Below are 72,089 nucleotides of genomic sequence, written 5' to 3'. Positions count from 1 at the left end.
TCATTTTAATGCACATAGTGGTAAGACTACAGATGCTAATGGGGCAGTAATAGTTTTTGGAAGAATTTGATTTAAATGATGGAAAAGAGACAAGTGTAGACATCACCAAAGCTGGGGATCGCGCCTGGACTTGATTCTTATCTCCGCTCCACTTGCTGGACTTTGGAGTTGGAATGTAACGACTGATTGTGTGGGGAGTGATCATTTCCCAGTCTTGTATATTGTAGGGGTGAAGATCCACTGTTACATTTGACTTCAGGTACTAGGTGGTGTTTTAAGAGGGAAAACTGGGGAAAATTTTCCGTTGAGTGGGAGAAATTAATTGTTTCTAGGTGGTACCATAGAAGAATACTATCAGAGTATAATTTCTGGTTTGTGTGGGGTTACCCGTCAAGCTATTCCTTTGGTGTCTTGGAGAGCTGGTAAGAAATGTGTTCCTTGGTGGACAGCGGAACGTACAGAACCCATCAGAGACTGGAGACAGGCCGTTTGTGCTTTCAAACACAGGTTAATGCAAGAAGCTTTGCTGAAGTTTCAGAAAAGGGTGATAGCAGGGAGAGTTGTTAGGAATGCTGAAAGGTTTTGTCAATGATTTGGGTAGATAATTGGGGAATACTTGCAGGAGTATGGTGTTGGGGATTTGCAAATTAGCCCAACTATAGCCTGGCTAGGAGTTCCACCATTGAAATTTCCTGATGTGGGAGTAGATTTGATGTTACTGGGAGACAGACAGGATCTTGTGTGTGGTGAGAGGGTGTCTGGTCATTTATGGCAGCAGTAATTTTCCTTTTTGCCTGTCTTTATAAATGGTCTAAAGACCCAGTTAGTAACCAGGTGAGCTCTGGGATATTTATCCCCTGGTTTAACGCTGAGGTGGGGAAAAGGCTGACAGATGGGTTGTCTGTCTGCACAGCAGAATTTATGGCCATTAACATCAGTTTGCAAAGGGTCGAAGAAGTTAAGCCAAATAGAGTCCTGATCTACTCAGAATCTGCCTCGATATTGCAGAGTTTGGAATTGAAGTGTTCAAGTAGACCTGATCTGTTGATGCAAGTGTTCTATATTTTTATGTTCTGTAAAGTTTGGGAATAGTAGAACAGTTTTTTGGGGGGTACCTGCACAAGTGGGTGTATCAGGTAATGAAAGAGAAGATGTGATAGCAAAAACAGGCACTTATTAAGTCAGAGGTAGATATTATATTTAATGTGGGAAAGTATGAAACCAAATTTTGTATCAGGTTGGCTGGGATTGGGAAATGGTAGAAATTATATGACAGGAATGGGACAGGGAGGTGGTATTACAATTTGTTTCCATTAGTTTCGGGGAGACACCTTTTGGGAAGCAATAAGAGGGAAGATGTGTGGTTAGTGAGATTGACGTTTAGACATACAAGCTTTCACTCTACTATGGCTGTGTGTGGTTCTGCTGAACGTTGTGGACATGCTAGGTGGGTGCCAGAATGTGTGATGACACCTGTGGACTGCCCCCAGCATATCCTTAGGTTGTGTTGTCTGTTAAATGATGCATTCCGTGTATGCTTTGATGTATATGTGACAAATAAATCTAATATATTCTAATCTAAAAATAATTCCAATCTAAAATTAACTTAGTCCTGATCTTTATTTTCAAAATATTTCCTCGAAATATTCTCTGTTTTGAAGAGCACATAAAGATCTATCCACCCCATGTGATTTTTCAACAATAATTTGTTCTTTTACATGGAAACTTCATTCTTAAATTAGAGTTGACGTGTTCTTCCTGTGAGTAGATGTGTTTCACTTGGATACCTCTGTTTCGTCTGTCACCCTAAAGGTCCCAAAGACATGCAGGTTGGTGGCTAAATTGGCCTGTCCAAATGGCACCCACTCCGTAGGTGAGTGGTAACATCTGGGGAAGATTGGTGAGAATGTAAGGAGAACAGTTACAAGGATAAGTTTGTTGGGGAGTGTGATTGATTACTGAGCCAGTATGAACTCAAGGGACAGAATATGTTTTCCACCAATGCCGTGAGGAAATATAACATTCCCAATGCCACCTCAACATTTTGAGATCAAATTAGGTTGTGTTGAATTTGTCAGGAGATTTTTAACATTTTGTTGATAGGCAAATGAATTTACCCCAATACATCATCAGCTGGTTAACAATCTTCCACAGTAGTGAGGTTTTATCTTGAAAGCCTTGCCTTTGAATCAGCAGGTCAGCTTCGGAACTGAATATTATCAGTTAATCCAGAAAAGCAGAACTGACATACATTTCTACATTTTTTTCCCTGAAGTAAAGAGAACAGGTGTCAGAGCTACCCCTGCATAGCTGAAAGCATTGTCTCTCCAGGGTAAGTGCCAGTACATCATTATTTTTCATTATTTGTTAAGAATTTTAATGTTTGATCTCAGACTAACCCCATCAGAAATTTACGTTGTAACTAGAAGTCTAATGCTGAACATTACGCCTTTACACAGGAGGACGGAAATACACATTTACACTTCTGACCTTAGTGTTATCTGTAAACAAATACATATGTCCTTTCATGCCTTCAACAAGACATGAATGTTGTGCCCTGAAGTTGTAAAGCATATTTACTGCAATGGAGAATTTACCCGTGATGTCAAGGTAAACATTGAGATCCTTGGACATTGTTGAAAGGGATCAGAGGCTTGAAAGATCGTTGGTGGTGGAGAGGCAAAGGTGGAGGTTTCTTCTGACTTCCATGGTGATCCTATGGAGATGAATGTTTTTTAAGTCTGTGAGCCCTGATGAAATTTCATATGGTTGAACCCAGAACTGGTCTAAAGGGCAAACCAGTTCTCTGTGAGGCAATAGGAACTGTGAAAATCAAAAGTTGTAAAGGAAGCTAGATCTCAGAAGCACTTGTTGTAAATGACTTAAGATCAAGTCTATTTTAAGAATAGGTGCAGAATAAAGAGTCATGACAAAGACCCAAAAACTACCCACCACCCACAGGTGCAGGAACTTCAACACAAAAGAAACCATATGGAAATTAATTTGGAGATTTAAGTTTTTTGTCAGGAAGCTAAACAGAATTAAACAATATTGCCCCTGAAATGCCTGACCATTATTGTGGTTTGTGTAACTTCTGCATTTTGCACCTGATATTCAAGTGCATCACACAATGTAGAAATACTACTTCTTAGTTCCTTCCTAGTTTTCTTCTCTCATGAGAAGAAATCATTTGTGAGTTATTCAATGATATTCAGTGATCAAATCCCTAATCTTGATTTACAGATGGATTAGTGTAGGAGTTACACAATATTCATAATAATTGCCTCAAAGCCATTAATTAATTAGTAAACACGAGGAAATCTGCAGATTCTGGAAATTCAAGCAACACACACAAAATGCTGGTGGAACACAGCAGGCCAGGCAACATCTATAGGGAGAAGCTTTGTCGACGTTTCGGGACAAGACCCTTGGTCAGGACTAACTGAAAGGAAAGATAGTAAGAGATTTGAAAGTAGGAGGGGGAGAGGGAAATGCAAAATGATAGGAGAAGTCCGGAGGGGGTGGGGTGAAGCTGAGAGCTGGAAAGGTGATTGGCAAAAGGGTTACAGAGCTGGAGAAGGGAAAGGATCATGAGACGGGAGGTCTAGGGAGAAAGAAAGGGGGAGGGGAGCACCAGAGGGAGATGGAGAACAGGCAGAGTGATGGGCAGACAGAGAGAAAAAAAAAGAAGGGGGGGAAATCTAAATATATCAGGGATAGGGGGAGAAGGGGCATTAACAGAAGTTAGAGAAGTCAATGTTCATGCCATCAGGTTGGAGGCTACCCAGCTGGTATATAAGGTTCCCCCAATCTGAGTGTGGCTTCATCTTGATAGTGGAGGAGGCCATGGATAGACATATTAGAATGGGAATGGAACGTGGAATTAAAATGTGTGGCCACTGGGAGATCCTGCTTTCTCTAGCGGATAGAGCGTAGGTGTTCAGCGAAACGGTCTCCCAGTCTGTGTCGGGTCTCACCAATATATAAAAGGCCACAGTGGGAACATCGGACACAGTATACCACACCAGCCGACTCACAGGTGAAGTGTTGCATCACCTGGAAGGACTGTCTGGGACCCTGAATGGTGGTGAGGGAGGAAATGTAAGGGCAGGTGTAGCACTTGTTCTGCTTACAAGTGCTAGGAGGGAGATTGGTGGGAATGGATGGGGGGGGGGGGAACGAATGCAGAAGGGAGTCGTGTAGGGAGTGATCCCTGCGGAAAGCAGTAAGGGAGGGAGGGAAAGATGTGCTTGGTAGTGGGATCCTGTTGGAGGTGGCGGAAGTTACGGAGAATTATACATTGGACCCGGAGGCTGGTGGGGTGGTAGGTGAGGACAAGGGGAACCCTATCCAGAGTAGGGTGACGGGTGTATGAGGTGAGGGCAGATGTACAGGAAATGGGAGAGATGCGTTTGAGAGCAGAGTTGATGGTGGACGAAGGGAAGCCCCTTTGTTTAAAAAAGGAAGACATTTCCTTCGTCCTGGAATGAAAAGCCTCATCCTGAGAGCAAATGCAGCGGAGACGGAGGAATTGTGAGAAGGGGTTAGCATTTTTGCAAGAGATAGGGTAGAAAGAGGAATACTCCAGGTAGCTGTGAGAGTCTGTAGGCTTGTAGAAAATAAGCTGTCTCCAGAGATGGAGACAGATCAAGAAAGGAGAGGGATGTGTCGGAAATGGACCAGGTAAATTTGAGGGCAGGGTGAAAGTTGGAGGCAAAGTTAATGAAGTCAACGAGGTCAGCATGTGTGCAGGAGGCAGCGCCAAATCAGTTGTTGATGTAGTGAAGGAAAACGGGGACGGATACCCATATAGCTTGGAACATGGACCGTTCCACAAAGCCAACAAAAAGGCAGGTGTAACTGGGACCCATGTGGGTGCCTGTGGCTACATTTTTGTTCTGTAATCTTAAGCTCTTCACGAATTCCTAGTGTCTCTTCTGTAATGTTCCCTGATATGAGAGCACATTGATGAAACAGAATCTAAGCATGAATAATGAGTCCTTTTCATGAGCATCTGTTACCAGGTGAGAAACAGAATGGATCCCATGACTTCTCAAAGGATAATGGTGGTGTGTAAAAGGGTTTGGTAATTGGCTTACTATTGTCACAAGTACAGAGATATAGTGAAAAGCTTCAATTATAGAAAATCCAGACAGACCATTCCATATATAAGTACAACAAGGTAGTACATACAGTGAAGAACAAAAAAGAATACAGAATCTAGTGTGATGGTTGTTGAGCTCATGAAGACAATTACAGTGCAAGGGTCACAATGAGGTAGATTGAGAGATCAAGAGTTTATCATCTAAGAGATCTGTTCAAAAGTCTTACAGCATATAGGACCTGTCTTTGAACCTGTGGGTACATGTTCTCAAGCTTTTGTACAATTCAATTTGTGATTTAGTTTGCCGATTGAGTAGATCAGTCATTGACTTGCAGCAGTACAGTGTTTTGAGAAGTGGCCAATCAGCAATCGAGATTGATTGACAAGAACAAATTAAAATAAGGCAGGGGCAAGTAGAGTGGCCATTGCTGGAGCGGCCTTTGTGTGAGTGGGAAGTGTTAGAGTGGGGATTTTTGAGGCTTTAACTCTGAGGCTTGAGTGAGTGAAAGTAAAAAAAAACTTGTATGTAGATTTCCCTCCAGTTTATTTATTGTGTTTATTTGTTTACATTTGCAGGGATGCCAGGCAGGATAGTTGAATGCTCCTCTTGCACAATGTACAAAGGCAGGGAGACCTCCAGTGTCCTTGACAGTACACCTGCACAAAGTGCATCCAGCTGCAGATTCTAATTGTCCATGTTAAGGAGTTGGAGCTGGAACTGGATGAACTCCGGATCATTCTGGAGGCTGAGGGGGTGATAGATAGGACATACATGGAAGTAGTTACGCCCAATGTGTAGGACACAGGAAACTGGATGACAGTCAGGAAAGGGAGAGGGGCTAACAATCAGTGCAGAATACACCAGTGGCCATCCTCCTCAACAGCAGGCTTACCACTCTGGATACTGTTCTGGGGATGACCTAGCAGAAGAAAGTCACAGCAGTGAGCTCTTTGACACTGAGTCTGGCTCTGTGGCTAAGAAGGGATGTGGGGGGAAGAGGTGAGCTGTGGTGACAGGGGATTTGTTAGTTTGGAGTCAAGAATTGATGTTCTGTGGGCTAGAATGAGATTCCAGGATGGGATGTTGTCTCCCAGCTGCCATGGTCCAGGATATCTTGGACTGAGTCCTCAGCATTCTTAAGTTGGAGGGAGAGCATCCAGAGGTCATGATCTGTGGAGGTACCAACAACATAGGTAGGAAGGGTGATGAGGTGCTTAATTAAATTGCAGAATTCCCAGGGTTACGATCTCAGGATTGTCTCCCGTGCCACGTACTAGTCAGGCCAGGAGCAGGAAAAATAGACAGTTTAAGACATGGCTAAGGAGTTAGTGCAGGAGGAAGGGTGTCAAGGGATCATTAGGCTCTCTTCCAGGGAAGGTAGTACCTATGCAGAAGAGATGGTTTGCACCTGAACTGGAAGGAGACTAATATCCTAGTGGGAAGGTTTGCTGGTGCTGCATGGGGAGGTGTAAATGAGAGCTCCAGGGAGATGGGAGCTAAAATGTTAGAACAGATAGTCGAGAGGTTGTGGAATTTAATGCAGTCAAGTACAAGGTGTTGCACTTCGGTAGGACCAACCGGGGTAAGTCATACACAGTGAATGGTAAGGCACTGGGGAGTGTGGTAGAACTAAAGGATCATTGGCCTTAATAAATCAATATATTGAGTTTAGGAGAATCAATGAATCAATGTATTGAGTATGTGGAAGTTGTATAAGATATTCATGAGGCCTAATTTGTATTGTGTCCAATTCTGGTCACCTAACTGAAAGAAAGATGTAAATAAGGTTGAAAGTGTACAGAGAAAATTTTCAAGGATGTTGCCAGGACTGGAGGATCTGAGTTATAAGGGAAGATTGAATAGGTTAGGACTTTATTACTTGGATTGAAGAAAACTGGGGGGAGACTTGATAAAGGTATACCAAATTTAGGGATATAGATAAGGGAATGCAAGCAGGCGCAGATAGATAAGAGTAGGGAGCTTAAATGGTTTGGCACAGTCTAGATGGACCAAATGGTATGTTTCTGTGCTGTATTTTTCTATGACTATGACTATGTTGAATTTCCCCATGGGGATGAATAAAGTATCTATCTATCTATCTATTATTAGAAACACCTTCCATGCAATATAATTCATTGTTTTTATTTCTTTAGTCATTTGATACTTTCACTATGGAAAACTCAAGGGAATGTACCTCCAGATGGAAAACAGGAAGCATTATTTTGTTTATCTTCATTATTGGAATGATATCTGGTAAGATACATTATTTCTTCATTTGTGTTACATGTTTGAATGCTTTGTAACATGGAAGTCACATGCTGGAAGGAAATACAAAGTCAATAGCAGCATCTTTAGAAATATTGATGGAGTATTGTGTAAATTTCTGGTCAGCACACCACTGGACGGATGCACGAGCAATGGAGAGAGTGCAGAGATGTTCACAAGGATGTTACCTGGAATAGAGGATTGCAGCTATAAGGAGAAATTGCATAGGTTCGGCTATTTCTCTTTGCTATGTATTGTCTCAGGAGTGACCTTATAGAGTTTTAGGGCCTATAATCAATGAAAGTGAATAATTTTGGATTTTCAAAACTGACCACTCTGTTTCTTTATCTCTATGGCCCCATGAAGGGTCAGATAGTCACTGATTACATTTTTGTTGACATTTGGTCCCCTAGCTCCTTGAATCCACAGGTGAAATAAAAAGATGAGAAGTGGTAACTTTTGTTCAGCCCGAGAGTTGCAAAGCCTGAGATCTTGCAATTTAAAGTCCTGCTTCAGGATATCCCAATATGAGATACCCTGAGAGGATGACCCTTGGTACACTACAGCTGAAGATGGGAACTGGATTCCAGAGTAAATTTCCACAATCTACAATCGGTTTATTTATTTAAATGACCCCTCTATAGAGTTAGATGTGGGATAAAGTAAAATAAGTAATCGTGGTGATGGGAGACAGGACTGTCCCCAGTGGAATAAATTAACAGACCTGTGCCTATTGGGTGCATTATTTCAAACTCATCGTCTATGATGTTGGATGTGGATAAAGGATAAAACAATGCCACACTCATCCTTGAGTGGAAACACAGGATTACTGCAGTGTTGGTGGATACTTGATGTACAACATAGACAAGAATTAGGAGCAGGAGAAGCTTACTCCTCACCATAACATTCAGTGAGGTCATAACTGGTTCCTGACCTCAATACCAACTTGCATGTCATTCTCACCTATTGCCTGGCTTTGCTGAAATATAAATTCTCATGAATTTGTGCATTGAATTTATGAGTAACTGAACTCCCACTATGTTATGATATTCAGAGACCCAGGCATTCACAACATATTGGTCAAGGTGGCCATTCACAGACCCAGGCAGCGTGCAGTCGAGGGTTTGTACCAAGCTGATAGCCTGTCCCCTTTTGAAGGGTACGTCCATTCCCATGTGCCCCTGAAAAAGACAAATGTGACACCCATGTCTACACTGGGCACCTTCTGGAACTGAGGGGTGTCATAGGGTCCCGACTGAATTCTGGATAGAGATACGAGTGCTTTAATTGAAATATATTAACTTGTGCATAATTAGAATGGTGAAATATTGTAGACTTGCAATAACGTGATGAAGTAATCAATAAATAAACCTGTTTTCAAAGGGGAAAGGAAAGGATTGATAGTGCTGCAATAACTCTGAACAGTGGTTCTTTCCTTTTGTCTCTGCAGGGAAGTGTTGCCAAGACGAAAGTGAACAGGTGAAAAGCAAAGGTCAGTTATTTAATTTTCAACATCAGGAAGAAATTCCAGCTATGTGAAAATTTTCCTTTTTAACTAAATTGATGGGAAATACCAATATGCACATTAAGAAATTGTTTACAGTTCACAATTCTTGCAAATTTTTACCTTTTTTCTAAGTTACATGTTTACCTAAAGTAAATCAGTGAAATCACTTGTAAGTGATTGCAATGTGGATACAAATGATGTGTATCTATGCAGTCAAATCCCACCTCAGACATTATGGTACATGGTCCAGACACAGCGTGAGGCCAGTGGTCATCTGGTTGGCAGGTGGGATCCTACAAACTGCTCACCAACTGTGACCATGTGTGTGTGAGGTGACTGAATCTTACCCATGATGCACCATGTCCTCAGTGCTTTCCTCCACCACTGATCCCACAAGCAATCTTCTCCCACTGTCTCTCAGCGTGACCAAGGATGGCTGCCACAGACCCAGCAAACTCTGGGCCCCTCTCCTTCCCAACTCTGTGACCAGGGTGTCCGGATCCAGACCAAATTTTACAATGCTGATGATGCTGCAAATCTGAAATAAAAACAGAAAATGCTGGCAATGAGTAGCAGGAGCTGGAATGCTTGTGAATGAAGAAACATGGGATTAGTATTTCAGCTCAGTCATGTTCTTTCATGGTAAAAACAATAGCATTGAGTTACATCTTACTAAATTTTGATATCATCTTTAAATATTGACTGCATGTTAATCCACAGCTGTTATGTGAGATTTGCATTCAAGTTTGGGTGTTTGGTCTGGCAGTCCAGGTCATTACCATTGATACTAAATGTCCGACTCTTCTTTGACTTTCCAAAGTAGATCACCTCGCAGTTAACTGTGATGAGCCTGAAATATCAACTGTTTACTCATTGACATAGATGCAGCCTGGCCTGCTGAGCACCTTCAGCATTTTATGTGTGTTGCTTTGTTTTCCAGCATCTGTAGATTTTCTCCTGTTTGTGTACAGATTTTGACCTGTACTCACCAGTACGGGATACACCTGTTATACAGCAACAATGAATGTCCTTCCGTAGTGCATCCGAGTTTAAAGATTGATTTGTTTCCACCAGTCTGGTGCCCTAAGTGACGTACAACAGATTGTCCACTGGTACTGTGCCCAGTGTAACACAGTGACAGACCTGCCTGTGCCTGTTGGGTGCATTGTTTGAAACATATCGTCTATGATGTTAGATATGGATAAAGGATAAAACAATGCCACACTCATCCTTGGGTGGAAACACAGAATTCAGTGTCGGTGGGTGCTTGATGTACAACATAGAAAACAATTAGGAGCAGGCGAAGCTTACTCCTCACTTTAACATTCAGTGAGGTCATAACTGGTTCCTGACCTCAATACCAACTTGCATCCCCTTCTCACGTATTTGCTGGCTCTGCTGAGATATAAATTCTCATGGATTTGTGACCTTTGTCACAATATGTATATATGTATGTATGAGTAACTGAATTCCCACAATGCAATGATATACAGAGACCCAGGCTTTCACAACGTAGTGGTCAAGGTGAACATTCACAGATCCAGGCAGCGTGCAGTTGAGGGTGCTTTCCAAGCTGATTGCGTGCCCCCTTTTGAAGTGTATGTCCATACTCATGTGACCCTTAAAAAAGAAAAATGTAACATCCATGTCTACACTGGGCAGCTTCTGGGATTGATGGGTGTCACAGGGTCCCAACTGAATTCTGGATTGAGATAAGAGTTGTTTAATTGTAATCTATTAACTTGTAAATAGTGTGAAAGGTGAAATATTGTAGACTTGTAATAATGTGATGTTGTAATCAATAAATAAGCCTGCTTTTAAAGGGAAAAGGGAAGGATGATAGTGCTGCAACAACTATAAATAGTGGTTCAAAGGCAACACGAGTAAATCTGCAGATGCTGGAGATGAATAAAAACACAAAATTCTGGCAGAACTCAGCAGGCCAGACAGCATCTATGGGAAGAGGTAGTGACGACCTTTCAGGCCGAAACCCTTCATCAGGAGTGAAGTAACATGGGATGGTCGAGGGGGGATAAGAAGTGGGGGGGGATAAAGTAGAAAGCTAGGTAGTGATATGCTGGAGGGAAACGGGCTAGGCCGCAGGGGTGTCAAACTCATTTTAGGTCACGGGCCGGATTGAGCAAAATGCAGCTTCATGCGGGCCGGATCAGTCGGACGCGTGCGAACGCAGCTTTCTTTGCCTCCGTTTTTTCAGCCTGCTCTCATGTGTCTCAGTCTTTGCTATAACTACAAAGTGTTTCACTTTACAAATTCCGTTTCTTATGAAGAAGACTGCCGAATAAACACTAAAAACCCTGAAAACCTGGTACCTGAATAAACTCAGCATTAGCCATATCATACGCCATAGGCGCTTCGATTACTGGGGCCAGCTTTAATAGTAATTAGATATTATCTCGCGGGTCAAAGATAATTCCACCGCGGGCTGGATTTGGCCCGCGGGCCTTGAGTTTGACATATATGGGCTAGGGGAAAGGTGGAGAATTATGGGAAATAAAAGAGAAAGAGAGCTAGGGCTGGGGGGAGACAATAGTGAGGGGGGAAAAAAGAGAGAGAAAGAGAACCAAACTAAATTAATAGATAGGGATGGGGGTAAGGGGGGGGGCAGGTGTATCAATGGAGGTCTGTGAGTTGGATGTTCATGCCGGCAGGTAGGAGGCTACCTAGGTGGGAGATAAGGTATTGCTCCATTGACCTGCGTGTGGCCTCATCTTGACGGTAGAGGCCACACACCCCCATCCCTCCCCACCGACCTCCCTCCGGGCACTCATCCCTGCAAATGGAAGAAGTGCTACACCTGCCCCCACACATCTTCCTCACCACCATCCCAGGCCCCAGACAGTCCTTTCAGGTGAGGCACCACTTCAGCTGTGAGTCAACTGGGGTGATATACTGTATCCGATGATCCCGATGTGGCCATTTATACATTGGGGAGACCCACCGCAGACTGGGAGACCATTTCGCCGAACACCGGCGCTCAGTCCTCCAGCAGTGGTGGGGTCTCCCTGTGGCCACACACTTCAATTCCACAGACAACTCCCACTCCGACATGTCTGTCCATGGCCTCCTCTACCGTCAAGATGAGGCCACACGCAGGTCGATGGAGCAATATCTTATCTCCCGCCTAGGTAGCCTCCTACCTGCCGGCATGAACATCCAACTCACAGACCTCCATTGATACCCCTGAGTCCCCTTACCCCCATTCCTATCTATTATTTTAGTCTGGTTCGCTTTCTCCCTCTTTTATCCCCCCTCACTATTATCTCCCCCCAGCCCTACCTTTCTTTCTCTTTTATTTCCCATAATTCTCCATCTTCCCCCAGCCCATTTCCCTCCAGCCTATCACTTCCCAGCTCTCTACTTTATCCCTCCCCCCACTTCTTACCCCCCCTCGACCATCCCATGTTACTTCACTCCTGATGAAGGGTTTCGGCCTGAAACGTTGTCACTACCTCCTCCCATAGATGCTGTCTGGCCCGCTGAGTTATGCCAGCATTTTGTGTTTTTATAAATAGTGGTTCTTTCTTTTTATTCTCTGCAGAGAAGAATTGCCAAGCCGAATGTAAACATGTGAAAGACAAAGGTCAGTTATTTAATTTTTAACATCAGGAAGAAATTCCAGCTATATGAAAATTTCCCTTTTTAACAAAATTGATGGGAAATACCAATATGTACATTGAGAAAATGTGCAGAGTTCACAATTTTTGCAAATCTTTACCTCTTTTCTAAGCTACACATTTCCCTAAAGTAAATCAGAGGGAAATCATTTGTAAGTGATTGCAACATGGATAGAAAATAACGTATATCTGTGCAGTAAGATCCGACCTCAGACATTATGGTGCATGCTCCAGACACAGTGTGAGGCCAGTGGTGCTCTGGTTGTCAGGTGGGATCCTACAAACTGCTCACCAGCTGTGACCATGTGTGTGAGGTGACTGAATCTTACCTCTGATGGGGTGGTAAATTGGATTAGTAAGTATGCAGATGATACTAAGATAGGTGGTGTTGTGGATAATGAAGTAGGTTTTCAAAGCTTGCAGAGAGATTTAGGCCAGTTAGAAGAGTGGGCTAAAAAATGGCAGATGGAGTTTAATGCTGATAAGTGTGAGGTGTTGCATTTTGGTGGGACTAATCAAAATAGGACATACATGGTAAATGGTAGGGCATTGAGGAATGCAGTAGAACAGAGTGATCTAGGAATAATGGTGCATAGTTCCCTGAAGGTGGAATCTCATGTGGATAGGGTGGTGAAGAAAGCTTTTGGTATGCTAGCTTTTATAAATCAGAGCATTGAGTGTAGGATTTGGGATGTAATGTTAAAATTGTACAAGACATTGGTGAGGCCAAATTTGGAGTATCGCATACAGTTCTGCTCAGCGAATTATAATAAAAATGTCAACAAAATAGAGAGAGTACAGAGGAGATTTACTAGAATGTTACCTGGGTTTCAGCACCTAAGATACAGAGAAAGGTTGAACAAGTTAGGTCTTTATTCCTTGGAGCATAGTAGGTTGAGGGGGGCCTGATAGAGGTATTTAAAATTATGAGCGGGATAGATAGAGTTGACGTGGATAGCTTTTTCCATTGAGAGTACAGGAGATTCAAACAAGAGGACATGAGTTAAGAGTTAAGGGGTAAAAATTTAGGGGTAACACGAGGGGGATCTTCTTTACTTAGAGAGTGGTAGCTGTGTGGAACGAGCTTCCAGAAGAAGTGGCAGAGGCAGGATCGATATTGTCATTTAAAAAAAAGGATAGGTGTATGGACAGGAAAGGAATGGAGGGTTATGGGCTTAGTGCAGGTCAGTGGAACTATGTGAGAGTAAGCGTTCAGCACGGACTAGAAGGGCCGAGATGGCTTGTTTCCATGCTGTAATTGTTATATGGTTATATGATGCACCATGTTCTCAGTGCTTTCCTCCACCACTGATCCCACGAGCAATCTTCTCCCACTGTCTCTCAACGTGACCAAGGATGGCTGCCACAGACCCAGCAAACTCTGGGCCCCTCTCCTTCCCAATTCCATGACCAGGGTGTCCGGATCCACATTAAATTTCACAATGCTGATGATGCCGCCAATCTGAAATAAAAACAGAAAATGCTGGCAATGAGTATCAGGAGCTGGAATGTTTGTGAATGAAGAAACATGGGATTAGTATTTCTGCTCAGTCATGTTCTTTCATGGTAAAAACAATAGCATTGAGTCACATCTTACTACATTTTGATATCATCTTTAAATATTGACTGCATGTTAATCCACAGCTGTAATGTGAGATTTGCATTCAGGTTTGGGTGTTTGGTCTGGCAGTCCAGGTCGTTACAATTACTACTAAAAGTCCGACACTTTGACTTTCCAAAATAGATCACCTCGCAGTTAACTGTGATGAAATCCATTTGCCACTCGTCAGCACGCTTCCCTGGTGGTTGTGAGAACAAAGGGAATGTCAGTGATAGAGATGAGAAAGGGATTACCAAACCTACACCATCCTCACTCAGCTGTCTCTCTTGATCATCCCTTTATTGACTTTCCGATTATTTTTCCTCCCTACTTCCTTCACTGAAACGTATTTGAAGTTCATCAGAACCTCCCAGAACTGTACCGAGTTATATACAGTGATAGTTTGTGTACACATTATCTAATGGAACCAGATCTACATCCATCAATACTGTACATCTGTGTTGTACAGATTCTGAGTTAGAAAGATTTAAACTTCTTCAGGGTCCTGATGAAGGGCCTCAGCCTGAAACATCGACTGTTTACTCGTTTCCATAGGTGCGGCCTGGGCTGCGGAGATCCTGCAGCATTTTGTCTCTGTTGTTTACTTTTCCAGCATCTTCAGATTTTCTCTTGTTTGCGTACAGATTCTGACCTGTACTCACCAGTACGGGATACACCTGTTATACAGAAACAACCCATGTCCGTTTGCTGTGCATCCGAGTTTAGAGATTGATTTGTTACCACCAGTCTGGTGCCCTAAGTGACGTACAACAGATTGTCCACTGGTACTGTGCCCAGTGTAATACAGTGTCAGACCTGCCTGTGCCTGTTGGGTGCATTGTTTGAATCACATCGTCTATGATGTTGGATGTGGATAAAGGACAAAACAATGCCACACTCATCCTTGAGTGGAAACACAGGATTACTTCAGTGTCGGTGGATACTTGATGTACAACATAGACAAGAATTAGGAGCAGAAGAAGCTTACTCCTCACTTTAACGTTCAGTGAGGTCATAACTGGTTCCTGACCTCAATACCAACTTGCATGTCATTCTCACATATTCGCTGTCTCTGCTGAGATATAAATTCTTATTGATTTGTGCATTGTATGTATGAGTAACTGAATTCCCACAATGCAATGATATACAGAGACCCAGGCATTCACAACGTAGTGGTCAAGGTGGCCATTCACAGATCCAGGCAGTGTGCAGTCGCGGGTTTTTCCCAAGCTGATTGCGTGCCCCCTTTTGAAGTGTATGTCCGTACCCAGGCGCTCCTTAAAAATAAAATTGTGACATCCATGTCTACACTGGGCCGCTTCTGGGACTGATGGGTGTCACAGGGACCCAGTTAAATTCTGGATTGAGATAAGAGATTTTTAATTGCAATCTATTAACTTGTAAATAGTGTGAAAGTTGAAATATTGTAGACTTGTAATAAAGTGATGTTGTAATCAATAAATAAACCTGCTCTTAAAGGGGAAAGGAAAGGATTGTTTGTGCTGTAACAACTCTAAACAGTGATTCTTTCTTATAATTCTCTGCAGGGAAGAGTTGCCAAGACGATTGTAAACAGGTGAAAGACGAAGGTCAGTTATTTAGTTTTTAATATCATGAAGAAATTCCAGCTATTTGAAAATTTTCCTTTTTAACTGAATAGTTAGGAAATACCAATGTGTCCATTCAGAAAATGTGCTCAGTTCACGATTCTTGCAAATCTTTACCTCTTTTCTAAGTTACATGTTTACCTAAAGTAAATCAGAGTGAAATCTTTTGTAAGTGATTGCAATGTGGATACAAATGACATGTGTATCTGCGCAGTAAGATCCCACCTCAGACATTATGGTGCATGGTCCAGTCACAGCGTGAGGCCACTGGTCATCTGGTTGGCAGGTGGGATCCTACAAACTGATCATCAACTGTGAACATGTGTGTGTGAGGTGTCTGAATCTTACCCATGATGCACCATGTCCTCAGTGCTTTCCTCCACCACTGATCGCATGAGCAATCTTCTCCCCCTGTCTCTCAACGTGACCAAGGATGGCTGCCACTGACCCAGCAAACTCTGGGCCCCTCTCCTTCCCATCTCCATGACCAGAGTGTCCGGATCCAGACCAAATTTCACAATGCTGATGATGCTGCCAATCTGAAATAAAAACAGAAAATGCTGGCAATGAGTAGCAGGAGCTAGAATGTTTGTGAAGGAAGAAACATGGGATTAGTATTTCAGCTCAGTCATGTTCTTTCATGGTAAAAACAATAGCATTGAGTTACATCTTACTACATTTTGATATCATCTTTAAATATTGACTGCATGTTAATTGTGAGATTTACATTCAGGTTTGGGTGTTTGGTCTGGCAGTCCAGGTCGTTACCATTGATACTGAAAGTCTGACACTTCTTTGACTTTCCAAAATAGATCACCTCGCAGTTAACTGTGATGAAAAATCCATTTGCCACTCGTCAGCACGCTTCCCTGGTGGTTGTGAGAACAAAGGGAATGTCAGTGATAGAGATGAGAAAGGGATTACCACACCTACACCATCCTCACTCAGCTGTCTCTCTTGATCATCCCTTTACTGACTTTGCGATTGTTTTTCCACCCTACTTCCTTCACTGAAACGTATTTGAAGTTCATCAGAACATCCCAGAACTGTACCGAGTTATATACAGTGATAGTTTGTGTACACATTATCAAATGGAACCAGATCTACATTCATCAATACTGTACATCTGTGTGGTACAGATTCTGAGTCAGAAAGATTTAAACTTCTTCAGGGTCCTGATGAAGGGCCTCAGCCTGATACATTGACTGTTTACTCGTTTCCATAGGTGCGGCCTGGGCTGCGGAGATCCTGCAGCATTTTGTCTGTGTTGTTTACTTTTCCAGCATCTTCAGATTTTCTCTTGTTTGCGTACAGATTCTGACCTGTACTCACCAGTACGGGATACACCTGTTATACAGCAACAACCCATGTCCGTTCACAGTGAATCCGAGTTTAGAGATTGATTTGTTTCCACCAGTCTGGTGCCCTAAGTGACGTACAACAGATTGTCCACTGGTACTGTGCTCAGTGTAACACAGTGACAGACCTGCCTGTGCCTGTTGGGTGCATTGTTTGAATCACGTCATCTATGATGTTGGATGTGGATAAAGGACAAAACAATGCCGCACTCATCCTTGAGTGGAAACACAGGATTACTTCAGTGTCGGTGGATACTTGATGTACAACATAGACAAGAATTAGGAGCAGAAGAAGCTTACTCCTCACTTTAACATTCAGTGAGGTCATAACTGGTTCCTGACCTCAATACCAACTTGCATGTCATTCTCACATATTCGCTGGGTCTGCTGAGATATAAATTCTCATGGATTTGCACATCGTATGTATGAATAACTGAATTCCCACAATGCAATGATACACAGAGACCCAGGCATTCACAACGTAGTGGTCAAGGTGAACATTCACAGATCCAGGCAGCATGCAGTTGAGGGTGCTTTCCAAGCTGATTGCGTGCCCCCTTTTGAAGTGTATGTCCTTACCAATGTGCCCCTTAAAAATAAAAATGTGACATCCATGTCTACATTGGGCAGCTTCTGGGACTGATGGGTGTCACAGGGTCCCAATTAAATTCTGCATTGAGATAAGAGTTTATTAATTGCAATCTATTAACTTGTAAATAGTGTGAAAGGTGAAATATTGTAGACTTGTAATAACGTGATGTTGTAATCAATAAATAAACCGGCTTTTAAAGGGGAAGGAAAGGATTGATAGTTGCGCAACAACTCTAAACAGTGGTTCTTTCTTTTTATTCCCTGCAGAGAAGAGTTGCCAAGCCAAATGTAATCAGGTGAAAAACAAAGGTCAGTTATTTAATTTTTAACATTAGGCAGAAATTGCAGCTGGATGAAAATTTCCCTTTTTAACAAAATTGATGGGTAATACCAATATGTACATTGAAAAAATGTGCAGAGCTCACAATTCTTGCAAATCTTTACCTCTTTTCTAAGTTACATGTTTACCTAAAGTAAATCAGAGTGAAATCTTTTGTAAGTGATTGCAATGTGGATACAAATGACATGTGTATCTGTGCAGTAAGATCCCACTGCAGACATTATGGTGCATGTTCCAGACACAGCGTGAGGCCAGTGGTCATCTGGTTGGCAGGTGGGATCCTACAAACTGCTCACCAACTGTGACCATGTGTGTGTGAGGTGACTGAATGTTACCCATGATGCACCATGTCCTCAGTGCTTACCTCCACCACTGATCGCACGAGCAATCTTCTCCCACTGTCTCTCAACGTGACCAAGGATGGCTGCCACAGACCCAGCAAACTCTGGGCCCCTCTCCTTCCCAACTCTATGACCAGAGTGTCCGGGTCCACACCAAATTTCACAATGCTGATGATGCTGCAAATCTGAAATAAAAACAAAATGCTGGCAATGAGTAGCAGGAGCTGGAATGTTTGTGAATGAAGAAACATGGAATTAGTATTTCAGCTCAGTCACGTTCTTTCATGGTAAAAACAATAGCATTGAGTTACATCTTACTACATTTTGATATCATCTTTAAATATTGACTGCATGTTAATCCACAGCTGTTATGTGAGATTTGCATTCAGGTTTAGGTGTTTGGTCTGGCAGTCCAGGTCGTTACCATTGATACTGAAAGTCTGACACTTCTTTGACTTTACAAAATAGATCACCTCACAGTTAACTGTGATGAAATCCATTTGCCACTCATCAGCACGCTTCGCTGGTGGTTGTGAGAACAAAGGGAATGTCAGTGATAGAGATGAGAAAGGGATTACCACACCTACACCATCCTCACTCAGCTGTCTCTCTTGATCATCCCTTTACTGACTTTGCGATTGTTTTTCCACCCTACTTCCTTCACTGAAACGTATTTGAAGTTCATCAGAACATCCCAGAACTGTACCGAGTTATATACAGTGATAGTTTGTGTACACATTATCAAATGGAACCAGATCTACATTCATCAATACTGTACATCTGTGTGGTACAGATTCTGAGTCAGAAAGATTTAAACTTCTTCAGGGTCCTGATGAAGGGCCTCAGCCTGATACATTGACTGTTTACTCGTTTCCATAGGTGCGGCCTGGGCTGCGGAGATCCTGCAGCATTTTGTCTGTGTTGTTTACTTTTCCAGCATCTTCAGATTTTCTCTTGTTTGCGTACAGATTCTGACCTGTACTCACCAGTACGGGATACACCTGTTATACAGCAACAACCCATGTCCGTTCACAGTGAATCCGAGTTTAGAGATTGATTTGTTTCCACCAGTCTGGTGCCCTAAGTGACGTACAACAGATTGTCCACTGGTACTGTGCTCAGTGTAACACAGTGACAGACCTGCCTGTGCCTGTTGGGTGCATTGTTTGAATCACGTCATCTATGATGTTGGATGTGGATAAAGGACAAAACAATGCCGCACTCATCCTTGAGTGGAAACACAGGATTACTTCAGTGTCGGTGGATACTTGATGTACAACATAGACAAGAATTAGGAGCAGAAGAAGCTTACTCCTCACTTTAACATTCAGTGAGGTCATAACTGGTTCCTGACCTCAATACCAACTTGCATGTCATTCTCACATATTCGCTGGGTCTGCTGAGATATAAATTCTCATGGATTTGCACATCGTATGTATGAATAACTGAATTCCCACAATGCAATGATACACAGAGACCCAGGCATTCACAACGTAGTGGTCAAGGTGAACATTCACAGATCCAGGCAGCATGCAGTTGAGGGTGCTTTCCAAGCTGATTGCGTGCCCCCTTTTGAAGTGTATGTCCTTACCAATGTGCCCCTTAAAAATAAAAATGTGACATCCATGTCTACATTGGGCAGCTTCTGGGACTGATGGGTGTCACAGGGTCCCAATTAAATTCTGCATTGAGATAAGAGTTTATTAATTGCAATCTATTAACTTGTAAATAGTGTGAAAGGTGAAATATTGTAGACTTGTAATAACGTGATGTTGTAATCAATAAATAAACCGGCTTTTAAAGGGGAAGGAAAGGATTGATAGTTGCGCAACAACTCTAAACAGTGGTTCTTTCTTTTTATTCCCTGCAGAGAAGAGTTGCCAAGCCAAATGTAATCAGGTGAAAAACAAAGGTCAGTTATTTAATTTTTAACATTAGGCAGAAATTGCAGCTGGATGAAAATTTCCCTTTTTAACAAAATTGATGGGTAATACCAATATGTACATTGAAAAAATGTGCAGAGCTCACAATTCTTGCAAATCTTTACCTCTTTTCTAAGTTACATGTTTACCTAAAGTAAATCAGAGTGAAATCTTTTGTAAGTGATTGCAATGTGGATACAAATGACATGTGTATCTGTGCAGTAAGATCCCACTGCAGACATTATGGTGCATGTTCCAGACACAGCGTGAGGCCAGTGGTCATCTGGTTGGCAGGTGGGATCCTACAAACTGCTCACCAACTGTGACCATGTGTGTGTGAGGTGACTGAATGTTACCCATGATGCACCATGTCCTCAGTGCTTACCTCCACCACTGATCGCACGAGCAATCTTCTCCCACTGTCTCTCAACGTGACCAAGGATGGCTGCCACAGACCCAGCAAACTCTGGGCCCCTCTCCTTCCCAACTCTATGACCAGAGTGTCCGGGTCCACACCAAATTTCACAATGCTGATGATGCTGCAAATCTGAAATAAAAACAAAATGCTGGCAATGAGTAGCAGGAGCTGGAATGTTTGTGAATGAAGAAACATGGAATTAGTATTTCAGCTCAGTCACGTTCTTTCATGGTAAAAACAATAGCATTGAGTTACATCTTACTACATTTTGATATCATCTTTAAATATTGACTGCATGTTAATCCACAGCTGTTATGTGAGATTTGCATTCAGGTTTAGGTGTTTGGTCTGGCAGTCCAGGTCGTTACCATTGATACTGAAAGTCTGACACTTCTTTGACTTTACAAAATAGATCACCTCACAGTTAACTGTGATGAAATCCATTTGCCACTCATCAGCACGCTTCGCTGGTGGTTGTGAGAACAAAGGGAATGTCAGTGATAGAGATGAGAAAGGGATTACCACACCTACACCATCCTCACTCAGCTGTCTCTCTTGATCATCCCTTTACTGACTTTGCGATTGTTTTTCCACCCTACTTCCTTCACTGAAACGTATTTGAAGTTCATCAGAACATCCCAGAACTGTACCGAGTTATATACAGTGATAGTTTGTGTACACATTATCAAATGGAACCAGATCTACATTCATCAATACTGTACATCTGTGTGGTACAGATTCTGAGTCAGAAAGATTTAAACTTCTTCAGGGTCCTGATGAAGGGCCTCAGCCTGATACATTGACTGTTTACTCGTTTCCATAGGTGCGGCCTGGGCTGCGGAGATCCTGCAGCATTTTGTCTGTGTTGTTTACTTTTCCAGCATCTTCAGATTTTCTCTTGTTTGCGTACAGATTCTGACCTGTACTCACCAGTACGGGATACACCTGTTATACAGCAACAACCCATGTCCGTTCACAGTGAATCCGAGTTTAGAGATTGATTTGTTTCCACCAGTCTGGTGCCCTAAGTGACGTACAACAGATTGTCCACTGGTACTGTGCTCAGTGTAACACAGTGACAGACCTGCCTGTGCCTGTTGGGTGCATTGTTTGAATCACGTCATCTATGATGTTGGATGTGGATAAAGGACAAAACAATGCCGCACTCATCCTTGAGTGGAAACACAGGATTACTTCAGTGTCGGTGGATACTTGATGTACAACATAGACAAGAATTAGGAGCAGAAGAAGCTTACTCCTCACTTTAACATTCAGTGAGGTCATAACTGGTTCCTGACCTCAATACCAACTTGCATGTCATTCTCACATATTCGCTGGGTCTGCTGAGATATAAATTCTCATGGATTTGCACATCGTATGTATGAATAACTGAATTCCCACAATGCAATGATACACAGAGACCCAGGCATTCACAACGTTGTGGTCAAGGTGAACATTCACAGATCCAGGCAGTGTGCAGTTGAGGGTGCTTTCCAAGCTGATTGCGTGCCCCCTTTTGAAGTGTATGTCCTTACCAATGTGCCCCTTAAAAATAAAAATGTGACATCCATGTCTACATTGGGCAGCTTCTGGGACTGATGGGTGTCACAGGGTCCCAATTAAATTCTGCATTGAGATAAGAGTTTATTAATTGCAATCTATTAACTTGTAAATAGTGTGAAAGGTGAAATATTGTAGACTTGTAATAACGTGATGTTGTAATCAATAAATAAACCGGCTTTTAAAGGGGAAGGAAAGGATTGATAGTTGCGCAACAACTCTAAACAGTGGTTCTTTCTTTTTATTCCCTGCAGAGAAGAGTTGCCAAGCCAAATGTAATCAGGTGAAAAACAAAGGTCAGTTATTTAATTTTTAACATTAGGCAGAAATTGCAGCTGGATGAAAATTTCCCTTTTTAACAAAATTGATGGGTAATACCAATATGTACATTGAAAAAATGTGCAGAGCTCACAATTCTTGCAAATCTTTACCTCTTTTCTAAGTTACATGTTTACCTAAAGTAAATCAGAGTGAAATCTTTTGTAAGTGATTGCAATGTGGATACAAATGACATGTGTATCTGTGCAGTAAGATCCCACTGCAGACATTATGGTGCATGTTCCAGACACAGCGTGAGGCCAGTGGTCATCTGGTTGGCAGGTGGGATCCTACAAACTGCTCACCAACTGTGACCATGTGTGTGTGAGGTGACTGAATCTTACCCATGATGCACCATGTCCTCAGTGCTTACCTCCACCACTGATCGCACGAGCAATCTTCTCCCACTGTCTCTCAACGTGACCAAGGATGGCTGCCACAGACCCAGCAAACTCTGGGCCCCTCTCCTTCCCAACTCTATGACCAGAGTGTCCGGATCCACACCAAATTTCACAATGCTGATGATGCTGCAAATCTGAAATAAAAACAAAATGCTGGCAATGAGTAGCAGGAGCTGGAATGTTTGTGAATGAAGAAACATGGAATTAGTATTTCAGCTCAGTCACGTTCTTTCATGGTAAAAACAATAGCATTGAGTTACATCTTACTACATTTTGATATCATCTTTAAATATTGACTGCATGTTAATCCACAGCTGTTATGTGAGATTTGCATTCAGGTTTAGGTGTTTGGTCTGGCAGTCCAGGTCGTTACCATTGATACTGAAAGTCTGACACTTCTTTGACTTTACAAAATAGATCACCTCACAGTTAACTGTGATGAAATCCATTTGCCACTCATCAGCACGCTTCGCTGGTGGTTGTGAGAACAAAGGGAATGTCAGTGATAGAGATGAGAAAGGGATTACCACACCTACACCATCCTCACTCAGCTGTCTCTCTTGATCATCCCTTTACTGACTTTGCGATTGTTTTTCCACCCTACTTCCTTCACTGAAACGTATTTGAAGTTCATCAGAACATCCCAGAACTGTACCGAGTTATATACAGTGATAGTTTGTGTACACATTATCAAATGGAACCAGATCTACATTCATCAATACTGTACATCTGTGTGGTACAGATTCTGAGTCAGAAAGATTTAAACTTCTTCAGGGTCCTGATGAAGGGCCTCAGCCTGATACATTGACTGTTTACTCGTTTCCATAGGTGCGGCCTGGGCTGCGGAGATCCTGCAGCATTTTGTCTGTGTTGTTTACTTTTCCAGCATCTTCAGATTTTCTCTTGTTTGCGTACAGATTCTGACCTGTACTCACCAGTACGGGATACACCTGTTATACAGCAACAACCCATGTCCGTTCACAGTGAATCCGAGTTTAGAGATTGATTTGTTTCCACCAGTCTGGTGCCCTAAGTGACGTACAACAGATTGTCCACTGGTACTGTGCTCAGTGTAACACAGTGACAGACCTGCCTGTGCCTGTTGGGTGCATTGTTTGAATCACGTCATCTATGATGTTGGATGTGGATAAAGGACAAAACAATGCCGCACTCATCCTTGAGTGGAAACACAGGATTACTTCAGTGTCGGTGGATACTTGATGTACAACATAGACAAGAATTAGGAGCAGAAGAAGCTTACTCCTCACTTTAACATTCAGTGAGGTCATAACTGGTTCCTGACCTCAATACCAACTTGCATGTCATTCTCACATATTCGCTGGGTCTGCTGAGATATAAATTCTCATGGATTTGCACATCGTATGTATGAATAACTGAATTCCCACAATGCAATGATACACAGAGACCCAGGCATTCACAACGTTGTGGTCAAGGTGAACATTCACAGATCCAGGCAGTGTGCAGTTGAGGGTGCTTTCCAAGCTGATTGCGTGCCCCCTTTTGAAGTGTATGTCCTTACCAATGTGCCCCTTAAAAATAAAAATGTGACATCCATGTCTACATTGGGCAGCTTCTGGGACTGATGGGTGTCACAGGGTCCCAATTAAATTCTGCATTGAGATAAGAGTTTATTAATTGCAATCTATTAACTTGTAAATAGTGTGAAAGGTGAAATATTGTAGACTTGTAATAACGTGATGTTGTAATCAATAAATAAACCGGCTTTTAAAGGGGAAGGAAAGGATTGATAGTTGCGCAACAACTCTAAACAGTGGTTCTTTCTTTTTATTCCCTGCAGAGAAGAGTTGCCAAGCCAAATGTAATCAGGTGAAAAACAAAGGTCAGTTATTTAATTTTTAACATTAGGCAGAAATTGCAGCTGGATGAAAATTTCCCTTTTTAACAAAATTGATGGGTAATACCAATATGTACATTGAAAAAATGTGCAGAGCTCACAATTCTTGCAAATCTTTACCTCTTTTCTAAGTTACATGTTTACCTAAAGTAAATCAGAGTGAAATCTTTTGTAAGTGATTGCAATGTGGATACAAATGACATGTGTATCTGTGCAGTAAGATCCCACTGCAGACATTATGGTGCATGTTCCAGACACAGCGTGAGGCCAGTGGTCATCTGGTTGGCAGGTGGGATCCTACAAACTGCTCACCAACTGTGACCATGTGTGTGTGAGGTGACTGAATCTTACCCATGATGCACCATGTCCTCAGTGCTTACCTCCACCACTGATCGCACGAGCAATCTTCTCCCACTGTCTCTCAACGTGACCAAGGATGGCTGCCACAGACCCAGCAAACTCTGGGCCCCTCTCCTTCCCAACTCTATGACCAGAGTGTCCGGATCCACACCAAATTTCACAATGCTGATGATGCTGCAAATCTGAAATAAAAACAAAATGCTGGCAATGAGTAGCAGGAGCTGGAATGTTTGTGAATGAAGAAACATGGAATTAGTATTTCAGCTCAGTCACGTTCTTTCATGGTAAAAACAATAGCATTGAGTTACATCTTACTACATTTTGATATCATCTTTAAATATTGACTGCATGTTAATCCACAGCTGTTATGTGAGATTTGCATTCAGGTTTAGGTGTTTGGTCTGGCAGTCCAGGTCGTTACCATTGATACTGAAAGTCTGACACTTCTTTGACTTTACAAAATAGATCACCTCACAGTTAACTGTGATGAAATCCATTTGCCACTCATCAGCACGCTTCGCTGGTGGTTGTGAGAACAAAGGGAATTTCAGTGATAGAGATGAGAAAGGGATTACCACACCTACACCATCCTCACTCAGCTGTCTCTCTTGATCATCCCTTTACTGACTTTGCGATTGTTTTTCCACCCTACTTCCTTCACTGAAACGTATTTGAAGTTCATCAGAACATCCCAGAACTGTACCGAGTTATATACAGTGATAGTTTGTGTACACATTATCAAATGGAACCAGATCTACATTCATCAATACTGTACATCTGTGTGGTACAGATTCTGAGTCAGAAAGATTTAAACTTCTTCAGGGTCCTGATGAAGGGCCTCAGCCTGATACATTGACTGTTTACTCGTTTCCATAGGTGCGGCCTGGGCTGCGGAGATCCTGCAGCATTTTGTCTGTGTTGTTTACTTTTCCAGCATCTTCAGATTTTCTCTTGTTTGCGTACAGATTCTGACCTGTACTCACCAGTACGGGATACACCTGTTATACAGCAACAACCCATGTCCGTTCACAGTGAATCCGAGTTTAGAGATTGATTTGTTTCCACCAGTCTGGTGCCCTAAGTGACGTACAACAGATTGTCCACTGGTACTGTGCTCAGTGTAACACAGTGACAGACCTGCCTGTGCCTGTTGGGTGCATTGTTTGAATCACGTCATCTATGATGTTGGATGTGGATAAAGGACAAAACAATGCCGCACTCATCCTTGAGTGGAAACACAGGATTACTTCAGTGTCGGTGGATACTTGATGTACAACATAGACAAGAATTAGGAGCAGAAGAAGCTTACTCCTCACTTTAACATTCAGTGAGGTCATAACTGGTTCCTGACCTCAATACCAACATACATCCCTTTCTCACATATTCGCTGGGTCTGCTGAGATATAAATTCTCATGGATTTGCACATTGTATGTGTGAGTAACTGAATTCCCACAATGCAATGATACACAGAGACCCAGGCATTCACAACGTAGTGGTCAAGGTGAACATTCACAGATCCAGGCAGTGTGCAGTTGAGGGTGCTTTCCAAGCTGATTGCGTGCCCCCTTTTGAAGTGTATGTCCTTACCAATGTGCCCCTTAAAAATAAAAATGTGACATCCATGTCTACACTGGGCAGCTTCTGGGACTGGTGGTTGTCACAGGGTCCCAATTAAATTCTGGATTGAGATAAGAGATTTTTAATTGCAATCTATTAACTTGTAAATAGTGTGAAAGTTGAAATATTGTAGACTTGTAATAACGTGATGTTGTAATCAATAAATAAACCTGCTCTTAAAGGGGAAAGGAAAGGATTGTTTGTGCTGTAACAACTCTAAACAGTGATTCTTTCTTATAATTCTCTGCAGGGAAGAGTTGCGAAGACGATTGTAAACAGGTGAAAGACGAAGGTCAGTTATTTAGTTTTTAGTATCATGAAGAAATTCCAGCTATTTGAAAATTTTCCTTTTTAACTGAATAGTTAGGAAATACCAATGTGTCCATTCAGAAAATGTGCTCAGTTCACGATTCTTGCAAATCTTTACCTCTTTTCTAAGTTACATGTTTACCTAAAGTAAATCAGAGTGAAATCTTTTGTAAGTGATTGCAATGTGGATACAAATGACATGTGTATCTGTGCAGTAAGATCCCACCTCAGACATTATGGTACATGGTCCAGTCACAGCGTGAGGCCAGTGGTCATCTGGTTGGCAGGTGGGATCCTACAAACTGCTCACCAACTGTGACCATGTGTGTGTGGTGTCTGAATCTTACCCATGATGCACCATGTCCTCAGTGCTTACCTCCACCACTGATCGCACGAGCAATCTTCTCCCACTGTCTCTCAACGTGACCAAGGATGGCTGCCACAGACCCAGCAAACTCTGGGCCCCTCTCCTTCCCAACTCTATGACCAGAGTGTCTGGAGCCACACCAAATTTCACAATGCTGATGATGCTGCAAATCTGAAATAAAAACAGAAAATGCTGGCAATGAGTAGCAGGAGCTGGAATGTTTGTGAAGGAAGAGACATGGGATTAGTATTTCAGCTCAGTCATGTTCTTTCATGGTAAAAACAATAGCATTGAGTTACATCTTACTAAATTTTGATATCATCTTTAAATATTGACTGCATGTTAATCCACAGCTGTTATGTGAGATTTGCATTCAAGTTTGGGTGTTTGGGTCATTACCAGGTCATTACCATTGATACTAAATTTCTGACACTTCTTTGACTTACCAAAATACATAACCTCGCAGTTAACTCTAATTAAATCTATTTGCCACTTGTCAGCCACTTCCCTGATGGTTGGGTAACAAAGGGAATGTCAGCGATAAGGAGGTGAAAGGATTAGCAAACCTTCAACATCCTCACTCAGATGTCTCTCTTGATCATCCTTTTATTGACATTCCCATTGTTTTTCCACCCTGCTTCCTTAACTGAATCCTGAAACATACTTGATGTTCATCAGAGCCTCCCTGAACTGTACCAAGTTATATACAGTGATAGTTTGTGTACACATTATCTAATGGAACCAGATCTACATTTGTCAATACTGTACATCTGTATTGTACAGATTCTGAATCAGGAAGATTTAAACTACTTCAGGGTCCTGATGAAGGGTCTCAGCCCGAAACATCTTCTGTTTACTCATTTCCTTAGGTACAGCTTGGTCTGCTGAGCTCCTCCAGCATTTTGTGTGTTTTGTTTTCCAGCATCTGCAGATTTTCTCTTGTCTGTGTACAGATTCTGACCTGTACTCACCAGTACTGGATACACCTGTTATACAGCAACAACCCATGTCCATCCGTAGTGAATCCAAATTTCAAGATTGATTTGTTTCCACCAGTCCGATGCCCAAGTGACGTACAACAAACTGTCCACTGGTACTGTGCCCAGTGTAACACAGTGACAGAACTGCCTGTGCCTGTTGGGTGCATTATTTGAATCACATCGTCTATGATGTTGGATGTGGATAAAGGATAAAACAATGTCACACTCATGCTTGTGTGGAAACACAGGATTACTTCAGTGTCGGTGGGTACTTGATGTACAACGTAGAAAAGAAAGGAGTAAGTATTAGGAGCAGGAAAAGCTTGCTCCTCACTTTGTGACTCTCCTAGCAATCAGTGAGACTTAGCTGATGTTTGATCTCAATACTAGGTTTGACTACTACCTATATATCCTGTTCTGCTGAAATCTAAACTTGTATTTATATTGTACATTGAATATTTGGAGCAAATGAGCTCTCACTATCTTTTGATATGCCGAACGATTCCAAAAATTTGGTAGCTTTATAAAAATGTGCATTGTGCTCTGCAATTGCAAGAATTGCATTTAAACAGAACCAAATACAAGTTCAGTCCCAGGACACCTCACCTGACAGCACACGTGGGTACTTGCTGTACAACATAGAATGTATGGAAAATGGAGTGGGAGCAACAGGGGAAGTCTACTCCTCCCCAAACCATGTTCTGCCTGTTATTGATCTCATCATTGACCATCCAGCTCAATGCCAGTTTTCCTTTCTTTTCCCCACATCCCCTGGTACTGTTTGTGAACTTAATCTACGTAGCAACTGGACATCCACGACCCTCCCAATGAGTCACAGTGCTGCTGTCACAACTACTGCCAGAGGGTCTGTGCTCTCTCACTGGCAGGCTGCAGAATTGGTTCAGCAATCATGAGTGTACACATTCCAGCCAATTAGTGTTCCCTGCAAGCATCTTCCCCTAACCACAGAATGCTCCTAGCGTCCTTGTCGTGGGCATCCCAGACCATGAGGTTCAGTCAATTTTTGTCTCTGAGGCAGCTGGGAACCTCATGGATATCTCTCTGACTCAGTGACGTAGAGTTCTAATTCAGCAATCGAGAGAGAATATCAATGTTATGGCTCTGGCTGGACAACCTCTGGGCTCCAGCAAGATCCACCTTTGTCCAGAAACGTTGTCCAGAATCACCATGTTTTCCGTAGGATACTTTTTCCTACCACAGCCTCGAGTGTGTCCATTTTGACTCCTATAACAGAGCCAGCCTTTCTAATCAGTCTATTCAGTCTGTTGGCATCACCCAGCACACCACCGCATAGAAGACTGAACTAGCGACAACAGACTAGTAGAACATGTGAAGGAGAGGCCAGCATACTCCAAAGAACCTCTGTCTCCTCAGGAAGTAGAGGCGACTCTGAATCTTCATGTACATAGCCTCTGTGTTGGTGCTCCACTCAAGCCTGCCATCCTGGTGTAGCCCCAGTTACTTGTTGGTCCTCACCGCATCCACATCCTGCCCATCAATAGTAACAGAGAGTAGTACAGGTTTAGTGATCCCAAAGTCCATCACCTTCTCCTTTGTCTTACTGATAATCAGCTTGCACCATTTGACAAAGTCCACCACTGGGGCCCTGTATTCACCTCCCATCCTCTCTTTGTACACCTAACTATTGCTGAGACATCAGGGAATTTCTACAGATGACATGCATCAGTGTTATACCTGAAGTCCGAGGTATACAGGGTAAGCAGGAAGAGAGCCAATACAATCCCCTGTTGGGTCTCAGTGCTGCTTATAGCCATGTCTGATACACAGCTCTGAAGCTGCACAAAATGTGGTCTGCCAGTCAGGTAGTCCATTATCCAGGATAAAATTGAAGTGCCGATCTGCAATGAATGGAGCTTCCACCCCCCCCCCCCCCCCCAGCAATGAGGGCTGTATGGTATTGAAGACATTTGAGAAATCAAAAAAAATGATCCTCACAGTAGTGCCCTGCTTATCCAAATGGGAGTAGGCTCTATTCAACAGGTAGATGACAGCATTGTTGACTCCTCTGTGCTCGTGGGAGGTAACCAGGGGCCAGAGGTGAGCCAGGACCAACTTCTCTTGGGACTTCATGATGTCTGAGGTCAGGGCCACTGGACGTAGTCAACAGGTCTCCTTCTAGCTTGGTGATTTACATGAACTGCCGCTGGCATTTGGCCTTCCTTAGCTATTTTGACACACAATAGATCAATTGGTCCCTAAAGGCGCTCCAAGAGTGGGCATTGACGTATCTGCCTTTCTAGGTCCAGCTCAAGCCCCTGTCAACCTACTCCCTTCTATGCCACCTGCTACTGTGGACCTCTCTGTTGTTCTGGCTGAATATGTTAACCTTCCTGAAGTCTTCAATAAGAGGACAACCATCTTCCTGCCACCACACCAGCCATACAACTGTGCCATTGACCTCTTAGCTGGTACTAGTCCTGCCCAGGGATGGCTCTTTCCCCTGAAAGAGCAGAAATGCATCCAGAAATGCAGGCCATGGAAGAATACATAAAGGAGGCATTGGTCTTGGGATTTACCCATCCATCAAACTTGCCGGCAGAGGTCAGCTTCTCTTTTGGGAGTAAGTTCAATGGCAATCTCTTTCTCTGCCCCTGCTGCTTTTCAGGTCCTGGTCAACAATGTGCTCTGAGACATGTTGAATCTATTTGTGCTTGTGTATTTGGATTATACTCTTATCTATTCCCATGTTCGCCAGGAACACATCCAACATGCCCAGAGGATTATCAGATGACTCCTTGAGAATGACCTTTAAGGTAAACCAGGGAAGTGTGAGTTGCATAAAGAGCAGATGTCGTTTTTGGATTATATACTCACCCCTTCCAGTGTTCAAATGGACCCATGACAGTCACAGAGTGGCACAAACCATCTGCAGTCAAACAGGTGCAGCGCTTCATGGGGCTTTGCTAACTTATTGCTGCTTCATTAGAAACTTCAGTTCCATCGCAGCCCCCATAACTGCACTCACCAAGAAGTCCCCTGCAGGATTCCATTGGACAAGTGAAGCAGATCGAGCATCCTCAGAAATAAAACAATGCTTTACCGCTGCCCCAGTGCGGCAACACCCAGACCCATCCTGGCCATTCAATGTCAAGGTAGATGCATCAGATGTCAGCATGAGAGCTGTACTCTCCCAACACACTTCTGCTGCACCCTTGACGTCATGCCTGCATACATCAAGATGGTGGTAAGCGGCGACCCCTTGCTTGCATCTTTGGAAACAGCTCTATTTTAATATATCTTTTTTCTCATTTTCAAGGTTCTTTTGAAGACCCTGACCTGGAGTTACACTCTGACTTCAGTTCTTTGCAGGAATGGACCTGTTCTCAGTCTCATGACCGGCCGCTTTTTGATATCCCAACGACACGGCCTGGAAAATTAGCATGCCTTCAGGATTCCAGATTTTCATGGGTCTGTAGACTGCAGATTCTAGGCCGGTGCCCCTGACTGAGGCGTCGTGGGAGAACCTGGAACATCGGGAGCAGCGGGTTAGCTGCCATGGGTTGTGTGTCCAGAGATCTGCACTTTTCTGGGGCCGACTCTCTGGGAGCCGAACTCGGAATAAACAACACAACAGACTTTTAATATCGTAAATCAGCGAGTTGTTTGTTATGTCTCCCCTCTCGCTGTGAAATGGGGACTTCTCTTTTTCCCTTATTAGGGAGAGAGAGAGAGCCTGTGGAATGTGGAATTACCAGCGGAACAAGTAGTCTTTGGGGTACTGCAAGTCTGTGTCTTTACTGATGCTTGCTGCATACTCCAGTGCTCCATGGAGGGCGCTGACGCTATTTGCTGGTGGGGGAGGGGTCGTTGCCTTGCTGCTGCTTGTGCGTTGGAAGAGGAGCTGGGGGGGTGGGTTTGGGGTTCCAATGTTTAACTGTCATTCATTCTTTGGGGCACTCCTTTGTTTTTTGTGGATGTTTGCAAAGAAAAAGAATTTCACAATGTATATTGTATACAATTCAAGGACATTAAATGTACCTATTGAACCTATTGGTTGCTATCACACACAAAATGCTGGAAGAACTCATCAGACCAGGCAGTAGCTATTGAAAAGAGTACAGTCAATGTTTCTGGTCAAAACCCTTCAGCAGGTTTTCTGTATCTGCGACCTATGTCTCACAGCCACTGGTCTGAATCCCTCTGATGGAAACATTAATGTTCTGGTGGTTGTGGATCAATTCTCCAAGGCTGCCCACTTCATTGCTCTCCGAAAGCTCCCATTGGCTTGTGTGACAGCTACCCACATGGTTAGAGTGTCTGATCACGCACCACAGTGTTGGGAAGACCTTCTGTAATCTTCTGGGAATTACAGCCAGCCTCCCATCTGGTTTCCACACCCAGTCTAATGGACAGATTGAGAGAGAGAATCAGAAGCTGGAGACAACCCTGCACTGCCTTGTCTCTTCCATCTCTATATCCTGGGAGCTCCCAATTGGTTGGGGAGTGATTGCCCAAAATCACCTCCAGTTATTGCCACTGGCATGTCCCCCTTAAAATGCAGCAGGGACAGGTCTCTAGCACCTTGAGAACTGCGCCTAGGGAGGGGGACCCTGTCACAACCACAGACTCTCCTGCAGGGTCTATGTACCTGCACAAGTGGATTGTGAAATGGGTTCAACAATCACACTCGTGAGTATGCACATTCCACCAATTAGTGTTTCATTGTGGTGGTATTTAACTCCCTGCCTCTCATTCCAGTCTTGTTGAGACTTTACCAAAAGCACAGTAAACTCTGTGCTCCCTGCTTACCTCTGTCCTTGTTCTGGGAAAGAAGTCTACTGCTTGACTGACACTGTAAAGGAGCAGTATTCATTTAGTATTAAGTTATTAATTCATTGCAATGTCAGCATTAGCTTTCAGTTTGTGAGTTTTGGTTAATAGACCTATTGGCTGAGTGTTTATTGTTTTTCCTTTAGCTGTTCATAGCCTTATTATGTCAGTGAACTATTCATCGGCTTCAGTGTCTCTCCCTCTGCACTTGGGCCATACTCGCTGCAGTAACTCCGTAACATTGGCTCTTTAATTCTGTCTCTACAGGTATTTGTTCCATATATCAATGTATGAAGATGGAGTGCCAAGGTCAGTAATTTAAATTTTTAACATCATGAGAAACTTTCAGCACTTTGAATCCTTTTAGTTCCATTTCCCTTTTAACCAAATTAATGATGAATACCAACTCACAGATTCAGGAAAGTTCAGATATCTTGCCGTTATGAATATCTTTTCTCAGTTACAGATTTTTATCAAAGTAAATCAGAATGAAATACTTTTGAAAGTGATTGCATTCTGGGGAAAATGCCCTCTATATTTGTACAGTAAGATCCCACCTCAGGCATTTTGGTGTATGGTGCAGAACATGTGATGTCAGTGATGCTCTGGATGGCAGGTGGGATCCATCTGCTCACCAACTGGGACCATGTATGTAAGGTGCTGAATCTTTCCTACAATGCAGCATATCATCATTGATTTACTCTAACGCTGATCTCCTCCCACTGTTGCACAACATGACCAAAGATGGCTGCTACAGTCCCAGCAAACTCTGGGCCTCTCTCGTTCCCAAATCCTTAACCAGAGTGTCTGGATCTGAAGCAAAATCCACAATGCTGCAGGTGGTGGAAAGCAGAAATAAAATCAGAAAATACTGGCCAACAGGAGGGACATTTCCTGTGAAGAGATCCATGAAATTAATATTTCTGCTCAGTCACTTTCTTTGGAACCAAGAAAGTTGCCAGTTTTTAATTTGCAATTAGCCCACATGCGTAAGTCCACTATTTATTACCCCAGTGTCCACCATTGCTTCCTTGAGAGTTAGTATTTACCCAATAGCCAAATGTCCTCATTTTGTGCAAGAGTAAATCATTATGTTCACAAAAACGTTGGAGTCTTGAGGAGTGTGTTAGGCACCATTTACTATTTTGTTTGAGAGCTGTAGTTCTAATCAATGGAATATTCATTTTAACAAATCAAATAAGCACATGGAATTCCTTCCTGGACTGCTCCAGATGCAACTTCCAGCAGTTATTCCTGCTGCCAATTAAAATAAAAAAAAAGACTATTGATATTTCTCTGAAATCTGGAATAAAATCAGAAAGTGCTGGAAACTTGTTTTTATTCTACACTCACCTAACCTAACCTAACCAGCTGTCTCCTTTCACCTTGTTTTTTCCCTCTTCTCCATCCACTCTATCTGCCCATCATGTACACACTCCTCCCAGTGGTTCCCCATCCCCACCGTTCCCACCTGACCTCCCCACCTTCCTTATTGAGTTCTATGCTCCACCTGCCTCTCCTGTCAGATTCTATCAACTGCTCCCGTCAAGCTCTGTTCAATGTACTCTTACCTCCTCCATGTGCTAATTGCTTCATCGCAATTGGACCCACCTATTGCTTGCCAGCTTTTGCTCTACCCCTTCCCCTCACCCCTCTGTATCAACTATCTCCCCTGTACCTTTTCAGTTCAAAAGGATCTCAACCCAACATTTCAACTATCCATTTTCCTCCACAGATACTGCCTGATCTGCTGAGTTCTTCTTCCACAGGGGTTCCCAAACTGGGGTCCGCAGATCCTTTGGTTAATGATAGGAGTCCATTCCATATAAACATTGGAAATCCCAGTTGCAGCAGTTTGTTGTTTTGCTCTATAATAGCATGTCATTCAAGAATTTCACACATCCCAAAGAGATTATCTCTCAAGTTTTGAATTTATGAGTCTTGCACAGAGTGCCTTAGCATAGGAGAATCTTCCTTCCCAGGAATCATTTTCACTTCTGAGATAAAGTTAATAGCTGAATCAGTCCTTTGTCCCAACAGAACCTACTCGATCCAATGAATTTCTTCCTGGAGAATATTTGTCGCTGCTGATTCTCTACTGTCTATCACAGCAGACTGTTGGGCCACTCACTGGAATGACCTGATTTAATGATCTATAATTGTTTATCGCTCTCCATTATCCATCCTGTTACTTTACCAGCCAGCCCAGTGAAATATGTTCTTGAGGCAACGCTACCCTGTTTGGTGGTTTGACCATAAGAAATGTTCTGGGTTTATTGGGATTGTAAAAGGCTGATGAATAGTTTCACTCCAGCTAAGGTCTGAGCATTGAGGGATGAATGCAAACTCAGTAGAACCACGTGGCTGGTTCTCTGTGGATTTGTACACTTTGTGGGTAGATCATGCTGCAGGGGCTCAGAGAAGGATAGAGATGATTTCAGCAACCATTGTATGTAGTAAGGCCATTTTTCACTACAACTGTCCAACACTTTACATACATTTGTTTTTTTCAGTTAAATTAATTCTCACTGCATTTCTGCATACAGCTGCAGTTTTACCCTTTGTGGTGTTCCCTGTGTAGTTTCACTCTCCACGGTGTCATGATTTGGACTGCCCTCTGGACTCATCTCCATCAGTCTCTAATGTTTGCTGCTGTTTTACCCATGCTGTTTCTCCCCACCCTTCAAATGACCACTCATTTATCATTTAGTCTACGTCCTGGAACGTACAATCCAGGAAATTCAATTTCCCTCATGCTTCATGGAGTCTTCTGAAATCTTAAACCTGAGTGTGATCAATCAGAGGCACTGCCTGTGCAGCGTGACATCCGGAGACACAAGGAGCAGAAATACCCATATCTTCAGGAATAGTCCACAGTAGCAGTAAAATTAACTCTATCATTGATGAAAGACTTAAATCTGATTGATATATGGAGAAGAATTAATCCAAAAGAAAGAGATTATTCATTTTATTCAAATAGACATAAAACATACTCAAGGATAGACTTTTTCCTATTATCAACAAATATTCAAGATAGAGTGAAAAATGTGGAATATAAAGCAAGAATACTGTCAGATCATTCTCCTTTAATAATGACAATGATAATGACAGATAAAGAGGAATCAGTTTATAGGTGGAGATTTAATTCAATATTATTAAAACGTCAAGACTTTTGTGATTTTATGAAAAAACAGATTCAGTTCTTTTTAGATATAAATTCACATTCAGTTGATGATAAATTTATAGTGTGGGAAGCAATGAAGGCATACTTGAGAGGTCAGATAATAAGTTATACTTCTAAAATTAAGAAGGAATATATGATAGAAATAGATCAATTGGAAAAAGAGATTACGAAATTAGAAAAAGAATCCCAAAGAAATGTGACAGAAGAAAAACGAAGACAACTCATTAACAAGAAGTTACAATATAATACACTCCAAACATATCGAACGGAAAAAGCAATTATGAGAACTAAACAAAGATATTATGAACTAGGTGAAAGATCACATAAAGTTCTTGCATGGCAGCTAAAAACAGACCAGACTTCTAAAACAATAAATGCAATTCGAACAAGAGTAAATAAAATTACTTATAAACCTTTAGAAATTAATGAAGCTTTTAAGAATTTTTACTCTGAGTTGTACAAATCAGAATCACAAAATGACAATGTCAAGATAGAAAGGTTTCTATCACAAATAACTCTTCCAAAATTAAATACGGAAGAACAGAAGGGATTAGATATGCCTTTTACATTGAAAGAGGTCGAAGAAGCCCTAGGATCACTTCAAAGTAATAAATCTCCAGGAGAAGATGGTTTTCCGCCTGAATTCTATAAAAAGTTTAAAGATTTATTAATTCCTCCTCTTATGGAGTTAATACGCCAAGCGGAAAGAACGCATAAACTTCCAGAATCCTTTTCGACAGCCATTTTAATAGTATTGCCAAAAAAAGATAGAGATCCTTTAAAGCCATCATCATATAGACCGATTTCTTTATTAAATACTGATTATAAAATAATAGCAAAAATCTTATCTAATAGATTATCTAAATGCTTACCAAAATTAGTACATATGGATCAAACAGGATTTATTAAAAATAGACAATCAGCAGATAATGTAACTCGCTTATTTAGTATAATTCATTTAGCACAGAAGAGGGAGGAAATGAGCGTGGCAGTTGCTTTAGATGCAGAAAAAGCATTTGATAGATTGGAGTGGGATTTTTTATTTAAGGTATTGGAAAAATACGGATTAGGAGTATCCTTTATAAAATGGATTAAAACCTTAAATACTAATCCCAAAGCTAAAGTAGTGACAAATGGTCAAATTTCAACACCATTTCAGTTAACAAGGTCAACTAGGCAAGGTTGTCCATTATCACCTGCTTTATTTGTGTTGGCGATAGAGCCATTAGCTGAACTGATCAGAATGGACCCAGATATTAAGGGTTTTAGAGTTAACCAAGAAGAATACAAGATCAACTTATTTGCTGATGATGTTCTACTTTATCTAACAAACCCATTGCAATCGTTGCGTAAATTATCCTATAGATTAGAAGAATATGGGAAAGTATCAGGTTACAAAATAAATTGGGACAAAAGTGAAATTTTACCTCTTACTAAAGGAGACTATAATCAATGTCGATCAATAACCCAGTTTAGATGGCCGGCAAATGGTATAAAATATTTAGGTATAAGAGTCGATAATGATATAAAGAACATATACAAATTAAATTATTTACCACTATTGAAAAAAATTCAAGAAGATCTTGATAAATGGATGGTATTACCAATAACATTAGTAGGTAGAGTAAATACCATAAAAATGAATATATTCCCTAGATTACAATACTTATTTCAATCACTACCAATACAATTACCCCAGAAGTTTTTTCAAGAGCTGAATAAGTATGTGAGGAAGTTTCTTTGGAAAGGTAAGATGTCAAGAATATCGTTGGAAAAATTGACATGGAAATTTGAGCTAGGAGGGTTACAACTTCCAAATTTTAAGAATTATTATAAAGCAAATCAACTTAGATTTATTGCATCCTTTTTTGAGAAAGACAAACCGGCGTGGATCAGAATAGAACTAGATAAAATAGGAGAAAACATACCAGAAGACTTTATATATAAATGGGAATCTAAATGGATACGGGAAAAGAAAGAATCTCCTATATTAAAACATTTGATTGATTTATGGAATAAGATAAATGTTGACGATGAGACAAAGAAATCCTTATTAGCAAAGAGATCTTTAATCCAAAATAGACTTATTCCTTTTACAATGGATAATCAACTTTTATATAATTGGTTTCAAAAAGGGATTAGATATATAGGAGATTGTTTTGAAGGAGGTATATTAATGTCATTTGATCAATTAAAGAATAAATATAAAGTATCAAACAACACTCTTTTTTGTTACTTTCAACTAAGGGCTTATTTAAGAGAAAAGCTAGGTCAAACAATGTTACTACCGAAACCCAATGAAATAGAAACTTTAATTCAAAAAGGAAAGATTAAAAAATTTATCTCTTGTATGTATAATTTGATTCAAAAACAGGCAATTAAACAAGGAGTCCATAAGTCAAGACAAAAATGGGAAAGTGATTTGAATATTAAAATTGAAGAAAAAAACTGGTCAAGACTATGTCTTGAGAGTATGACAAATACAATAAACGTTCGATTAAGATTAGTGCAATACAATTTTTTACATCAACTATATATTACACCACAAAAAATAAACAAATTAAACCCAAATCTATCTGATCAGTGTTTTCGATGTAACCAAGAAATTGGTACTTTTTTACATTCTACTTGGTCTTGCTCTAAAATTCAACCTTTTTGGACAAATTTAAGAGTTTTACTGGAACAAATCATTGGAATACAACTTCCACACAACCCAACATTACTTTTACTAGGTAATATTGAAGGGATAAAACCGATATCCAGATTGAATAAATATCAGAAAGAATTTATAAAAATTGCATTGGCAGTAGCCAAAAAAGCTATTGCAGTGACTTGGAAATCGGATACATACCTAAGTATAGATCGTTGGAAGAACGAAATTTATGGCTGTATTCCACTTGAAAAAATCACTTACAATTTAAGAGATAAATATGAAACATTTTTGAAAATTTGGCGCCCTTATCTACAAAAGACAGGATTAAATATATAGGTGCTCCGAAGATGAAATAATTGGTTACTTGGGGAAAGAAATAAATGCATACACTAAAGTTATTACGAACTCCGTGGAGCGTGTGGGGATCTTCCAATATCCAGGCATTCCCTTTTTTTTTTTTTTCTCTCTTTTTTTTTAGGGATGTTAGGGGGGAGGGGTTAAGGGGAGGGGGGCTGGGTAACATTTTTTTTTTTTTTTTCTTATACACTTTTATTCTGTAACTATTTGAAAACAATAAAAAAAGTTTAAAAAAAAAAAAAAAGGAATAGTCCACAGTTACCGGCCATGATCTAAGAAATATTTTACTCTCCTTTCTCTTTCATAAAGATACTGATCTTCAATTTGTATCCTGAACTGATCCACTCTTTCTTTGTCATTGTTGTGTTAGATTCTGGGTTAGTGATTAAATACTTGATCATTTCTGCTTAGTTTACCAGTATAATTTTGGTGAAACACTTACCTGTCTTTCAGTAACTTAATTCTCTTGCTCTCTGTCCAATAAATTCCAATTCCTTGCAGTTGGCACAGATTGCACTCTGTGTAAACCTGTCCTCACTGCCAAGTACAACACATTGATTTCCTCTATAGAACTGATGACCTGTTTAATCACTGGCTAACAAAGGAGTGAAGTGTGGGTAGATAAAGCAACAGGAACACAAATTATTTCTGAAAGACTTACAACAATTTTTTCTACCATTTCATTTCAGGTTTTCTAAATGTGACCAATCAACAAACAAGTTCAAAAAATAAATGTCTCAAGAAGTATGTTATAATTGAACTATCTTTTTCACTGATGTTAGATATGAAGTATAAAGATTTACAGCTGAAAAAGTTGTAATCAGGAAAGAAGAATTTCAGAATTGTGTTCTCATAATGTATGATGTATTTTGTACCTTGTTTACAGTAGTCAGATTATTCTCATCCAAATGACCAATACACTGGGATGAGTCTCTCGATGATACATTACAAGAAGGATCTTTTATCAGCCTGAGTTGATCAGATACTCCCATTGCTCCAGGTGGGGGTGGACAAAGATCATTCATCAGCTTACTCATAGCTGCTCACTGAACCTTAATGGAAATTGCACATCAAGAGAATTCAGCACAATTACCCTTACCTTCAAATGACCTCTTGACTCTGCCTCAATTAACACAGTATGTCAAAAAGTGGGGGTAGCAGCTTGCTAGAATTCATAGATATGGAGACTTTTTCAATCTTAAGCAGTAGGATACCACTGAAATAAATTGTTGTGGGATCCTGCTCCATACATATCCAAATTGATGGCCAGTGGAAGAGGACATTTGACCAAACCCCAGGTACCCATGTCACCAGTGGTTAGTATAAGTTTTCTCACAGAACAATAGAGAGGAGGGAATTGCCTTTGCTAGGCTGCAGAAATGCAATTGTGCCATCACAGAAAATACAAATGCTCTCACTTTTATCATAAGGGACACAATTGGATATTCAGTCCCTGGGGATTGCCCCACCATTCAATATGAACATGGTTAATCTGCCTCTTCTTCTCAGCGAGTTCCTCAAGTTTCCCATTCCCTCAAAAATGTATCTACATCCTCTTTAAGTATCCCCAGGAATTCAGTCTCTGCCAAGCTCCAGGATAGAGCATTACAGAGATATATATATCTTCTACAAGAAAATGTTGCTATGTAATTCCGTTTCAAATAACCATTCACGAATCTTACATATCCCCATGTTGCAGTCTCTCCCACTGGTGGAAACATCTCAACATCTTCTAATTCTGTTGGATTTGAAATCATTTCAATTACATCAGTCTATGTTATCCAAAGTGTAAAGATCTAATTTCTTCAAGCACACGTGATAGAACAACCGAATCATCTGAGGAATAGTGATGGTGATGTTGGAAATAGTCACCTGATCTGACAAGGCATTTGTGTATCTACATTTCTGTGTGAATGTTCCATCAAAGTGTCAGTGTGGGAGTGTAAACACTCATCTGCAGAGAGGGGAGGATTTTAGTTCTGTGCACAGATCTACTGGTCCTTGACTGGATGAGGGCATCTGGTAATTCTGCCGCATAGTCGTGTTACATTAAGATCCATGACAATTATTGATCTATCCTGATGATGGGTGTGTTATGTGTGTGTGTGTGTACATGTTCTTACAAATGTGTATACATTTGTGTATGTGCATGTATGTACTTGATATGTTCATGTGGTGTGTGTATCTATATGTGGTGTATGCTTGCGAGTGTATGTTTGCCGCATGCTTGTGTGTGTGTGAATGTAGCAGCATCAGTGGTGAGGTTGTGTTGTTAAATTTTACTTGTTCATTATGCACTGATCACTGGAATCCACCTGCCCTTTCAATCACATGGTTCTAGATGCTTTCATCAATATGACTGATGAAGGTTTGGGTGAGGCAGAGAGAATATTGAAAGGGAGGAAAGAGGAAAAGACTGAATTGAGATGACATAAATTACTCTCCCGTCCATTGAGTCAGCTGTAATTTCACGTTACATTACTGTTTGTACATTTTCATGTCTTCTGGTTTCACAGACCCAAAAGGAAATGCTTGGAAATGTTATTTTTATGTGAGGATTTAAAGAATGATGCCATGGAAATACACACAGAATATAAAGTTTTCAGAAAAAAGGGAATCCCCAGAAAACAACAAATAAGACTGATTGCTAATTCATCGTGGGTAAGTACAAGATATTTACAAGCTGTCCACTTATGCTGGAGCTACGTATACAACCAATCTTTAGATCACTCCTTAAATGTCTCTTGGATTAACAATGCAGAAAGGAAATTTCCCTAAAAGAAGCAACAGATGATGTTTATGTGTCATTTTAAATGTTTCTGTCAAGGTAAATCAATGTGTTTTTCTTTGTAATGGAGGACCTGAGCTACAGAGAGAAATTGGACAGGCTAGGACTTTATTCCTTTGGAATATAGGAGAAGACTTTATGGAGATAGATAAAATTGTGATGGGTTTTTATAGGGTGAACACACAGTAATTGACCCAGGAAAGGGAAGTAAAAATCAGAGGGCATGGGATTAAGTTGAGAATTGAAATATTTGGAAGGGACCTGAGGGGCAAGTTTTTTCATGCAGAAGGTGATACATTTATGGACTAAACCACCAAAGAAAGTGGTTGAGGCAAGTACAATAACAACATCAAAAAGACATTTGGGTAAGTATATGGCTATGGAGGTTTAGAGGGATTTCGGACCATTGTGAGAAATTGAGACTAATTACTGGTCAGCTTGGACAAGTTGAGTCAAAGTTCCTGTTTGCGTGCAGTATTACTCCATGATTATAAGACTTTCCTACCTTACAATCAGATCAGGTAGTGATAAATCTGTACCTATTATCAACAGAACACGGAGTGAATGGTGAAATTGTTTCCCTTTGACTTGTATAGGTGGGTGAACAAACCACTGATAATCAGGATGCTGATGTTGAGGTGATCCTTCCAGCTGAGCTATCTGAGAGAGCTGAAGAGCAACAGAATGACATTTCAAGGCTCATTTTCACCGTATTTAATGACAGCGAACTATTTGAGGTAAATTGTTCAAAAGTGTCATTGTAGCCTGTATAAATGTACACATGAAATGAGATTTTTGTCAGTCTACATTGCTACCATTCAGTAGAAAAGGGCCAGGTGTCTGTGGTGGTCAGTCCTCAGTTTGAATGATTTTCCACCCTGACCTCGCCACCTCCCATGTTAAGGCCTTTCCTTGTGGTTCCTGGTTGGGCTGGGAAGAAGTAAATTCTGAAACAGTGCCGGAACCAGGTGAATGTAGATCCCAGTCTAATTTGTGATGGTCCACCAGAGGCAGAGGAGCAAACTTGGCCAGATGTTTTGGCAAAATATAGTTCTGATGCTGTGTTCTTCAACACTACACCTTGCTGAAAAGACTCTTGGTTTATCTCTCTGCAGGATGAAAATAATAGTACACTATTAAATGACCAAGTGTTTGGAATTACTGTGGGAAACACAAGCATTCAGAACTTAACGGAAGGTGTGACTATTAAGGTTAATCACGGCAAAAATATGAAAGTAAGTATTTTGACAATAATTCAAAACAAAATCTTTCCAGAATGATGAAAGGTCTATAAGTCAATTAAAATTTATCCCTTTATTACCCAGACACAGATTGTAACAACTCACTTGGTGTAGTAACGTCTTTCTACTCAGAATTGTCAGCTAAGTCAAAACACTAACCACCCTGGCTAACATTTAATTTACACATTAGTTCATTCTATCAAAACCACCTGTAAACAGCTCCTTTGTATCAATAAACTGCCCTATTAAAGTCTTGTAATATGATGGTATTCACCCTGCAGTTTGAGAGGGAGAAGATAAAGTCAGAGGTATCAGTATTACAGTGGAGTAAGGGGAATTACAGAGCTATGAGAAACCAGCTGGCCAAAGTTGATTGAAAGGGGATACTAGCAGGGATGACAGCAGAATAGCAGTGACTGGAGTTTCTGGGTCAATTCAGAAGGCACAGGAAAGATACATCTCAAAGATGAAGAAGGCCTGTAAAGGGAGAATGCCACAACCCTGGCTGACAAGGGAAGTCGAAGACAGCATAAAGAAAAAGAGAGGGTATATAATATAGCAAAAAATTAGTGTATAGTTAGAGGATTGGAAAGCTTATAAAAACCAAGAAAAGGCAACTTAAAAAGCTATAAGAAAAGAAAAGATGGAATATGAAGGAAAACTAGCTAATAAGATAAGAGAACTCCAAAAGCTTCTTCAGGTATATAAAGTGTAAAAGAGGCAAGAGTGGATCTAAGACTGCTGGGAACTGATGCTAGAGAGGTAGGACTGAGGGACAAAGAATTGGCAGGCAAACTTAACAAGTATTTTGCATCAGTCTTCACTGTTGAAGCTGTTAGCAGAATGCCTTAAGTTCAAAAGCGTCTGGGCTTAAGTGAGTGTAATTGTTACTACTCAGATGAAAGTGCTTGGGAATCTGAAAGGACTGAAGGTAGATAAGTCACCTGGACTAGGTGAACTACACCTGAGGATTATGAAAGAGGTTGATCTTTTAAGAATCATTAAATTCTAGAATGGTTCTGGGGACAGGAAAATTGTAAATGCCACTCTATCTTTCAAGAAGGGAGGGAGGCAGAAGAAAGGAAATTATAGGCCAATTAGCCTGACCTCAGTGGTTGGGAAGATGATGGAGTTTATTGTTAAGAATGAGGTTTCAGGGTACCTGGAGCACATGATAAAATACCCCAAAGTTAGCACGGTTTACTTAAGGGGAAATCTTGTCTGACAAATCTTTGAGGAAATAACAAGCAGGATAGAAAAATAAGAGTCAGTGGATGTTGTCTTCCTGGACTTTCAAATGGTCTCTGTCAAGCTGCTGCACATGAGGCTGGTTAACACGATAAGAGATTGTACTCCATGGTATTACAGGAAAGATACTAGCATGGATAGAAGATTGAGGGACTGGAAGGAAGCAAAGTATGGAAATAAAGGACACCTTTTCTGATTGGCTCCCTATGACTAATGGTTTTCTGCAGGGGACAGTGTTGGGACTGCTTCATTTCCCATTACATGTCAGTGATTTGGATGATGGAATTGATGGTTTGTGGCCAGGTTTGCAAATGATACATAGATAGGTGGAGGGACAGTGAGAGTTGAGGAAACAAAGATTCTACAGGAAGGCTTAGACAGATTGGAAAAGTAGGCAAAGTAACAAGTGAACTATAGTGTAGGAAAGTGTATGATCATGCACTTCAGTAGAAGGACTCAAGGTGTAGACTATTTTCTAAATGGGGAGAAAGTTCAAAAAGGGAGTTAGGAGTCCTTGTGCAGCATTCTCTGAAGGTCATCTTGCGATTCAGTCTTGCGATTCAGTAAGGAAGGCAAATGCAATGTTAGTATTCATTTTGAGAGGACCAGAAGATAAGAGCAAGGATGTAATGCTGAGCATTTACAAGGCATTGGTTGACCGCACTTGGAGTACTGTGAGCAGTTTTGGGCCCCCTATCTAAGAAAAGATCTGCTGGCGTTGAAAGGTTTCAAAGGAGGTTCACTATAATGATTCTGGGAATGAAGGTTTACACACATAAGCACTGTGTGCTGGTGCAGGGCCTGAACTCACTGGAAGTTAGAAGAATGAGGGAGGATCACATTCAAACCTATCAAACATTGAAAAGCATAAATAGGATATGGAGAGGATGTTTCCTACAGTGAGTGAATCTGAAACCAGAGGGCACAGCCACAGAATAGAGGGATGTCCATTTAGAACAGAGACTAGGAGGAACTTCTTTAGCCAGACAGTAGTGAATTTGTGGAACTCATTGTCACAGATCGCTGTGGAGACCAATTAATTGAGTATATTTAAACCAGAGGTTGTTAGGTTCCTAATTAGCCAAGGTGTCAAATGTTACATGAAGAAGGCAAAAGAATGGGATTGAGAGGGATCATAAATCAACCATGATGCAAAACTGCAACAGACTGGATGGGCCAAATGGTCTCAAGTCCTATGGTCTGATGGTTTAATTTAATTCCCATAAATTGAGCTGTTAAATTCATTTCTATCCGTGCACATTATTGTTGATGCATTATTAACACTAACATAATCTAATTGATATGAATCAGTTTGGGTGCAGTTTGAGGCTCCAATTATCTGACTTCTGTGCAGTAAAGCAGTAACAATATGACAGCACTGAACAAGACATCTAATTCCACTTTATAATTGCATTGGGTGGAATGAAGTTAGAGCGAATCGTCAAAGAAACAAGCCTTTTGCCCAACCATGTCTGCACCAATCATCAACGATTCCATGTTTCTATATTTTGTCCTTCCCACATTCTCAGTAGCTCACACCCATCTGGCCTGCACAGCCAGGCACCTCCAATCTCCAACCAGCTGACAGGACTCACCTGTCACTTGTTTCCAACTCATCAAATGCAGCCTATTTAAACCCAGCACTCATCCCCAGTCCTTGTTCACCCATCGAACTAGCCAACCTCATCCAGTTGCTCTGAAACTTCTGTTACCGTTGTGTGTTAAGTATCAGTTCTCTCTGGTTTTGTGGCCCCTCATGTCTTGTTATTTTCCAGTATATTAATAAAATATCATTTACTGCTAACTCGTCTCCACCGTTCTACTTTTGGATCAAGCCTCCACTACATTTCCTGACAACCTCCAGATTCTGCAACACACATAAAGACCTAGTAAATTTACAAAGGCCAATTACTTTGCCAGCCAGCATGTGATTGGAATGTAGGAGAAAACCAGAGCACCTGGTGGAAATATATATGGTCACAGAAGAAATCTGCAAACTCCACACAGAGAGTACCTGAGGCCAGATTCAAACCCAGGTATCTGGAACTGTGGGTCAGCAGCTCTACTGTGCCAGCTCTGATAGAAATCTAACTCTGAGATTCACCATCAATATTTTGAGAGCATCTCCCAATTTCTTGAGACTTTTCTGAATTTGTTTTCTGTCTTTAAACAACATCAGAAAGTGACATTATTGCTGGTGTTTACATCAGTCTAAAAAGGGTTAAGCAGACAAGTGGGACAACTCAGATGTACAGTTTTATTAATCAGCAGTTTAGTTCTGTTGTACCAGTCGGACTCTTTTATACAGACCCTTGATGTCCACAATGGTACATGTATACATTGCTGAACAGTCATTACAACAGGTTTCTGGTAACACACAAACTAACTAAACAAATCCATATATTTCAGAAAGGATCATATCGATGTGTATTCTTGTTTGAAAGTGACAATGGTAAGCTGAAAACCAGTTTCAATATTTCAGTCAGTGTTGGAAACCTCACAGTGTAATCATTAAACCCTTAATTGATGTTACAGAAAACATCTCAGACTCCTGGAATTCCACAGGCTGTAAGACAACAGTTAAGGGTCATCAAACCATTTGTGTGTGTGACCATCTGACCTTCTTTGCTGTACTGCTGGTAGGTTTTACATTTGTTCCCCCCCTCCCAATAAAGATGAGTCGGTCACCTGCAGAAGGCGTAGCTGTCTGTCCCTTTCATTGAGTTATATCGTTGATTTCTCCAGCACACAACAGGCCATTCAGCCAAACTCTGATTTAACCACCCAGAACTCATTTATACCAACCTATAATAATCTCATAATATTCTCCCCCTAACCCCCTCATCCCGCCAGATTCTCCCACTACAATACCACCCCCAAGGTCCTCAATACTCACCCAGACATTGGGGAAATTTACAAATAACCTACCACCTGCAGGACTTTGGGATATGGGAGGAAACCACAGGAACCAATGGAAACACATGTGGCCTCAAGGACAGCACGTAAACTTCGCAGAGACTGTTCCCAAAGTCAGGATTTCACCTGTGTCACTGGAGCTATGAGACAGAGGATCTACTAGCTCTGCCACTGAGCTGCCCACTTTCCTCTTTCCTTTTTTCAACTCTTCATCTTCTTCAGCCAGTCCTTCTCATCCCTCAAAGTCAGCTGCTTCACCAAATCACCCTGTGGAAATATGATGACCTGAATATGTCTACCCACACAGTAATCAGCCATCCAATCTCCCACCCCTGGTCAGGATGGAGTCATTCCGGTACTGAGATTTGGCACCCACATGGTTAATGATACAGCAAATGTACGCACTTGGCCATAAATATGAGCAGCTCTGTTCCACTCCAAGAGAAGACATGAATACCAACAAGGTCCAGCTCAAGGCAGTATTTTACTAATGGTGACCTACAATGACATAAGGCAGAATAGCCACTGGAATTTGTATTGCCTTTGGAACTTCCACCTGCTGTTCAGTAATGGGGACAGCAGTGATCATCATGGGGTCATACAGCAAGGAAACCGTCAATCGGTGCACTGACCATGCTCACCGTCAAGCACCCATTTACCCTGATCCCATTTTGGATCAGCTCCCATTGAGGGTTGACATGGTAATCTCCCCACTGTAGCTTTCTTGTGCTTCGTAATACTGACACTAAATATGTTGGGAGGAAAACAGAATCATTTTAAAAAGTAACTCAACTTCTTGTTTGCCTCCAAACTCATTGATGTACAATCCCCCTTGAAATCAATGTAGTCTAACAACCAGTGTGAGCCTTGTCCGGGTCTGGAATTCAACTAGTGATTTCTGACTGGTGCAACAGCGAGCAGCAACATGATTGGGGTGTATCTGTAGACACTACACCAGATGGCAGTGACAGATTCCATGTGTGACCAAACTACTCACTGGGAGGTGTGGCCTCATTTCAGCATGAACAGCAGATGTGTTCACATCTGCTGTCTGGGACGCCTGTTTCCTGGGAACAGTTCAAGTTTACATCAGACGCATTTCAGGCATTGTTAATTTTCAACCAAATTTATTTTCAAAAATTTAAATCACCTCCAGGAATAGACAAATCAGACTGAGTACAGGTTTAATCATTGCTCAACAATCACCTTTATTTCTCAAAGGACTTACGCCTGGACAACAACACGTTGGATGAAAAAGATGTGATGTCATTAACGTACATCACGGTGATTGGCTGTGTGATCTCTGCCGTCTTCTCAGTCATCACAGTATTTCTTTACTGTGTGGTGAGGTGAGTGACTGCATCCAGTGAGTTATGTGGGAGCATCACTTATCAGACTGCACCTTGTCGTAACCTCAGTCCGCACAGGAGCTTGTGTGTTTCACAGATCAGTCTCTGCTGTGAACCTTCTAATTATCCCTCCATGGAGCAGTAAAGAAATGGACACTGATTATTCATCACTCACACTGTCACTAACTATCTCTGTATAATTTACCCAACAATGACCCTGGCACTAACTACAGATTACCCAGCACTGACACTACAAACCAGTTGACGGCTAAGCTAATTCCTTTACAACACAAGGGTGTTGACAGTGGTGTCCTCAGTGTTAAAAGCTGAATGCTCATTACTTACTGGATGCAGAATGCTAATTGAGGACATCTGCACTGGAATAAGGTTACAGCCGATGGCATACTCCTTGTGTGCCACTGCCTGTAAACCAGCTGTGTCCCCCTTGCCCGAGTCACTGTTAAACCAAAGGGGTGATCGATTCCTTTACCACCTGGCTCCTGATTCCAGTGTGGATCCCACACAAGCACAACAAAAGCCTCGGTGATGGCTCCAGGCTCGCTGATGAAGTGTTTCAGTGTGTGAAACTCTCTGGAGGAGCTCAGCACCACAGTGGCTCGTGGTCACTGCACTCTACAGAATGCAGCTCAGCCTCTCAATTCAGAGTCTCAAAGGGCTGGGGAACAGGAGCAGAGGGAGCAAGAGAGGGAGAGGAGGAAGGGGGAGAAGCAGGGGAGGAGAAGGAGAAGGGAAGAATGGCAGAAAGGGAACATTTAGAGTCAATGCTGAGAGATGTTTTCTACCTGGAATTCAGACTGTCCCTTCTGTAAACACAGTTCTGAATCTGGTTCTCCATTCCACCACTGTTCCCACAGTAGCTTCCCTCTTGTCTTGACAGTCACCAAGCCCTTTGAAAATGAATAAAACGGCTGTGTAAAGCTGAATTGTCTGTTTCCATGTGATATTATCTCTGTAGAATCAGAAAGGTTCTTGAAGTATGACTAGTTCACAATGTTGGTATCTAGTTGTCTCTTTGTTTTAGGAAGAATAAAGGTGATCACACCACCCAGATCCACATTAACCTCTGCATTGCTTGCTTTCTACTGAATATGAATTTCCTGACCAATGAGTGGATTAGTAAGCTGATGATTGATGGTCTCTGTAAGACGATGGCTGTGCTCCTTCACTATTCATTACTGTGCACTTTCACATGGATGGCAATTGAAGGACTTCATCTCTACCTGATGCTGATCAAAGTGCTCAACACCTATGTCAAACGCTACATACAGAAACTGGCTTTGATGGGTTGGGGTGAGTATTGGGTCATTTATTCACTTTCTCTTCAACACTCGATGCTTTACACATTTGACATCAGTTAGTCCAGTAGAATATTTTTTTCTAAAGAGTACAGGATGCCTGATGTCAATTGGGCATTGGTACTCCTAAACACAGCACCATCATGAAACCTATGTATGTCCCATTTCTGAAGCTGGTAGCAGTTATAAAATTATAAGCCCTAACTAACTTCATTTCATGGAAGATGCTACTTGCTACTGAGTTGTTCCAAATATTAGTTATTCATTCTCTTATTCTGCATTTTGTTTCCTATCATTGTATCATTACTGGTAATAATGCAATATTCAGAGAGGAAAACCGATTGACATCATTGCCTGGTTATCATCCGACCATATCCTTGCCTTGGGTCCTGCATTTCAGCTGCTTTCCACTCATGTCAATACTTTTTCTCTCCTTTCTGAGATTCTGAAACTGCTTTGTGGAGATCCTTATTTATCTAACTCTCCCTCTCTCCCTGTACCCCCAACCCCACTCTCCCTCCTCCCCTCGCACCCCCCAGTTTTGGGCACATCTAACCCATTTTTGTTGCGATTGTGGTCTGCATCACATTCATCATTCAACAGTAATTGGGGCTGAGTTATGATTGTCACTGCGGAAACTTCAAGAATAATCCAATTGCAAAGTTTTGTGCGGAATTAACAATACATTTAAAGTATGGTTTTTAAACATCATTATTCTTCATCATTCATCTGCTATTCCTGGACATGGCATGAATGCAATATTTGGAAAATAATTTATCACTATGCCAAACCTCTAATCGATAAATCAATTACAGCTTAACGTTCTCAACAGCGTACATAGTGAATTATATGTGATGACCACAGGATGAATACATGTCATTTTCTTCTATTGACAGGCATCCCTGCTGTGGTGGTGTCTTTGTGTATTGCAGTGGACAAGGACAATTATGGACAGTTTCAAATCAAAATGCAGGACAATAACAGCTCTGTTTCCATGTAGGTCTGTTAACCATGCCAACAGCAATAATGTTGATATTTATCTCCATTGCTCAGTCTGTGATGAGAATTTCAGCTGAACTAGATGTGTATAGGTAGAGTCATACAGGCAAGAGCACTCCGAGGTTCTGAGTCAGCTGACATTGGGCATTAGATGGTGGCCACGTTACCACCCTGTGAAATCTGTCAGGAAACAGGTTCAGATTAGCTATGTTGTACCCAACAATCAAACATTCCACTGGCACTTTTTATCATGGAGAGACATTGGAGGGTGACCAGTAGGCCAGTAAAGCATCAACATCCTTTGGATAGAGTTAGAGTTTATTCTTCAGCTACTCAGTATTAGCTGGAGAATCATCATACTATGTTTGCCATTTCCTTTCCGTGGACAAAGGAGATAAATGGTTGCAGTGACTTAGATGTGGAACAGTATGTGGCATGTTATCACCGGAGGTTTCTTACCAACTTTCCATGAGTTCACTTCAATGAACTAATTTTCTTCCGTCCCCACCCCTGTCACAAATGATGGACCTGACACATAAGGAAAGGATTAAGTTAAAGCTTTATCGGTTCAAGGTGCATTTTTGAACTAGATATCACTTTGCAGTGATTAGTCAGGGTACTGAACATAAAAATTGGGAACAAACAAGAGAAAATCTGCAGGTGCTGGAAATCTGAGCAACACGCACAAAACGCTGGAGGAACTCAGCAGGCCAGGCAGCATCTACAGAAAAAGTACAGTCAATGTTTTGGGTCAAAACTCATCAGCACGACTGGAGAAAAAAGGCTGAGGAGTAGATCTGAAAGGTGGGAGGAGGGTAAAGGGAAACACCAGGTGACAGGTGAAACTTAGGGGGGGAGGGATGAAGCAAAGAGCTAGAAAGTTGATTGGTAAAAGAGACAGAAGGCCATGGCAGAAAGAAGAAAGGTGGGGAGGGGAGCACCAGAGGGAAGCAATATGTGATCAAGGAGATAACATGAGAGAGGGAAAAGGGAATAGGAAATGGTGAAGTAGTGGGGGCAGTCATTACTGGAAGTTTGAGAAATTGATCTTCATGCCATCAGGTTGCAGGCTGCCCAAATGGAATATAAGGTGTCGTTCCTCCAAACTAAGTGAGGCCTTATCACGACAGTGGAGGAGGCCATGGATGGACATATCGGAATGGAATGGCAAGTGGAATTATAATGGGTGGCCACTGGGAAATCACACTTATTTTGGCGGACAGAGTGTAGATGCTCAGCAAAGCAGTCTCCCAATCTACGTCAGGCCACACCGACATAAAGGAGGCCACACCAGGAGCACCGAACACTAAATAACGCCAACAGACTCACAGGTGAAGAGTTGCCTCACCTGGAAGGACTGTTTGAGCACTGAATGGTAGTGAGGGAAGAGGTGTAGAGGCAGGTGTAGCACTTGCTCTGCTTGCAAAGGTAAGCGCCAGTGCCAGAAGGGAGGTCAGTGGGGAAGAATGAATGGACAAGGGAGTGGCATAGGGTGTGATCCCTGTGGGAAGCAGAAAGTGGGGGGGAGAGGGGAAGGAAAGATATGTTTGGTGGTGGGATCCAGTTGGAGGTGGTGGAAGTTTTGGAGAATTATGTGCTGGACATAGAGGCTGATGGGGTGGTAGGTGAGGACAAGAGGAACCCTATCCCTGGTAGGGTGGCAGAAGGATTGGGTAAGAGCAAACATGGGTGAAATGGAAGAGATGCGGATGAGGGCAGTGTTGATGGTGGAGGAAGGGAAGCCACTTTCGTTGAAAAAGGAGGAAATCTCCATCGCTCCAGAATAAAATGCCTCATTCTGAGAGCAGATGCAGAAGAGATGGAGGAATTAAGAGGTGGGGATGGCATTTTTCAAGTAGCAGGCTGTAACAAGGTATAGTCCAGGTAGCTGTCAGAGTCCGTTAGTTTATAATAGAGATCGGTGGATAAGCTGTCTCCAAAGATAGAGACAGTGAGATTGAGAAGGGGAAGGGAAGTGTCGGAAATGGACCAGGTAAATTTGAGGGCACGGTAGAATTTGGAGCAAACTGGATGAAATTGACAAGTTCAGCACTGGTGCAGGAAGCAGCACCAATGCAGTCGTCAATGTAGCATGGAAAAGTGCGGGATGGTCACCAGTGTAGGCTTGGAACACAGACTGTTTCACGTAAGCGACAAACAGACAGTCATAACTGAGACCCATGCGAGTGCCCATGGCTACCCCGTTGGTTTGAAGGAAGTGCGGGGAATAAAAATTGGGAAGTCGTGTGTGCAGTGGTGTAAAACTTTGGTTAGCCCACATTTGGAGAATGGTGTGCTGTTCTGATTGCCCCATTTCGGGAAAGATGTCGAGTCTTTGCAGGGGGTGCAAAGAAGTACTCCAGGATGTATCATGGGTTATAGAATATTAACTCTCAGAAGGGGTTGGACAAACTCGGATTATTTTCTCTGGAGCCTCAGAGTTTGAGAGGCAACCTAATAGAAGTAAATAAAATTATGGAAGTACAGATAGGCCAGATAATTAGAACTGTTTTCGTGGTGTAGAAATGTCTAACACTAGAGGGCGTAGGTTTAAGATATGGGGATGAAAATCTAATGGATATTTACCAGGTACGAATTCAGACACAGGGAGTTGAACATTTGGAACGTACTGCCATGGGAGGTGATGGAAGTAGAGATGGTGAAAGATTTTGGAGACATTTAGACAGGCACGTGATCATGGTTTATATATTTTTACACAGGTGCTGGATAACAAATGATGAAGTGCATTATGTTACAAACTGTGGCTTTATCGGCATGATATGGCTTTGGAACCTGACAATGCTAATCACCGTCTGTGTCAAGCTAGCACAGATGAGAAAAGGATTCGGTTCTGTGTCAAGATCTGTGTGGAAGGATCTGTGGACGGTCCTCGGCCTCAGTTCTTTGCTGGGCATCACGTGGGCTTTGCCATTTTTTTCACATGGACCAATGTACGTGGTTCAGACATACCTGTTTTGCATCTTAAACTCCCTGCAAGGTCAGTGAGAGATTTACCAGGTATATTGTAACAATTATAGATTAATGACCATAAATGGTTACAAATCTTGAAGTATTTCTGCTATTTTATTAACTTATTAATGTTTCAATTACTTATTTTAAAAATGAGAGGAATTAACTGAAAGGTTTTTTTTAAGTTAATGGTCACCAGAGGTATATTTGATATGTTTTATTTTATCAGAACTAAAATAACTAGCATATTCAATAGTAGATGTAGACAAATTCTGAAAAATGTTTAATATCTCAATGCTATTTTCTTCTTGAATCTTTGCAGGGTTTTATATATTCTTGTGGTACTATGCTATAAAACGACCATCCAAAGAGCAAAATACAAATTATACATCAGATAAGTAAAGAAGAAATGGAAATGAAACTGCATTTGCTGGAAAAGACCCCGCTGATTATAAACTTTAATTAAGAGCAGCATTTATTATTTCAACTTGCCTTAAAAATCAGAACCAATATCTCTAATTTTTCTTTGCATGGGTGACTTGCATTTTGCACTTGAAGACCAGCCTAATAGTAATTTGTTGACCTAAAGGGTTATTCAGGTATTCAATTGTTGAGCTACAATGGGACAATCAAGGTCAATAACACCACTGAGCATACTTTTCCCACCCTCCCACTCCCCCTTTCTGCTTACTGCAGAGATCACTCCCTACAAGACTCCCTTGTCCATTCGTCTCTCCTCACTGATCTCCCCCAGCACTTGCCCTTGCAAGTGGAACAAGTGCTGCACCTGCCCCTACAGCTCCTATCGCAGGGTCCCAAACAGTCATTCCAGGTGAGGCGACTCTTCACCTGTGAGTCTGTTGGGGTCATTTCCTGTGTCCGGTGCTCCTCGTATGGCCTCTTGTATATCAGTGAGATCCAGCTTAGAATGGGAGTCCGCTTTGCCATGCACCTACACTCCATCTGCCGGAAGAAGTGGGATCTCCCAGTGGCCACCCATTTTAATTCCATTTCCCATTCCCATTCTGATAGGTCTATCCCTAGCCTCCTCTACTGTCGCAATGGGGCCACACTCAGGTTGGAGTGACAACACCTTGTATTCCGAATGGGAAGCCCACCACCTGATGGCCTGAACATTGATTTCTCAAACTTCTGATAATGGTCTCCCCCCCCCCCCCCTTCACCATTCCCCATCTCCTTTTCCCTCTCTCACCTTATCTCCTTGGCTACCCAATGCCTCCCTCTGGTGCTCCTGCCCCCATTTCTTTCTTCCATGACCTTCTGTTCTCTCCTATTACATTCCTCCTTCTCAACAGGTACATTTAATGTCACAGAAATGTATACAATATAAATCCTGAAATGCTTTTCCTTCACAAACATCCACAAAATCAGAGGAGTGTCCCAAAGAATGAATGACATTAAACTTTAGAACCCCATAGCCCCCTCCCCCAGCTCCCCCTCCCACACACAAGCAGCAACAAGGCAGCAACCTCCCCCATTCATCCCCACCAGCAAATAGCATCAGCACCCTCCACCGAGCACTCAAGCATACAGCAAGCATCAATAAAGACACAGACTTGCAGTACCCCCAAAAACTACTCATTCACCAGGTAATTCGATATACCACAGGCTCTCTCCCTCTCCCTAATGAGGGAAAAAGAGGTGTCCCCATTTCACAGTGAGAGGTGGGACATAACAAACAACTCACTGATTTACGATATTAGAGTCTGTGGTGTCGCTTTTTCCAAGCTCTGCGCCCAGATAATCAGCCCTAGAAAGGTGCAGATTTCTGGACACACAACCCACGGCAGCTAACCCGCTGCTCCCGAAGATCCGTGTTCTCCCACGGCGCCTCAGTCAGGGGCACCGGCCTAGAATCATCATGTTTCCAGAGCTACAAAAATACAACACCCTGAAGGTGCACTGGTCTTCCAGGCTGCGTCCTTGGGATATCAAAATGAGGCCCTGAGAGCAGGTCCCATTCCCGCAGAGCACCAAAGTCAGAGTGTAACTCCAGGTCAGGGTCTTCAAAAGAACCCTGAAAAGGAGAAAAAAGAGATGAAAGATGGAAATAGAGCTGTTTCTGAAGATGCAAAGTTAGTGCCATCATCACTCCAGCCCTGTATCTCTTTCACCAATCAACTTCCCAACTGTTTACTTCTCTCCTCCCCCTTCGGGTTTCACGTATAACCTTGTGTTTCTCCCTCTCCTCTCCCCACCTTTTAAATCTACTCCTCAATGTTTTTCCTCCAGTCCTGATGAAGGATATTGGCCTGAAACGTCAACTGTACTCTTTTCCTTAGATTCTTTTCCTCCTGCATTTTGTGAATGTTAATGATTTCAATGTTCAACTTGTACATGTTAATTACGAAAATCACCCACTACTGTAATTTGCAAAGGTATCCTTCAGTTGTCAGAATATCTGGTTGAAATTTTGCCATCTTCACCAGCATTCTCCTTATAGGTTGGTTTCCTTGTCAAACATAAGCCGGCCAACACCTTTGTGCAACACATGAAAAATGCCAAAGGAACTTAGCAAGTCAGGTTACATCTATGGAGAGAAATAAAGTCAAAGTCTTTGGCCAAAACCCTTTGTTTAGACATCTACAATCTTCTCTTTGAGCTTCCCACCTTGAGCGGAGTGGAATTAGCAAGTACAACCAATGTACTGGAAAATGGAAATTATACAACACTAACTAAAGCATAGAAGTTTCCTTATTTCAGAGTGGTATACCCTCTGACTTACTTGAGCAATTTTAGAAAAAAAACATTCCTTTTTAAAAAAGTGGTTTATTACAATTGGTGACAGCTGAATGTATTTCTGCAGGATATAGAACATTTACAAGAAATTTTATATCCATACAGGTGTCAATTCTAACCTATATTGTACTGATTATTATGTTCAGTAATTGTAACTATTCCACAAACTTGCTGTAACATTTACATTGAAGAGTGAATTAAGGGAACATCAGCTGTCAGAATTGACACTCTGTCCCAGTGAGTGGCAGTGAGGGTAACTCAGCTTTACCCAATAGGGAAGGGAAAAGATCAGTTGGTGTTTAGTGGCAGTAGGTTAACGGACCTGATGTCAGACCTGTTTCTTTCTCAGTGCTGCAAGGATTCCAACCCCGATGTTACCTCTGAGACTCCCCAGAGAAGCCCTGCAACACCATCCCTCCTGTAACTCTAACCCTGGGACTCCCACATTCATGTACCTGTCACCCTGGGGTTCCCTTGCTCCCACCCCATTCACCGAGGCTCTTGCAACTCCACACTCCCTTTCACCCCCAGGGACTCCCTCACTCCTGCTGGTTTGAAGTATCTGGTAACTTTGCACTTTTAACCCCAAACCTTATACTTTATACATACAGTTCATACGTAGTGAATACTGTCATGATATGTCATTCTCCATGTTCAGAGTACCAGCAACACAACATGTTCTCTTACAATGAGTGGATCAACACCAGTCACATCCCCCTGGATAATTACATGGATGAGGTGTGTGAGAGGCTGTTACACAGGGCACTCTCCTCAGTGTCCCAGACTGTGAGCTGAGTGCAGCACTGCAGGGGATGGGAGGGGAGAGGAGAGGAGAGGCTGGTGTGGATGAAAAGGGAAACCAGGGCCCATGCTGCCCCTTCAGTACAACATGAAGGATCACACTGATCGATTCCACAAAGGAGAAGGCCAGATATCCCTGGGTTCTGACCAATATTCATCACTCAAGCAACAGCTCCTGAACAGATTTATTTGGCTATTAACACTTTGTTGTTTCTGAAGTCTTGTTGTGCTATTTGCCTGCATTATTAGTAACTATCCTTCAAAACAGACTTCATTGGCTGTGACCCGCTTTTATGAAATTGGAGGTAGATTCTTTTGACTTATTAACACATAAAACAGACACTTATATCATGAGTGCCAGAATGTTACTCAGAGCAGAACTGAGTCTGTTCAGGTGGTTTGTAAAGGGAATGAGTTTGATCCTTCTGTGTTGCAATGGAGAAAATGTGTAAACATAGCAATTTATTTCATTTTGTGTGTGGTAATTTCTTTCTGCAATTGCAATAAAGTGTATTACAAATTCTGCAGCTATTTCGGTTCCAAAGAAGGAACATAAAATACATCTCACATTTTCTCACATCATGGAAGGAGGGCATTTGGCCCATTCTGTATTTGCCAGCTCTTTGAGAAAGCCCGTTAATTCTATTTCCCCAGTTATTTCAGTGTGTCGTGACTCCTGTACATACCTACCAACTCCACCCAGATTCCTTTACCACTCGGCTCCCGTAGGGCAATTTCCAGTGACGAGTTAACGTACCGACGTACTCTTCTTTGGGATGTGGGAACAAATGGGAGTATCCTGCGGAAACTCCTGCAGTCACTGGAAGATCGTGCGGATTCCACACAGACAACACTGCAGGACAGGGCTGAGCCTGGGTAGATGGAACTGTGAAGTAGTACACTACCTGCTGAGCCACAGGTGGCAACAGCAATCTTATAGTGAAGGGCAGGAATGAGGAAGGGCCAGGAGTCTGAAGTGAGTTACACGGTGAGTTTCTGTAGATCTCATCAGAGATGGAATTGCAGTGAAGATGCTGACCTCATGTGGCCCCTCAAACAGATGCTCCTGTTCCATTTAAGAGTGGTATTTAGGGTGTTTGTGGGTGTGTGGGGTGTTCAGGGATAGCACCTCTGGTGAGAGGGCTTGTCCTGACTATTCTGGAGCTGCGCACTCACCTTTGGACGCCGGCAGAAACTCAGCTCTCATCAAATAGTTGTCTGCATGCGACAGTGGCCACACCGCGGTACACTGTTTCTATGGGTGGGCTAAACCAGGAGAGGGTAGCCAGTGGGCCTTGTACCCTGGAGAGATAGGGACATGCCTATCCAAGTATGTGAAGTCACCTCTGGTGGACTGGATGGATGAGATCAACAGTGAGATCCAATGGCTAGGAAGGAAATGCTGCAAGGCTTCATGGAGAGTGAAGCAGGTAACAGAGCACAGATAAGTCATGGTCATCTATTGCAACCAAGGAAGCCCCCAGTTTGTGATGACCACTTGTACCACTGGACACGGACTCCAGAGGTCAAGAAAGTGGAACTGCCCCAGTACAACAGCTTTTCCACTTTAAGAATTCTCCTCCACAGGTTTTCTGTTATTGGACACAACAGACAACCAACCACTGTAGGGTGTTGGTGATTGCTGGCAATGGTGCAGGATGAATGCGAATCCCATAGCCAGGGTTCACTTCGACAATGACTAAATACACAAAGAGAAAAAGGATCTTCTGCTTTCCCAGTGTACATGACAAATAAACTCTTCTTGGGCTTCCTGTACCAGCACCTGGCTGGAAGCCCGGGAGATGTTTATACACAAAGAATTTTTGAATTTCAATTTGTTTATTTGAAGAAGGATGGGTTGCTGCTGAAGGCTGAGGTGTTTAGGTGTCAAAATAACTTGCAGTAAAGTGACAGCATCTCTAGTTTGTCGAATTGTCCTTCCGTCCACTCCACAGACACTACTTGGGTCAATTCTGGAGGCTTCCATTAGGTGTTACTGCAGAATCAATTACCTCAGGGGGCTCAGATGGGGGAAATCTTCAGGAGAGGGCATCAGATTTTCCATTCTTGGAACCTGGGTGGAAGGGCAGAGTAAAATCGAATCTTGAGAAAAACAGAGACCAACGAAGATGACGGGAGTTGAGACGCTTGGCCGTACAGATATATTCCACATTCTTGTGATCAGTCCGCACCAAGAATGGCACCTTTGCTCCCTCCAGCCAATGCCTCCACTCCTGCAGAACTAGCTTCACAGCCAGCTGCTCCTGGTTTCCGACATCGTAATTCTGCTCCGTGGGAGTGAGGCGGTGAGAGAAGGTGGCGCAGGGGTGTACCTTCTCATCCTTGGCCGAGGGCTGAGAGGGAACAGATCCCACACCAACATCAGATGCATCCACCTCCACAATGAACTGCTGGTCGGTGTTGGGTTGAATCAGGATGGGGGAAGAGATGAAACTTTCCTTCAGGACAGAGAATGCTTTTTCAGCAGTCGGGGACCAGGAGAACCTGACAGCCAATGAGTTAAGAGCAGTGAGTGGTGCAGCCAGTGTACTGTATTCTCTGATGAAGCGGCGATAGAGATTAGTGAAGCCCAAGAAGCATTGCAACTCCCAACGAGTAGAGGGTTGGGGCCTTTCAACCACCGCCTTAACCTTCTGTCGATCCATCTGAATGGAACCGCCTGAAATTACAAACCACATGAAGGAGACGGTATTGCGATGAAACTCACATTTTTCAGCCTTCACAAAGAGCTGGTTCTCCAGAAGGCACTGGAGAACTCTGCAGATGTGACCTGTGTGTTCAGTGAGGGACTTAGAAAATAGTCAAAATGTCGTCAAGATACACAAAAACAAATTGGTTCAACATGTCCCAGAGAACATCGTTTACCCAGGCTTGGAAGACAGCAGGGGCATTGGTGAGACCAAATGGCATGACCAGATACTCATAATGGCTTGATGTATGTTGAAAACCATCTTCTACTCATCCCCTTCGCGGATGTGGACACAATGATAGGCATTACTGAGATCAAGCTTGGCGTAAACTGAGACTCCTTGTACTAGTTCAAATACTAAGGTTATGAGCGGAAGAGGGTAACAATTCTAACAGTGACTTCATTCAGTCCCTGGTAATTAATGCATGGATGCAAGGAGCCATCCTTCTTTTCAACAAAGAAAAAACTGGCACCAGCAGGGGAGGAAGACAGCTGGATGATGCCTGCAGTCAGAAACTTATTCATGGTTTCTATTTCAGGTACAGACAGGGAACATAGGCAGACCCTTGGGGTGGATGTGCCAGGCAAGATGTCAATGGCACAATCACATGCATGATGAGGCAGTAGGGAAGTGGCCCGGGACTTGCTAAACACAGCCTTGAGGTCCATGTATTCAGGAGGGATGGCACTAAGGTCTGGAAATTCCTCTGGGGGGGGGGATCTGGGCTTGGAGACAAGGGGCTCTGAGCATGCTGGAGTCAGTGGGATTGACAGAATGGGCTCCAGCCTACAATCTTGCGACTGAGCCAGTCAATGTGGGGGTTGTGTTCAACTAACTAGGGGTGGCCCAGGACAATGGCAGTTTGAGGAGAGTCAATAACGTAAAGGCTTAACTGTTCAAGATGGTTGCTAGATAAACTGAGACTCATCGGGACAGTGACATGGATGATGTTAGCCAGTCTCTGACTGTTCAAGGCATTGGCCATCAATAGTGACTGGAGAGCAGACGTGGGTAACCCCCACTGTGCAGCCAAGCTGGAATCTATAAAACACTCCTCCGCACCAGAATCGACCAAGATGGAGATTGGACGCCCCGCTCCAGAGAAGCAGGTATGAGAGTGAGTGGCGTCGAGGAGGGCCAGACATGGGTCACACTCACCAATACTCTTAGTCCCACTGGTGAGCGCTTGGCTTTTACTGGGCAAGTGGAGATGAAATGGCCTGGCTGGCCTCAGTACAGACAGGAGTGGGTGCTGATTCGTCTTTGTCTTTCAATCAGCGTCAGGCGGGTACGGTTAACATGCATAGTCTTGGACTCTGCAACAGGAATTGAAAATGGGGGAAACCGGCAGGGCAATATAGACTGACAAGGAGCTTGAAAATCACCCACTGCCCCCAAGAACACCTCCGTCTGTGGCACTGCTGAAGGCAAATATCAATATGGATGGCCAAATACACCAGGGCTTCAAAGGGGGCAGGAAGGTCCTGGGTGACCAGCTCATCTATGATGTCAATGGAGAGGCCATTCAGGAAGGTGTCGTACCGTGCCTCTGAGTTCCAGCCGCTGGAGGTGGCTAGGGTCCAGAACTCTATGGCGTAATCCGACACATATCTGCGCCCTGGCATTTCACCGGAAGCCTCTCTCCCACGTTTGGGGTGATCAAACACTTTTCTCATCTCTTCTGAAAATAATTGAAAACTTATGCAGAAAGGGGAGCCTGTCTCCCAGCTGGCTGTTCCTCATTCTCTCGCCCAACTGGGCAGTTGGGTGATGACATCGGCTACCTTGGCTCAATCAGTCAGAAATGTTGTTGGTTGTAATTCAAAAATCAGAGTGCACTGGGAAAGAAAAGAGCAGCAGGTACCGGGCTCACTGAGTACTTTTCTGGAGGAGGTAAATGGGGCTCTTGGACAGGAGGATCATGCAAGAATGCAGAGGGCAGGGTGGAAGATGCAGTCACAGATTGTGTTGGACACTCTGGGGCAGTTCGAGTGACTGAGTCTGGGCCCCAAGATTTTCTACATCAGCAGAAAGCGACTTCGCTGCCCTAAACACAGATGCCAGCTGGTTCTGGAGTGTCACCAGCATCACTCCCTGTTGTTCCAGGATAGCTCTCAGATGACTGGGGTCTGCTGGATCCACTCTAGGCAGATTGTACTGTCAGGATGCTGGAGTAGGGATCCAGTCGCAGACCCAGTACTGTGCACACAGTGATATTAATTGAGTAGCAGATCCCAAGGTGCAAACAAAGTCAGCAGCAAAGTTCAGGCAGAGGTCAAAACATCCAGAGAAATTCAGTGACCAGAATCGGGAAACAGGCAGAGTCGACGTTCAGACAGACAGAGTACAGATACAAATGCTGGACAGGCTCCGGAAAACTCACTGGCACAATCTGGCAACAAACAGGTGAAAACACAGGAGTGAAATACACGGAACAATAAACAGAGAGGAAGATGATAGGTGGAGCACAATGAGACACAGGCGACAGCAATACTGAGAAATAATGAGAAACAGGTGAGAGACGGAGTACTCAGTGATACAGGGGCCAGAGTAGAGCAGGAGTGGGGACAGGAGCACATGACAATACAAAACCACAGACTGACAGCTAAGGGGAAACACACAAAAAGACAGAGTTCAGCTGGAGGTACTGACAGCGACAGAGAATGAGAGGTGACCTAATAGAGGTAGGTGTGTAAGATGATGAGAGCATTGTGTGGAAAAGCCAGAGGCTTTTTCCCAGGTCTGAAATGGCTAACATCAGGGGGCATTGTTTTAAGGTGCTTGGAAGCAGGTACAGTGGGGGATATCAGATTGAAGTTTTTCACAAGAGAGTGGTGGGTGCGTGGAATGCTCTGCCAGTGAAGCTGGTAGAGGCTGATGCAACAGGGTCTTTTATGAGATTCCTAGATAGGTACATGGGCCTTAGAAAAATAGAGGGCTATGCAGTAGGGAAATTCTAGGCAGTTTCTAGAGCAGGTTGCATGGTCGGTACAACCCTGTCGCCAAAGGGCCTGTAGGTTTCTATGTTTTGCAGTCCTGAGTATTTTATGCAGCCTCACTGAGTAACCAAGTGCTCAACTGGCAGGGTGGTCAGCAAATATTTGAGGTATTTGACAATGTTTCTGTGGCATCTTGAAAGAGCAATCAACTTCACATCATCCCTCCATGTCAATAACACTGACTGGGTGAAAAACGCTTTGTTCCTTTTCTCAGTCCCTTAAACTTACTTCCCCTGGTTTAGCGATTCAGGAAGAGTTTCTTCCCCTCTGCCATTCAGATCCTGATTGGACACTGAACCCATGAACTAACCTCACTACTTCATTTTATTTATAGATTTTCAACTGTTATTTCACCTAACTTTTTAAATATACTTAACGTCACATACAGTTTTTATTGTTGTGTTGCAATATACTGCTACTGCACAACAACAAATTTCACAACATATGCCCGTGATTTTAAACCTGATTCTCATTCTGACCCCTCCACCAATAGAATGCAAACAGCCAGAAATCTGCAGATGCTGGAAATTCAAGCAACGTACACAAAATGCTGGTGGAACGCAGCAGGCCAGACAGCATCTGTAGGAAGTAATACAGTCGACATTTTGTGTGAAGACCGTTTGTCAGGACTAATGGAAAAGAGAGATAGTAAGAGTCGAGATTTGAAAGTGGGAGGGGGAGGGGCAAGACCCGAAATGACAGGAGAAGAGAGGAGGGGGAGGGATAAAGCTAAGAGCTAGAAAGTTGATTGGCAAAAGGGGTACAAGACTGGAGAAGGGGGAGTATTATAGGATGGAAGGCCTTGGAAGAAAGGGGGTGGGGAGCACCAGAGGAAGATGGAGAACAGGCAAGGAGTTATTGTGAGAGGGAAAGAGAGAACAAAAATTAAAAATTAAAAATTAGGGATGGGGTAAGAGGGGGAGGAGGGGCATCAACGGAAGTTAGAGAAATCAATGTTCATGCCATCAGGTTGGAGGCTACCCAGACAGAATATAAGGTGTTGTTCCTCCAACCTGAGTGTGGCTTCATCTTGACAGTAGAGGAGGCCATGGATAGACATATCAGAATGGGAATGGGATGTGGAATTAAAATGTGTGGCCACTGGGAGATCCTGCTTTCTCTGGCGGACTGAGCGTAGGTGTTCAGCGAAACGGTCTCCCAGTCTGCGTCGGGTCTCACCAATATATAGAAGGACACACAGTATATCACACCAGCACACTCATAGGTGAATTATGACCTTACCTGTAAGGACTGTCTGAGGCCCTGAATGGTGGTGAGGGAGGAAGTGTAAGGGCAGGTGGAGCAATTGTACTGCTTATTAGGATAAGTGCCTGGATGGACATTGGTGGGAAGAAATGGGGGGGGGGGATGAATGGACAAGGGAGTCGCATAGGGAGCGATCCCTGTGGAAAGTAGAAAGAGGTGGAGGGAGGGAAAGATGTGCTTGGTGGTGGGATCCCACTGGAGATGGCAGAAGTTACGGAGAATTATGTGCTGGACACGGAGGCTGGTGGGATGGTAGGTGAGGTCAAGAGGAACCCTATCTCTAGTGGGGTGGTGGGAGGATGGGGTGAGAGCAGATGTGCATGAAATGGGAGAGATGTGTTTGAGGGCAGAGTTGATGGTGGAGGAAGGGAAGCCCCTTTTATTAAAAAAGGAAGACATCTCCTTCATCCTGGAATGAAAAGCCTCATTCTGAGAGCAGATGCAGCGGAGATAGTGGAATTGAGAGAAGGGGATGACATTTTTATAACTAACAGGGTGGGAAGCCGAATAGTCCAGATAGCTGTGAGAGTCCGTGGGCTTATAGCAGACATCAGTAGATAAGCTGTCTCCAGAGATAGAGACAGAGAGATCAAGGAAGGGGAGGGAGTATCAGAAACGGACCAGGTAAACTTGAGGGCAGGGTGGAAGTTGGAGGCAAAGTTGATGAAGTCAACGACCTCAGCATGCGTGCAGGAAGCAGTGCCAATGCAGTCGTCGATGTAGCGAAGGAAAAGTGGGGGAGGGATACCAGTATAGGCCTGGGACATGGACTGTTCCACAAAGCCAACAGAAAGGCAGGCATAGCTGGGACCCACACGGGTGCCCATGCCACACCTTTAGTTTGAAGGAAGTGGGAGGAGCCGAAGGAGAAATTATTAAGAGTAAGGACCAATTCCGCTAGACGGAGGAGAGTGGTGGCAGAGGGGAACTGGTTGGGTCTGGTAGCCAATGGCTTCCTGCTGTTTCTTTGGATTTTGTGTCAGTGGATGACTTCATTTAGGTAAGCACACTCTGCTGGGTCAATCGATGGGTCTGGAATCCAAAAAGAAATGCAGAGCTTTGAGATCTTCCTGGTGGGGGGGGTGGAGGTATATAGGGACTGGTTGATGAACAGTGAAAGACTTTCAAAGAGGTTTTTCATGGTGCTCAACAACAGTATATTCCAGTTAAAAGCAAGAACAGTAAGGGTGGAGAGAGCCAGCCTTGGATAACTGAGGAAATAAAAGAAGGCACCAAACTAGAAGCTTGTGTACACGAAGTTGCCAAGAGCAGAGGGAAACTGGGAGATTGGGACATTTTCAAAAAGCAACTAAGAACCACTCAGCGAGCAAAGAAAGGGAAGCTCAATGATGAAAATAGACTAGAACAAATTATAAAAGCAGATAGTAAAATTTTGTACAATTATATAAAGTGGAAAAGGCTGGCTAAAGTGAACATAGGTCCCTTGGAGGAGAAGAAGGGGGAATTGATATTGGGTAATGAGGAAATGACAGAGACTTTGAATGACCATTTTGTGTTGGTCTTCATAGAGTACATTTCTAACATGGAAAAGAGAGATGATAAGGATGTGATGGAGGCGAGGACCTCGATAAAATGGCTATCACTAAAGAGGTGATGCTGAACATACTTGTGCACCTAAAGATAGACAAGTTCCCTGGTCCTGATGAATGTTTCTATCAGATCCCCCCTCATTCTCCTGAACTCCAGGGAATACAGCCCAAGAGCAGCCAAACATTCCTCATACAGTAACCCTTTCATTCCTGGAATCATTCTTGTGACTCTTCTCTGAACCCTCTCCAATGTCAAAATATCCTTTCTAAAATATGGAGCCCAAAACTGCACACAATACTCCAAGTGTGGTCTCACGGGTGCCTTAAAGAGTCTCAACATCTCATCCTTGCTCTTATATTCTGTACCTCTAGAAATGAATGCCAACATTGCATTCACCTTCTTCACAACTGACTCAACCTGGAGGTTAACCTTTTGGGTATCTTGCACAAGGACCTCCAAGTCCCTTTGCATCTCTGCATTTTGAATTTTCTCCCCATCTAAATAATAGTCTGCCGGTTTATTTCTTCCACCACAGTGTATGACCATACACTTTCCAACATTGTATATCATTTGCCACTTATTTGCCAATTTCCCTAAACTATCTAAGTCTTTCTGCAGGCTCTCTGTTTCCTCAACACTACCTGTGCCTCCACCTATTTTTCTATCATCGGTAAATTTAACCACAAATCCATTAATACCTAGTCCAAATCATTGACATACATCATAAAAATCAGTGGTCCCAACACCGACCTCTGAGGAACTCCACTGGTAAATGACAGCCAGCCAGAGTAAGATCCCTTTATTCCCACTCTGTTTACTGCTGATCAGCCAATGCTCCGCCCATGCTAATAACTTCCCTGTAATTCCATGGCCTCTTAACTTGCTAAGCAGACTCATGTGCGGCACCTGGTCAAATGCCTTTTGAAAATCCAAGTACACCATGTCTACAGCATTTTTTTTGTCAACCCTGCTTGTAATTTCCTCAAAGAATTGCAGTAGGTTTGTCAGGAGGGATTTTCCTTTCAGTAAATCATGCTGGCTTTGGCCTATCTTGTCATGTGCCTCCAGGTACTCCGTAATCTCATCCTTAATAATCGATTCCAACAACTTCTCAGCCACTGATGTCAGGCTAACAGGTCCATAGTTTCCTTTCTGCTGCCTCCCACCATTCTTAAATAGTGGAGTAACATTTGCCATTTTCCAGCCATCAGGTACAAAGCCAGAATCCATCGATTTTTGAACGATCATCGTTCATGCCTCTGCAATCTCTCCAGCTTCTTCCTTTAGAAACCAAAGGTGCATTCCATCAGATCCAGGAGATTTATCCATCAAGTTTCCTGAGCACACACACAGTCTTAATTTTCACTTTATATACTTTTACCCTTTAAATACTTAAAAGAGCTTTTAGTATCATCTTTCATATTAGTCAAAAGCTTTCTTTCATAATTCATCTTTTCCTTCCTAATGACTTTCTTAGCTTCCTTCTGCAAGTTTTAAAAGCTTCCCAATCCTCTATCTTCCCACTAGCTCTGGCTTCCTTGTATGTTCTCTCTTTGCTTTGGCTCTGACTTCACTTGTCAGCCACTGTAGTGTCCTTCTTCCCTTTGAAAACTTCTTATTTGGAATATACCTGCCTGCACTTCCCTCATTTTTCACAGACACTCCAACCATTGCTGCTCTGCTGTCCTTCCTGAAAATGTCCCTTTCCAGTCAACTTCGATCAGTTCCCCTCTCATGCCATTGTAATTTCCTTTATTTCTCTGAAATACCGATATATTGGATTTTATTTTTTCCTTTCAAATTTCAATGTGAACTCAATCATATTGTGATCACTGTTCCCTAAGGGTTCCTTAACCATAAGCTCTCTTACCACCTCTGGATCATTGCACAACACCCAATCCAGCACAGCTGATCCCCTCGTGGGCTCAACAACAAGCTGCTCTAAAAAGCCATTCTACAAATTCTCTGTCTTGAGGTCCAGTACTGGCCTGATTTTCAGAATCCACTTTCATGTTCCCCAATGATTATCATGACATTGCCTTTCTGACATGTCTTTTCTATCTCTTGCTGCAATTTGTAATCTACATCCCAGTTGCTTTTTGGAGGCCTGTATACAAGTGTCATTAGGGTGTTTTCATCCTTGCCCTTTTTAACTCAACCCATAGAGACTCTACACTTTCCAATCCTATGTCATCTCTTTCTACTGATTTAATATTATTTCTTATACACAGAGCCACAGCACCCCCTCTGCCTACTAACCTATCTTCTGGATATACCGTATATCTATGGACATTCAGCTCCTAATGGCAGCCATCCTTTAGCCAAGTTTCAGAGATGACCACAATATCATATTTGCCAATCTGTAGCTGAATTTCAAGACCATCCATTTTATTCCTTATTCTGTGTGCATTCAGGTATAACAGTTTCATTTCAGTATTTGTTGCTCTCTATTTTAACTGCACCATACCTCTATTACTCTGTAAATCATGCAACTGGCTGTGATTACACCTCATCTCCTGCTTGTTCTTTTTATAATCTCTGTTGCATGCTATATTCGATTTATTTCTGCTTTCCCCTTCCCTAACACTATCCCTCCATTCCCAACCCCTGCCTAATTAGTTTAGATTGAAGAAGATGGGAGAAGCTGGGAACAGGAGACTGAGGTGGATCAGACACACTCATGTTGGATGGTGAACAACTTCCGTTTCTTCTTTTCCTTAATTTTCTGAGCCTCCACTGTGCACAAACCACTCAGCCTCTCACCACAGCACATGGTGTCACCCTGGGGAACCTACCAGGAACACAGATACAAGGGGAATGTAACCCAGTCTCTCTCTCTCCCATACTACACAAAACTTGTTCCTCAAGCTTTTATGTGTGAAGTGATCTTTTCCACACGTTTGAAGCCCAGCTGATCAGATTTAAAGATACTTCACCCTGCTGATCGCAGAAGCTGAAGAAGCGGCCGGGGCAGGACATGGAATTGGGAGGAGGGTTATCCGGTTCCTGGTAGGATTTGGAGAACACCAGCCCACACACCTTGGGCTACAACAGAGCTGTGAAACCACTTACCTGGTGGATCTGACCACTCTTTGCCATCAGTGACCTGACAAGCAACCCAAAATCAGGAAAACCTGGTATGGTAGGTCTGAAGCACACAGAAGGAGGCCTATAAACTGCCTAACAGATTCAGAGAGTGTATAAATGACTGCCTGCAATCTCATCATTCCTAAAAACTGGAATTTAAAACAACTTCCTTGTTTGCCTGTGCACCAACACCTCCATCACCAACAGTTAGAGGGACTCTGGTGCCTCCTAGTGTCTGCCCACAGTTTGTATTTCAGGCACCAATGGTGCTCCAGACTTCTTATTTTAATTTTTAATTTCAAAATGTACTTACAGTACATCTGATCACAAGAACCACGACAGACCTGAAAGAAATCTATAAAATTCTGACAGGCATAGACAGAGTATAGCTCAGGTATCTTTATCCTCAGGGGCAAACTATATTTTAGGTGAGGGGAGTGGGGAAGTACAAAGGAAATGTGTGGGGCAAATACTTATTTACTCCACACAGAGAATGCTGAGTGCCTGGAATGTGCTGCCTCGGATAGCAGTGGGCTCCTGCTGACATCTCCCAAACCTGCACACGTAGGCATCCCCCCAGTCTCCACCCAGATAATAGAATCAGCTGCCGCTCATCCCAGACACATCACCTGCAGCCTATTTAACCCCAGTTCTCATCCACAGTCCTTGTTCACTTATCAAACCAGCTGGCCTCAACCAGTCGTCCTAGGTTTCATTCTCCCTGTCTGGAGTTTATCTAGTTTCTGTTGTGTTCAGTTAATGTTTTGTGGCCCCTTGTGGCTCATTACTTTGTGGTTATCATTCACTGCTAAGTCATCTCCATGGCTCCGCTTTTGGGACAAGCCTCTTCTACATTTCCTGAGTGACCCATCGATTGACCCAGCAGAGTATGCTCACCTAAATGAAGTCATCCACTGACACAAGCACATGATCCAAAGAAAGAGCAGGAAGCCATTGGCTATCTGTCTGCAACTCTCATCCGAACTCTCGCCCTTGGTGTAGCATCTCTGCTCCAGTCAACCTCCTCCATCTGAGCCTCAGATGTGGTTCCTAAACACTTCGATAGATTCCTAACCGGATGCTGCAACTTCCTGTCTTACATTTCAAGTTCCAGTGCCAGGATTCCCTACCTCATTTTTCTCTTGACTGGGCGTGTTCTGTCCTTTGTCACTGCTATCTGGAATGATGAAACTATCACCAGCATCAAATCTGAGGACTATACAACTGAGATGCGTTGGGTTTGTGACCATCTGGGAAATGGAACGGAAGCAGCAGAGCAGATACTTTGCCGATGTCAAGGCTCACACTCTCCTCTGGATTGCACAAAGGAATTCAGGACCCTCGTGTTGGAGTGTGGTTAGAATGCAGAAGCACTGATGGGTCATTAGCATCACACCCTCTCCGAGTGCATGAAAGATGAACTGTACACCTGGGTGGTGCCCATCAGCATCGAAAGCCTTATCACTCTGATTGACAAGTGTCTTGTGGAATGACCCTCTAGCATCATCAGATAGAGTCCCAGTAATGCTCTCAGAACTATTTCAAGCTGTTGGACGTCATCACCAATGCCTCTTGATCCATGCAGTTATAAAGAGCTCCCTTAACCCCCTTTGATTGTGAGCGTAAGTGGAGAAACAACTTGCGCCTGCTGTAAAGCAACTGACCTCCAATGTATCAAATGCCCATAGCATCCGGGAAATGGAACTTCCAGGGACAGACAAGGGGCTTTTCATCTTGTAAGCTCTCCCTGCTCTCTTGTTTCAGCACCATCAGCCATCACACTCTCTCTGTCCTCCTCCACACTCTGTGGGCTGCACACGCATAGAAGGTTCTGGTGGATTCGGGCACAGCAGACAATTTTCTAGATTGGACTGTCTACGTGCAGCTTGCACTATCTACCAAATCTATCACTCACCCATCAACATCACAGCACAGCCTGTGTACATGTGCATTGGAGACCATCCAATTCCACCTGATCGACCCACCTAACACACCTCATCCTGGGTTATTCCTGATCTTCACTCATGACTCTCACATCATCTGGTGCACCGCTAAGTTAAGAACCCACCCAGCAAACCACCTACCTGTAACCTCAGTTGTCTTCACCCTGCAACTCTCATAACAATATCATCTCTTAGCCATCGCCTTCAGTAAAAGGCAAGTCAGCACCCTGCCACCTCACAGACCACACAACCTCTTCCCAGGCACCAGCCCTGCTCTTGTTCGTCTGATCTCCCTCCCTTCTCCTGAGAACCAAGCCATGGATGACTACATCACTGAAGTGCCGCAGCTTCATTTGCTCATCCCAGTCCCCAGCCAGTGCAGGATTCTTCCTTGTTAAAAAGAAAGATGGGGATTCGTCCCTGCATTGACTCAACTGTGGACTCAATAAAGTCACCATTAAATGCCTCTACCCTCTTCCCTCGATGGACAGTACTCTGCAGATCAGATTGTCACCAAACTGGATCCACTGAGCACATACAACTGGATCCGCTAGGGGGATGAGTGGAAGGCAGCGTTCACAACACCCAAGTTTATGAATATTTGGTGATGCCTTTCAGACATTCCAACATTCCAGCAGTTTTCCAAACCTTGATTAACGA

General features: G+C 42.7%; 1 protein-coding gene across 1 annotated transcript; it reads left to right on the top strand.

Moving 5' to 3' along the window:
- The first annotated feature begins 33,561 nt into the window (after positions 1 to 33,561).
- Positions 33,562 to 58,385, top strand: LOC140740541 (adhesion G-protein coupled receptor G1-like). The gene is made up of 12 exons (XM_073069793.1): positions 33,562 to 33,599; positions 40,174 to 40,228; positions 42,001 to 42,145; positions 42,869 to 43,009; positions 43,388 to 43,507; positions 47,171 to 47,213; positions 47,297 to 47,400; positions 48,899 to 49,026; positions 50,069 to 50,337; positions 51,239 to 51,338; positions 54,062 to 54,339; positions 54,634 to 58,385. The coding sequence occupies exons 1-12, from the start codon at positions 33,581 to 33,583 to the stop codon at positions 54,711 to 54,713; spliced, it is 1,482 nt and encodes a 493-aa protein (XP_072925894.1). The 5' UTR covers positions 33,562 to 33,580; the 3' UTR covers positions 54,714 to 58,385.
- Positions 58,386 to 72,089: the final 13,704 nt, after the last annotated feature.

The sequence above is a fragment of the Hemitrygon akajei genome, chromosome 17 (assembly GCF_048418815.1).
Source record: "Hemitrygon akajei chromosome 17, sHemAka1.3, whole genome shotgun sequence".
Classification (NCBI taxonomy): domain Eukaryota; kingdom Metazoa; phylum Chordata; class Chondrichthyes; order Myliobatiformes; family Dasyatidae; genus Hemitrygon; species Hemitrygon akajei.
The sequence above is the reverse complement of the archived record's forward strand: the minus strand, read 5'-3'. Positions and strand labels throughout refer to the sequence as shown.

Bases quoted from the DNA above. Each gene is read 5' to 3' on its own strand.
- LOC140740541 (XM_073069793.1), top strand. The intron at 42,146-42,868 runs GTAAGTACAAGA...TGACTTGTATAG, and splicing joins TGATTGCTAATTCATCGTGG to GTGGGTGAACAAACCACTGA. The intron at 43,010-43,387 runs GTAAATTGTTCA...ATCTCTCTGCAG, and splicing joins ATGACAGCGAACTATTTGAG to GATGAAAATAATAGTACACT.